Below are 60948 nucleotides of genomic sequence, written 5' to 3'. Positions count from 1 at the left end.
CCTTTAGAGCTGTGGATCCGTAGCAGCAATTTTAACAGACATTCTTGTGCTGATGTGTCCTCCTTCACCACCGTTGGCCTTATTCTCTGTCCTTCATGCTCAGCAGGGGACGATCGTTCTATTTCAGCATGCAGCAACTAAGATCACATCCCCTTCATACAATGTCAGAAGCATCTTAGAACACAGTCCCTCTTAAAATACAACTGGACCAGCTGTGCAAGATGGCCCCAACGGCGGCAATGAGGAATGGATGGCTCATGTGACCACCATTAACACAACTGATGAGATGTCCAGATCAAGTCTGCTTTTCCTAGATGAATCTGTTTCTCCACACCTTTGTGCTCTCTTCTGTTTGCTTCTTTCTCTGACAGTGGCATCTTCCCCAACCTGGTGCTCTCCAGATGTTTTGGACTACGACTCTCAGTGTTCTTGACTATTGGCCATGCTGGGAGTTGACGTCCAAAACATCTGGAGGGCACCCAGGTTGGGGAAAGCTTTGACTTCCAGTTCCCAATTCACATGTTGGTTGTTGAGTGAGTGCTGGAAAAGTTCTCCATGCGGATCCTCACCAGCTTCTCCGGGGGGGCCGGCTGGAGGAGGAACTTGCATGTGAAGACTTGCCGGCAGGCTTTGCGGAAATTCTCCGACAGGAAAGCATAGATGATGGGGTTGATGCAAGAGTTCCCATAGGCCAAGCAGTGAGAGATGATGCGGAAGATGAAGGACACATTGTTCAAGGGGAACTGCCCAAACTCTGCCCACATGGTTATGATGTGGTGTGGAAGCCAGGAGATCAGGAACACAGCAACCACAAGCAACACCGTCTGTGCTGTCTGGTGTGGGGAAAAGCACACAGTGATTAAAAACCCAGTCTGTGCAAAATGTGGCCTCAGTATTACATAGGATTGCTAGTAAATTTCAACTTAAATACAGATTGAGCCAAAATTTGGAGTTCCACCCTTGTGGAATACTGTTCTGAACTTGTGGGCAAATATATAGGAATCTGCACTGCTTCCTTTGCAAGCAGTGTAAATGGTTAATGTTGTTCTCACCCGTGCTTAATTCACTTGCAGTTGCACTGCAACATGGCTTATATAGTCTTTTATACAGATTTGAGTCTACCCACCCCCATAACTCTCCTATCCTCCCCATCCTATGGCTCATTCCGTAATATATATATTGCAATAGACATTTCTATTTTTAAAAAAACAATCACCATCAATATATATATACAATCTCTAACATAGATGTGGTCCTGGTGAATGTATAAAATAGTCTTCCCCAACCTGGTGCCCTCTGGATGTGCTGGACTATGACTCCCACAATTCCCAGCCAACCTGGCCATGCTGGATGTGGATGATGGCAGTTGTAGTCCATCTGGGACAGCTTGGGTAGGCTAGTATAAACTCATTGTCACTTGCTCTTTCTAACCACCACCCCCATCCCAAAGTACTCAACTCAGACCCCTCCAGGTGAATTGCCCATCTTGAGAACCAACCATTAAGCATTAAGAAACAGGCATGTTCTTTTGTCTGGTCTTCTATCAACCATTCACAGTTATGACGTTCGCAACAGTACACACATTTCTTTTGTCTGACTGTCATCTCTGGCCAAGGAGGTTGTACAAGTTTTTGAAACACCACCCAAACCTACAAAAAACAGCGGTGGCACCAGCCCCTGGAATTCCTCAGTCAGTTGCCGGGGTTGCACTGATGGGATTATTTAGTAATGATGATGCCTGCTGTTAGAAAGGCAATTAGCAAAGAAAAAACAAAAAGTCAAAGCAGAATAAGCGTTTACCAGTCCCACATGCACACTGGCTATCTTATAACAAAAGAAGACCATAACCTGCTTTAGTGAAGAAAGGTAAAATCAGTTTACTCACAAATGTTCTTGCATAAATATGCTGGTACCTTGTAGAGTTTCACAAAAAGTTTGTTCAGTACATTTTGCATTCCATTACACCGGCAGGAGCAAGTCAGCAAACACACGTGCTCCCAGCAGTGGTGGAAGTCCGAGAAAGAGAGGGGGAAGGAAGGGGAGGAGCAAAAGGAAGAAATTACAGGAAACCACACTGTAGGCAATAGAGATCCTAAGGCTAGCTGTGGTCAAAACTCCCATGAATTAACTAACTGCAACACTACCCCCTTCCAGTAACTTGCAGATGAAGTTGAAATATTCCCAGCATGCACTGCCACTGATACCTGCTCTGTGTTTGGTGATGATCCGCCTTCTTAAATTTCACACAGTGCTCTGGAGCACCGGATATTGCATCACCCTGGGGCATTGTCGGGAATTCAAATAGTGTCCTCCTACCGGGAACTGCCATTTTAAATTCCCCCAATGCCCTGGAGCAATGAGACAGCAGTGGACCCATGGGATTGTGGGAAATTCAAAACGGTGATTCATAGTGGGTTCCATTGATGTAAGGCTCTTTCTTGAGGTCCACCCTATAGCCACCCTTGGCAACACTGCTGATGAGAACAAAAGGGGGGGGTGAGAGGGAGATGCCAAAGCAGGGTTCTCCTGTTTCAACTGTCTTCAACTCTTTATTATCTGTCTCCCATTTTAAATAAGACAAAACTCCAAATCCCAAAACACAGAGAGCAAGAACAATATTCACAAAATAAATATGCAAAAGGCATTTAGCAAGAACTTTGTGCATGCTAAATACAATATGTGTTGCATCACCCGTTCCACAACAGAATATTATAAAGAAATAATAGTGAAAAGTCCAAAATGGTCAGAAGATGCTCATTAAATGATGAACCTTGATCTGTGGACTTTTCACCACTTGATGAATGTCCTGATCCTGAGCATGTAAAGTGTGTAAAATTGCTCTAGTTTACTGGAGTGCTTGACCAAGTGGAGACTACTTGTCTCTTATAAACCACTTTGGGCATACATGACAAACACCCCATTAATTAGTGTCACTGTCAGACAGAGAATATAATAGGTCTATTTTCTCTGTACATGTCAAAACAAGGACAATAAATTGCCTTGTTGTCTCTGCTTTTGCTATCATTTCTGGCAACAAACACAGCTAGTGTTTGCTAACAGCTAAAGGTCTAAGAACTATGCACCACAGACACCTATCTTGGCACCAGCTAGGCTCCCTGTACCTCCTGATTTTTATCATCCATCCATCCATCCATCCATCCATCCATCCATCTATCTTTGTTACTGGAAGGCTGGCACGGTGCAAAGCGAAATGCTACCTTCTTACACCATCTTTATTTGGGTTGAAAAGAGTGGTTGTGTGTTTTGAGAGGACGTTGTGGGTGCTCTCACAAACTGTCTGCAATGGGAGAGCTTGCCCATTCATAAAAGGGCTGCCATAGTGGATGCGGCCAATCACAAAACACTCATTTCCCCAGAAGACAAACTGGTGAGACTAAACGGGAAGTCACTTGCTTGACACAGAGGTGGGGTCTGATCTCCGAAACACAAAAACCCTCTCTTGAACCCAATTAAAGATGGCACAGGGAGCCTGATGATATCTGGAAATCTCAAAAGCTTGCACTTTTTGGTAATCTTTTGGTAGGCCTAATAAAAGTATTACACCAGATGTAAGGAGCATGGGCACCAATGAACCTCTACACACCTGTCCAGCCCCTCTCACTTAATTTTTTAAATTAGCACACTTTTTTACCAGCAGCTGGGACGCTGTGAAATAGATTTCTGTTAGTGCTGAAAACTACCCATTCAAAGGGGTTGTTTAGTGTGTTGGGGTCTCAGCCCCCACCTCTGCCTTGTACCCAGTTCTTTGAACAAATTACTTGTGCTTTGCCACGCCTGCCGTGGCAGCCATTTTGTGTTTGTTTATTTATTTATTGCATTTATACCCCGCCTTGTTTCCTCTTGCAAGGAACCCAAGGCGGCTTACATTATCCTCCTCCTCTCCATTTTATCCTCACAACAACAACCCTGTGAGGTAGGCTGGGCTGAGAGTCTGTGACTGGCCCAAAGTCACCCAGTGAGCTTCCATGGCCGAGTGGGGACTAGAATGTGGATCTCCTGGCTCCCAGTCCAACACTCTTGCCACTACACCACACTGGCTCTCACACCACACTGGCTGTCATGTTGGTGCCCAGGAGAGTTTCTCAAATTGCCAATTGTCCCCAGAGATCGAAAAGGTTGCCTACCCCAGTATTATACTAATCTGGATTTTGGACATTTAACACTGGTTCCTCTTGGGTGCTCACAATTACTTCCCCAGGTCTCAATCTGATTTATCACCCAAACATTGCCACACAGGTGCAAATCTCACATCGGTCCTTCCAGTGCTAAAGTGCTTTTGGAAATAGACCCTCATTACGTTGCTCTTGGTTACCTCCATGAAGCCGAGTATTTTCTCTCAAATGCACTCTCTGTTTGTTGCAAAAAACATTGAGTCATTTCAAGCTGAATAGATATTCAATGACATTTGTTTCGATAATTCTGAAAAGTAATTGCAGAACAGCTTACAGAGAGAGAGAAAAGTGGGACGCCTGAAGAAAGATGGTCCGCTGTTAGAGACCCTATAGGAGCTGCCAGCAACTGAAAGGCCAAAAATCTCTGGATGAAATTACACTCAAGCATAGGCAAATGCCAAATTTGTGTTGGCTGAGGTGATGTGAATCTTGGGGCAGAGGGGAATTTTTTAGGGAAATATTGTATGGAAGTGCCTACTGATTTGCCGATTCCCCCACCCCCAACCGCTCCCCAGCCAATGATAAAATAATGAAGATGGAAGGGGCCTTGGGCGTCACCTAGTCCAGTGGCAGCTGGTGGCTTCTATTTCAGGGGGCTGTGAATCTATTCTGGGTTTTAGTCAGAAAGAGCCAGAACTCTAAAGGAGCTATCCAAGGTGCTGAACCTATGGGGGGGAGTTCAGCACCTTAGATGGCTCCTTTAGAGTTCTGCCTGGTTCCAGCTAAAACCCAGGATGGATTCACAGCCCCAATGGAATCGGAGCCACCAGCCTCCACTAATCTAGTCCACCCACCCTGCTCAATGCAAGATCAGCAATACAGAATGCAATTGCAGCATCCCTGCCAGATGGTCATCCAGCCTCTCCTTAAATATCTCCTGCCACCTCCCAAAGCATAGGGATGGCAGAACCAGCCATTTTCGAGCTCGCCTAAACTCTCTGAAAATCACTTTGAAGCTCAGTTTGGCTTGCTCCCACAAGTTCGGGAATGTGCGAACGGTTTTTGAAAAAAAAATGCTCTCCTGTTCACGTTTCAGCGTTGCGAATGGAGGCAAGTTTGGATGATTTGCTCACCGAAATGAAATATTCACCAGGGATGTACGAATTACTTCCCTGCTGTTCCAGCGGGGGGAGGGTCCGCGGGGGGGAGGCAATCCGTCCCTCCCCCCAGAATGCTCACTGGCCGGCTTTGCTCCACGGCAATTCCGCGGAGTTTTACATAGCCTATCACGTCAAAGAGCAGGGACGCAAATGGCATCCGCTACGCCGGATGCCATTTGCCCTCGCAGTTTGTCAGTCCAGCCAGCGATACGGCAATGGTGACCGTATCGCTGGGGCTTCGGAGCCAGTGGCAGGCAGGATCCACCAGCGAGGACTTCACAGGGGAGGCGGAGGTAGGAGATCTGATCCTCCACGGACTTCGGGGGGCCAGATTCAATAGAATCCGGCCTCATTGGGGTCTGTGGAGGATTTCTCCGACATCCCTAAATTGTTCACACATCCCTACCAAAGCAGTGTGTTCTGCTGCTGGACAGCTCTTGCTCTTAGGAAGCCTCTCTGAACGTTCAGAGGAAGTCTGCCATCATACAATTTCCGCCCATTGGCTCCAGTCCTGCTTCTGGAGCAACAAAGAACAAGTCTGCTCCATCTTCTGGATAAGAGCCCTTTAGATATTTCAAGACCACTGCCATGTCTCCCTTAAATCTTCTCTTCTACAGGCTAAACATATCCAGCGACTGACTGAATTTATATGCCATCCAACTGCTGGGAAAATTGCAACCTTGTCTGCAAGTTACTGAAAGGGGCCCATGTTGCCGTTCGTTAGTTCATGGGAATTTTGAACGCAGCTAGCTTCAGGATCTCTATAGCTTACAAGGTGGTTTCCTGTGATTTCTTCTTTGTGCTCCTCCCCTTCCTCCCCCCACCCCACCATTGCTGGGAGCTCTTCTGTTTGCTCTCTCTCACCTGCCAGTGTAACGGAATGCAAAATGGGCTGAACAAACCCTTTTGAAACTCTGTGCTGCCCCTGCATTGTGTATACAAGAATATTTGTGAGTAAAGCTAAGGTTGCTTCTGTGCACATGGGGCTGGTAAATGCTCATTCTGCTTTGCCTTTGTTGTTTTTACTTTGTTAATTGCCTTTCTAACAGGAGGCATCATTACTAAATAATCCCATCACCCAAGATGCTTGGGGCAGTGTAATAAAAACCCGAAAATAATAAAACAATGACTCAGGGTGTAATCCTATGCATGTTTAGACTGAACTAAGTCCTACAATAAGTCCTACAACTCCCAGCTACCCCAGCAACCATGGCTGACTGATGGAGGCTGCAAGTTGTAAGACTTATTTCTGTCTAAATACGTTTAGACATAAATAAGTCCTACAATAACATATTTACAAAGGATCAGGTCTTACAATAAGTCCTACAACATGTCTAGACAGAAATAAGTCCTACAATAAGTTCTAGGACTGAAGCTGTAGCACTTATTTCTGTCTAAACATGCACAGGATTGCGCCTTTAAACAATACATACAACAATGAAAATATCACAATATTAAAATATTAAGTCATTGAAGTTAATAATCAGAGCAGCATGTTAAATATTAAATGCCGATGGAAGAGGAAGGTCTTAACCTGGCATATATACAACAAAGATGCTTTCAACCGTTCCTTGTAGGATGTAGTCTCCAAAGCTTCACCATCCTGGTCACCTTCCTCTGGGCATGTTCTGGACTTTCTCCTTCCTACCAATTCTTCTCTGCAAGTGCCCCATCCCCATATTTCCCTTATGAAAGAAAGAAAAGGTTGGAGGATCCCCCCCCCCCCCGACACACACACACAGGAAAAAACTGAAACACAAGAACCTGTCTTAAGCTAGGTTAGAGCACAATCTGATTCATGTTTAGACAGAAAAACGTCCTACAACTCCCACCTTCCTCAGCCAGCATGGCTTTAGAGACCACATCCTACAAGGAATGGTTGAAAGCGTTTTCACTGTAGATATGCCAGGTTAAGACCTTCCTCTTCCAGCAGGCATTTAATCTTTAACATGTTGCTCTGGTTATTAACTTCAATGCTTTAATATTTTAATATTGTGATATTTTCATTGTTGTATGTATTGTTTAAGGGTGAAATCCTGTGCACGTGTAGATGGAAGTAGATCCTACAGCTTCAGTCCTGGGACTTATTGTAGGACTTATTTCTGTCTAGACATGTTGTAGCACTTACAGTGAGACTTGTAGGACTTTTTTTTCAGTCTAAACAGGCATAGGATTGCGCCCTTAAAATATTCTTCCATCTCACCCAGTACTATTTACTCTGACTGGCATATCATCTGCCATGCCTCGATCTTGTTGTTGTTGTTCAGTCGTTCAGTCGTGTCCGACTCTTCGTGACCCTATGGACCATAGCACGCCAGGCCTTCCTGTCCTGCGCTCTCTCCCGGAGTGTGCTCAAGTCCATATTCATTGCATCGGTGATGCTATCTAGCCATCTCATCCTCTGCCATCCCCTTCTCCTTTTGCCTTCAGTCTTTCCTAGCATCAGGGTCTTTTCCAGTGACTTTTCTCTTTGCATTAGGTGGCCAAAATATTTGAGCTTTAGCTTCAGTATCTGTCCTTCCAATGAGCACTCAGGGTTGATTTCCTTTGACCTCCTTGCAGTCCAGGGGACTCGTAAGAGTCTTCTCCAGCACCACAGTTCGAAAGCATCGATTCTTCGGTGCTCAGCCTTCCTTATAGTCCAGCTCTCACAGCCATACGTTGCTACTGGGAAAACCATAGCTTTGATTATACGAACCTTTGTCGGCAAGGTGATGTCTCTGCTTCTTACTATGCTGTCTAGGTTTGCCACAGCTTTCCTCCCAAGGAGCAAGCGTCTTTTAATTTCATGGCTACAGTCACCGTCTGCAGTGATCTTGGAGCCCAAGAAAATAAAATTTGTCACTGCTTCCATTTCTTCCCCTTCCATATGCCAGGAAGTGATGGGGCCAGATGCCATGATCTTAGTTTTTTTAATGTTGAGTTTCAAACCAGCTTTTGCACTCTCCACTTTCACCCTCAACAAGAGGCTCTTTAGATCCTCTTCACTTTCTGCCATTAGGGTGGTATCGTCTGCATATCTGAGGTTGTTGATAATTCTCCTGGCAATCTTAATTCCAACCTGTGATTCATCCAACCCAGCGTTTCTCATGATGTACTCTGCATATAAGTTAAATAAGCAGGGCAACAATATACAGCCTTGTCGTACTCCTTTCCCAATTTTGAACCAATCGGTTGTTCCATGTCCGGTTCTTACTGTTGCTTCTTGACCCTCGTACAGCTTTCTCAGGAGACAGGTACGGTGGTCTGGTACTCCCATCTCTTTCAGAATTTGCCACAGTTTGTTGGGATCCACACAATCAAAGCCTTTAGTGTAGTCAATGAAGCAGAAATAGATGTTTTTCTGGAATTCTCTTGCTTTCTCCATGATGCAGCGAATGTTGGCGATTTGATCTCGAGTTCCTCTGCCTCTTCGAAACCCAGCTTGTACTTCCGGTAGTTCTCGGTTCACATACTGCTGAAGCCTAGCTTGTAGGACTTTGAATATAACCTTGCTGCCATGTGAAATGAGCGCAATTGTACGGTAGTTTGAACAGTCTTTGGCATTGCCCTTCTTTGGAATTGGAATGTAAACTGACCTTTTCCAGTCTTGTGGCCACTGTTGAGTGTTCCAAATTTGTTGGCATATTGAGTGCAGCACTTTAACAGCATCATCTTTTAGGATTTTAAATAGCTCAGCTGGAATACTGTCATCTCCACTAGCTTTGTTGTTACTAATGCTTCCTAAGGCCCACTTGACTTCACTCTCGAGGATGTCCGGCTCAAGTTCAGTGACCGCACTATCATGGCTATCAGGGACATTCAGATCTTTCCTGTATAGTTCTTCTGTGTATTCTTTCCACCTCTTCTTAATCTCATCTGCTTCTGTTAGGTCCCTGCCTTCTTTGTCCTTTATCATGCCCGTCTTTGCACAAAACGTTCCCTTGAGATCTCCGATTTTCTTGAAGAGATCTCTAGTCTTTCCCATTCTATTGTCTTCCTCCATTTCTTTGCATTGTTCATTTAAGAAGGCCTTCTTGTCTCTCCTTGCTATTCTCTGGAACTCTGCATTCAGTTGGGTATATCTTCCCCTTTCTCCCTTGCTTTTCGCTTGCCTTCTTTCCTCAGCTACTTGTAAAGCCTCATCAGACAGCCACTTTGCTTTCTTGCATTTCCTTTTCTTTGGGATGGATTTAGTTGCTGCCTCCTGAACAATGTGACAGACCTCCGTCCATAGTTCCTCAGGCACTCTGTCTATCAGGTCTAATCCCTTAAATCTGTTTGCACCTCCACTGTATATTCATAAGGGATATGATTTAGGTCATACCAGAATGGTTTAGTGGTTTTCCCTACATTCTTCAATTTAGGCCAAAATTTTGCAATAAGAAGCTCATGATCTGAGCCACAGGCCACTCCAGGTCTTGTTTTTACTGACTATATAGAGCTTCTCCATCTTTGGCTGCCAAAGGACATAATCAATCTAATTTCGATATTGACCATCTGGTGATGTCCATGCGTAGAATCGCCTCTTGTGCTGTTGGAAAAGAGTGGTTGCTATGATCAGCGTGTTCTCTTGGCAGAACTCTATTAGCCTTTGTCCTGCTTAATTTTGTACACCAAGGCCATGCTTGCCTGTTATCCCAGTGATTTCTTGACTTCCTACTTTAGCATTCCAATCCCCTATGATGAAGAGGACATCTTTTTTTGGTGTTAGTTCTAGAAGGTGTTGTAGGTCTTCATAGAACTGATCAACCTCAGCTTCTTCGGCCTCAGTGGTTGGGGCATAGACTTGCATTACTGTGATGTTGAATGGTTTGCCTTGGATTCGTAGTGAGATCATTCTATCGTTGTTGAGATTGTACCCAGTACTGCTTTTCCCACCCTATTGTTGTCTATGAGTGCTACTCCATTTCTTCTAAGGGATTCTTGCCCACAGTAGTAGATATGATGGTCACCTGAATTAAATTCGCCCATGCTTGTCCATTTTAGTTCGCTGATTCCCAAGATGTCGATGTTCAATCTTGCCATCTCATGTTTGACCACCTCCAGCTTACCTTGATTCATTGATCTGACATTCCAGGTTCCTAAACAATATTGTTCTTTACAGCATCGGACTTTCTTTTCACCACCAGACACATCCACAGCTGAGTGTCCTTTCGGCTTTGGCCCAGCCGCTTCACTCTTTCTGGCGCTACTTGGAAATTCCATCTCCCCTTCCCCAGTAGTATATTGGACACCTTCCGACCTGAGGGGCTCATCTTCCGGTGTCATATCTTTTAGCCTTGTGATATGTTCCGTGGGGTTTTCTTGGCAAGAATACTGGAGTGGGTTGCCATTTCCTTCTCCAGTGGACCACATTTTGTCAGAACTCTCCACTATGACCTGTCCGTTTTGGGTGGCCCTGCACGGCATAGCTTATGGCTTCACTGAGTTACGCAAGCCCCTTCGCCACAACAAGGCAGTGATCCATGAATGCCTCGATCTACCCTAGTGCTTTTTCGTGGTATTGAAATGCACTGATAACTGTGGGGCACATTACACATTCCATATACCACTTTTTTAGTGTTATTTCCCCCGTTTTATTCCAAAATACCACAACAGATGTCATTGGGTGCACGACGAGGTATAAATGCACAAGAGGAATAGTGCCAGCATGATGGGGTCGTATCAGTATGACATGAGGTGTAGATCTGGCCCTAACCCTTTTAACAGGAGATACAAGTTAACCGGAGATATCATGGACTGACTCTGGCACCTTCTCTGTAAGCCTCAAATTCAGTGAATCCAAATTGTTTTTATTGTTTTTATGATGTATGTATTATATATGTTACTGGAGAAGGAAATGGCAACCCACTCCAGTATTCTTGCCAAGAAAACCCCATGGAACGTATCACAAGGCTAAAAGATATGACGCCGGAAGATGAGCCCCTCAGGTCGGAAGGTGTCCAATATGCTACTGGGGAAGAGCAGAGGGAATTTCCAAGTAGCGCCAGAAAGAGTGAAGCGGCTGGGCCAAACCCGAAAGGACACTCAGCTGTGGATGTGTCTGGCGGTGAAAAGAAAATCCGATGCTGTAAAGAACAATATTGTTTAGGAACCTGGAATGTAAGATCAATGAATCAAGGTAAGCTGGAGGTGGTCAAACATGAGATGGCAAGATTGAACATCGACATCTTGGGAATCAGCGAACTAAAATGGACAGGCATCGGCGAATTTAATTCAGGTGACCATCATATCTACTATTGTGGGCAAGAATCCCTTAGAAGAAATGGAGTAGCACTCATAGTCAACAAAAGGGTGGGAAAAGCAGTACTGGGGTACAATCTTAAAAATGATAGAATGATCTCAGTACGAATCCAAGGCAAACCATTCAACATCACAGTAATTCAAGTCTATGCCCCAACCACTAAGGCCGAAGAAGCTGAGGTTGATCGGTTCTATGAAGACCTACAACACCTTCTAGAACTAACACCAAAAAAAGATGTCCTCTTCATCATAGGGGATTGGAATGCTAAAGTAGGAAGTCAAGAAATCACCGGGATAACAGGCAGGCATGGCCTTGGTGTACAAAATGAAGCAGGACAAAAGCTAATAGAGTTTTGCCAAGAGAACATGCTGATAATAGCAAACACTCTTTTCCAACAGCACAAGAGGCGACTCTACACATGGACGTCACCAGATGGTCAATATCGAAATCAGATGGATTATGTCCTTTGCAGCCAAAGATGGAGAAGCTCCATACAGTCAGTAAAAACAAGACCTGGAGCTGACTGTGGCTCAGATCATGAGCTGCTTCTTGCAAAATTTCGGCTTAAATTGAAGAACGTCGGGAAAACCACTAAACCGTTCAGGTATGACCTAAATCATATCCCTGATGAATATACAGTGGAGGTGAGGAATAGATTTCAGGGATTAGACCTGATAGACAGAGTGCCTGAGGAACTATGGACGGAGGTCCGTAACATTGTTCAGGAGGCAGCAACGAAATCCGTCCCAAAGAAAAAGAAATGCAAGAAAGCCAAGTGGCTGTCTGATGAGGCTTTACAAGTAGCTGAGGAAAGAAGGGAAGCGAAAAGCAAGGGAGAAAGGGGAAGATATACCCAACTGAATGCAGAGTTCCAGAGAATAGCAAGGAGAGACAAGAAGGCCTTCTTAAATGAACAATGCAAAGAAATTGAGGAAAACAACAGAATGGGAAAGACTAGAAATCTCTTCAAGAAAATTGGAGATCTCAAGGGAACGTTTTGTGCAAAGATGGGCATGATAAAGGACAAAGAAGGCAGGGACCTAACAGAAGCAGATGAGATTAAGAAGAGGTGGCAAGAATACACAGAAGAACTATACAGGAAAGATCTGAATGTCCCTGATAGCCATGATAGTGCGGTCACTGAACTTGAGCCGGACATCCTCGAGAGTGAAGTCAAGTGGGCCTTAGGAAGCATTAGTAACAACAAAGCTAGTGGAGATGACAGTATTCCAGCTGAGCTATTTAAAATCCTAAAAGATGATGCTGTTAAAGTGCTGCATTCAATATGCCAACAAATCTGGAACACTCAACAGTGGCCACAAGACTGGAAAAGGTCAGTTTACATTCCAATTCCAAAGAAGGGCAACGCCAAAGAGTGTTCAAACTACCGCACCATTGCGCTCATTTCACATGCCAGCAAGGTGATGCTCAAAATCCTACAAGCTAGGCTTCAGCAGTATGCGAACCGAGAACTACCAGAAGTACAAGCTGGGTTTCGAAGAGGCAGAGGAACTAGAGATCAAATCGCCAACATTCGCTGCATCATGGAGAAAGCAAGAGAATTCCAGAAAAACGTCTATTTCTGCTTCATTGACTATGCTAAAGCCTTTGATTGTGTGGATCACAACAAACTGTGGCAAATTCTGAAAGAGATGGGAGTACCAGACCACCTTACCTGTCTCCTGAGAAACCTGTACGAGGATCAAGAAGCAACAGTAAGAACCAGAGATGGAACAACCGATTGGTTCAAAATTGGGAAAGGAGTACGACAAGGCTGCATATTGTCACCCTGCTTATTTAACTTATATGCAGAGTACATCATGAGAAATGCCGGGTTGGATGAATCACAGGTCGGAATTAAGATTGCCGGGAGAATTATCAACAACCTCCGATATGCAGACGATACCACCCTAATGGCAGAAAGCGAAGAGGATCTCAAGAGCCTCTTGTTGAGGGTGAAAGAGGAGAGTGCAAAAGCTGGTTTGAAACTCAACATTAAAAAAACGAAGATCATGTCATCTGGCCCTATCACCTCCTGGCATATAGAAGGGGAAGAAATGGAAGCAGTGACAGATTTTACTTTCTTGGGCTCCAAGATCACCGCAGACGGTGACTGTAGCCATGAAATTAAAAGACGCTTTCTCCTTGGGAGGAAAGCTATGGCCAACCTAGACAGCATAGTAAGAAGCAGAGACATCACCTTGCCGACAAAGGTCCGTCTAATCAAAGCTATGGTTTTCCCAGTAGTAATGTATGGCTGTGAGAGCTGGACTATAAGGAAGGCTGAGCGCCGAAGAATTGATGCTTTCGAACTGTGGTGCTGGAGAAGACTCTTACGAGTCCCCTGGACTGCAAGGAGGTCAAATCAGTCCATCCTAAAGGAAATCAACCCTGAGTGCTCATTGGAAGGACAGATACTGAAGCTGAAGCTCCAATATTTTGGCCACCTAATGCGAAGAGAAAACTCCCTGGAAAAGACCTTGATGCTGGGAAAGACTGAAGGCAAAAGGAGAAGGGGACGGCAGAGGATGAGATGGCTAGATAGCATCACGGATGCAATGAATATGAACTTGAGCACGCTCCGGGAGAGAGCGCAGGACAGGAAGGCCTGGCGTGCTATGGTCCATGGGGTCACGAAGAGTCGGACACGACTGAACGACTGAACAACAACAACATTATATATGTTGCTCTGAGAGCTTTGGATATCAGACAACTCATAACTGTAATTAATTAATTAATTAATTAATAAATAATGTTGATAGGCTCACAGAAAGCTGTCTTATAACAGGTCAGAGTATTTGTCTATCTAGCCCAGTACTGACTGCACTAACTGGCAGTGGCTCTGTCAGGGTTCCACCCTTGACCTGGACCCCTTAAACAACTGCTTAAGGATCTCTTGCCTCCTAAAGTGTCCCACCTTCCTTCTTTTACCTTCCCCTTTCCAGTAACTTTAGGCAGTAGACGTGGGGTGATTGACACTCTAAACACAGGGTTTAACCACAACAATTTACTGGTAAATTCAAGCAAGCAAATCACAACGGAGGGTGCAATCCTATTGGGATAGGCAGCCGCCTCTGAACTCGGAGGCAACCGCTTATCCAATGCAGGGCAGGAGAAGCATGGAGGGGACCATTCCCTCCACACTACAGCCGCCCTGCATTTGTGGCTAGACAGCTGATTTCAGCTGCCTAGCAGTGGGAATCCAGAGCAGGGGAAGCGGCGGCTGGACGACACATTGATTGGATGTGACATACCAGCGTTTCCACCTTCCCCGCCCCGGAACGCCCCCAGGAATGCCCCGTTTCGGCCACACCGCACTCCTCTTCTGAACACCAAGTGCAGGGCCTAGAGATGGGGGAGAATTCCGCCATGGACCCCAATGAGTCCAGATTCCAAGAATCCGGCCCCATTGGGGTCCATGGAGGAACAGAACACTCACCTCCATGCCCCTCCAGAATCGGTGCGGGTTGGCTCCCTCTGTGTGTTGATCCCTCTGTGTGTTAAGGACGCCGGCTCTGCTGGTGATACAGCCAGCTGCCATTGCCGTGCCGTATCACTGGGGTAGGGTAAGTGAGTCTCTGGACGCAAATGGCGTAGTGGGTGCCATTTGCATCCGTAAAGCTGGTAGATTAGCCTAAATGCAGCTGTAAATGGCTTAGTGGTTAAGACGCTGAACTGCAGACCGGAAGGTCGGCAGGACAGCAGTTCGAGACCCAAGTGCTGCGTGACGGTGTGAGCTCCCGTCTTCAGTCCCAGCTTCTGCCAACCTAGCAGTTCGAAAGCAGGGAATTGCAAGTAGATAAATAGGTACTACTTTGGCGGGAAAGTTAACAGCGTTCCGTGCACCTCGGTGTTCAGTCATGCCGGCCACATGACCACGGAAGCGTCTTCGGACAGCGCTGGCTCTTCGGCTTAGAAATGGAGATGAGCACCACACCCTAGAGTTAGACACGACTGGTTGGGGACACCTTTACCTTTTACCAGCTTTACAGCCGCAAATGGCACCCACTATGCCATTTGCATCCCTGTTTCCCCCCATGTTTGGCTAGGCAAATATTTGTGGAGCCTATCGTGTGAACAGGGACGCAAATGGCGTAGTGGATGCCATTTGCGGCTGTAAAGCGGGTAGATTAGCCTAAATGCAGCCATTTACAGCTGCATTTAGGCTAATCTACCCACTTTATGGCCGCAAATGGTGCCCACTACGCCATTTGTGACCGGAGACTCACTCACCTACCCTACCCCAGCGATATGGCATGGCAATGGTGGCCAGCCGTATTGCCAGCTGAGCTGGCAGCCGGCTCCGCAGGATTGCCACAGAGCAGAGCTGGCCCACATGGATTCCGGGGGTGAGGGACGGATCACCTCCCCCCCCCCACGGAATCCCCGCGGACTGAAGGTAAGGGGGTTTCGCACATTCCTACCGGGGCCATTCTGAGCTGCCTGCGAGGGCAGGAGCGGGGGAAGGTTGGTTCTCAGGGAACCAACCTCAGAGCGTGGGCTCTGAGGTCGGTTCCTGGAAACCGACGTATCCTATGGCCATCTTGCCGCTGACTAGCGGCCATAGGATTGCTCCCTAAAGGTATTTACCCATTAGAGCAGAGTGATACAAAATACATTAAGAGAATATAAAAGTTGCAAAACCTAAACCTAAGTTCCTTTACCCTAGCTGTACTTAGACTTCTGCAAGCTGTTTCTTCCTGCTCCCTCTTCAGGCTCTGGTCTCCTCCACTCTGCTTTCCCAGCTTTGGTCTTTCTGACTCTCTCTTTTTATACCCTCCTCCCCACAAACCGAAAGGACTGCTTCAAACCTGAAGAAATGGAACTTAACTGGGGAAATGAAACTACTCTTCTCAGCGATACCCCCTCCCAACAAAAACTCCAGGCCTCTAAGCCTCGCTTTTTTCCTTGTTAAGCTGGGGGGGGGGACACACCTTCCATTGATACCAATAGGAAGATTGGCTCCCAAATCATTTAAGTGCCCAGCAATGCCCCTGCTGGGATGATGGGAATTGTAGCTGAACACATCTGAAGGGCACCAGGTTGAGGGAGCTACCCTAATGTCTGGCAAGGCCTGTGCTGAATGCTCTCTCTCTCTCTCTCTCTCTCTCTCCGTCACACACACACACACACACACACACACACAGTCATCTGTATCAGAATAATATGTGGCAAGGCCCGTAATTATGATATTGTTGGATGTCATATTACAGGAATAGGAGCTGAAAGGCTAATGGCTGGAGGAAGAGAGAGCAAGGTACTCAGGAGAACGTGTCCCAGATGGAAAACTGATTTTGGATTCAATACATACAGGAGCAAATTATTTTAAATTATGCCTGCCCTGCAGTAGCCAAATAACAAGAGCTGCAGAAGACTGCAATGCAAGTTCAAAACATTCTGGTTTAAAAGTGGCTGTCAGCCAGGGAAATCCAAAGTGTAAGAATCACTTGTCTGTGGGATCAGAGTTCAAGTCTTGAGTCATCCTTTCAAGACTGGTCCAGAAAGTTTGCTGTGCCTGTTCTTTGCCGATGGGAAATATGCAAAACAGCTGCCAGCTCTGACAATAGCTAACGCATAGCCTCCCTCTGACTTTACACAGATGAAAACGGGGAACTCATTGGGCTATTTATTATGATACCTTGATTACTGCATCTAAGATTGCTGCCTCAGCTTCCCTCTACTTCTGTGAGTACGAGTGAATTGTTTATCATAGTCACAGACCAATACAAGTATTTATACAAAAGAAAGATACAACCAATTAAGAGTAGTTAGAGAAAACACTACATTTTAAATATGGGGCCAATGTAATTTCCCCCCTAATTTGTACTGAAATAAGAAAGACACTTGCAATGTTCTCAGTGATATAGGATGAGTCGTCCTTCAAACAAAACCTACCCATCTCTTAAGAAGTTTGTTCCGGGGTTACCGTCTCTACATTACATGCACTCTGCTGAAGTCTGCTCCATCTGCTGGGAAGTTGTTTTCTGGACAACTCCGGAGAGTATACAATGCCCATTTGCACAGTCCCATTCCATACAGAATAGAGAGCAAAGTAGGCTGCCTTACACCGAAGGAGACCATCTCTCTCAGTATTGTCTGCACCAGACTTCACCAAGCCCTCCAGATGTGTAGTGTGGCACAGGCCCTGGTTCAGAGATTCTTTCAAACTATATTATCAGTACTTTGGCAAATACTGATCACACGTCTACTGTGTATACAGTTAGATTTCTCTTACAACCACATACCATCTAGAGCCAGTTCAATACTTCACTCTGATATGGGCAATACAGAATTCTGGTTCTTAAGAAACCCTCTCTCAGACAAGATTTGTCTTCTGGTCTTTTTACTACAAAGCATTAGCATAACAGTACTAAATACAAGAGCTTATGCATGAATACATTCAAACACATGAAACATCTAACATCATTCTAAAACAAGGCTTCTAAGAAAGAGTTGAGTAGATTTGCTAGCTCTCAAGGATAATCAATATCAAGCTTACCAGGTTGGTTTTACAGGCAACATATTAAGGAAAGCTGATCCTAAAGGACAGCTTTCACTGTTGTGTGTTCTGAGTCTCCTTCATATACTTTTTGGATGCTATAAAATATGTCCAAACTACTTTTACTACAGTTTATATCTTTTTTTATTCTTGAATTCTCTTGGAGGCATTTGATTATCGAATTTCCTAATCGAGCAGCAGGGGTAAGATCATGCAAAAATGAAAGGTTTGCTGGATCTGCCACAGTTGGACTGCAACACCTATCGCCCCCTGCTTGTTGAGGATAATGAATGGGAGTTGTAGTCCAATACATCTTTTAGGCATCGTGTTGGGCAAGGCTGCAGTACACCATACCCTCTAACATGTTTTTATTACATATTTTATTGTTGTACACCACCTTGGGAGAGCTCCTGTTCTGAAAGGCGGCCAAGAAATTTGAAAATAAATTAAATAAATACATTTCACAGATGAAATTGGGGACATGCTTTCTGAACATTCCCATTTTTACACCAAGGATCATTTCATGAGCCATATCCCCTCAACTGTCATGTGTTGTCGAAGGCTCTTTATTGCCAGCATTCGCTTATGCCACATTGGTTCCTCCTGAAACAACCTGCTCTGCATTGATTTAAAACAGAGGTCTTGAACTTCTTTCAGCACAAGGGCCAAATTCCAATTTGGAGAAGTTCTCAGGGATGGCTGGGGCCAATGGCAAAAGGGGTGGGGCCACCACCACCCCAAATTCCAGCATATTGTAGCTTAAAGCTCTTACTGTCAGTAGCTCAGCATTAGAAGAGGAATTTCAACCTTTCAGAATGGGGGAAAAACTGCCCCAAAGCCAGGAAACCAGTAGATGATTGGTAGTTGGGGGGAAGGGGTGGGGCCAGGAGAAGGCATGTGGCCATCTGGGAAACCCCAGAGGGGCAAATTGAGACCCCAGGAGGGGCGGATTTGGTGCCTGGACTTGAGGTTCCCCATCCCTGCATTAGACTCTGTAGAGGAAATTCCCCGGAAGACCTTTGTCTATCGAGGAGATAGTGTGACATGCTACAGCTGCTTCCTTTATGCCTGGAACCCCTGTGAGACCTTAAAAGCCAGGTATCTTGGGCCTCTTTTAGAGCCTTCTAGCTTCTTGGCCTGACTCCTTGTTCTTCAAACACGTTAGGATGGTATGGCCTGAGAAGGCCGGGAGGCTGTGCTCCACCTGGTAATATAGCTTATCTTTTGGGTAAGATGAAAAAATGCCTAAACATCATGAGGCTGTCACAAGAGCTGTGATTGATTGGGGAGCTGTGGGAGACAGCACATTACGGGAGACTTTGGGTAGATAAGTCCCTCCGGAGCATCGCTCAGCGGAGCTTTGGCACATGCCGGGACTGCAGAGGTGCTGTGTATCGGCCGACTGGAGTCTCTCCGCTGTCGTAATCTGGGGCCCTCGATAGTAGAACAGAAGAATAAGATATTTTGCTTAGTTTTGCTTTATAACATCATATGCTTAACTGTCATACTCTGCCTTCTATAGTTAATAAAGCTTTTTGACTCTTACTCCCTTGTGTAGTCATTGCTCTGAATCCAAGAAAGAACCTCTCTGCCTTTAGCAAAACAGACTCTTCACCAGATCAGGCTGGATTTGGCCTGCAGGCCTAAGGTTCGGCACCCCTGATTTAAAAGCTAAAACCTTTTCGTGTCAGATAGGCTAGAAAACCATCAGTGTCCTATGATCATTTGTCAGCGGTTCATGGTGCCTAGTGTCCATTGCCATGCATTTACATGGATGCACACTAGAGACAAGATGCACATTGCTCAGATTTAACTTCTACCTAGGGAAAGCCTCGAATGCTGATGGCTAACTTGCAACTCACATTAACGCAATTTTAGCAAGGCAAAACTAAGGATAAAATAGCTTCAGGGATTTAACCAAGGACGTGTGCCAGAAAAACAAGGTCTGTCCCTGGGAAACAGTAACCACTGGAGCAGATACTGTCCACAGGTCCAGGTCCAGGGTCAGCACCTGTGGGCAGCTGCGAAGCTCCCAGTGTTCTGGGAGGGCTCCACCAGCACAGCCTTGGACTTCCCAAACTGAATGGCTGGGTCTGCAAGCCGCCATTTTAACTTTCCCACAATGCCTTCAATGTCGCATTGGTGCGGAGCGCTGTGGGAAATCTAAAAAGTTGGCTTGCAGCTGTCTACCATTACTAGGGTGACCATGTGTCCTACTTTACTGAGGACAGTCCTCCATCTGAAGGGGTCTCAGAGGAGGTCCTCTGTTTGAATGAGTCCTATATTTGAAGGGCTATCCAGGCCAGGTCCGCTTGAAAGAGAAAGAACCCTAAGAAGAGAGAGCAGCAGGGACCCTGAAATTGCCCATCAGCAGGAAACTGAGATGGCACGCAGGACAATTACTCACACTCTTCCCCACTGCACTGAGCTGTATTGTCATTGTGCCTGAATTTGCATCGATACATATAAATTAATCAAAGTTACGGTTCTCCCACTAGTAACGTATGGCTGTGAGAGCTGGACTATAAGGAAGGCTGAGTGCCGAAGAATGGATGCTTTCGAACTGTGGTGCTGGAGAAGACTCTTACGAGTCCCCAGGAAAGAGCGGAGGACAGGAAGGCCTGGCGTGCTATGGTCCATAGGGTCACGGAGAGTCGGACACGACTTAACGACCAAACAACAACAAAGTATAAATCAGAATATGCACATTTTATGCAAATCTGTGTCCTCTTTTTGGATGATGCATTTCCACTTTGGGGGCCAGGTGTAAGTGGCCACCCTAACCGCTGCGACAAGGTAAGCCCACAGTTGAAGTGCCTGATTCCTATGCTAAAGGGAAGAGAAGCCATTTGTTATTTCTGGCTTCAGCCATGAAGCTGTATATGTTACCCCTGGGACGATGTGGTCTGAATTATGATCTTGACAGTAGAAGTGCAGTGCTGGCAATAAAGCTCACATCCAGCTTTCCCCACCCCACCCCCCACAACTCCCTTTTAATACAGTTAATCCCTTCATTTTTCCTCCTTGAAAGCTGTTTAAATGTTTAAAGCCAGGAGCTGAAAGAACACAGCCTCTGTGATGACGGAAGGACTCTGTCCCTGGCTTGTGCATGGATGAAAAATAAGTTCTATGTATGAGGCAAAGGCAGGGATGACCCCTTTCAGGACTGGCCCAAGACATTTCGCTGCCTGAGGCAGGAAACAGGATGGTCCCCTGCACATCCCATGCCCAGAAGCCGACTGGATTGGCAGATGAATCTGTCTTCAACGCTGATGATGGGACAGCATCTTCCATCGCACATGAAGGCAGCAGGCTAACTTCAGGGGTGCAGAGCAGGCCGCATGGCCCACTGGTCTCTCCTCCAAGAGCTTGCTGCCATCTCCCAGCATCTGCCACCTGAGGCAACTGCTTCACTCTACCTAATGGTAGGGCTGGCCCTGGCCCCCTTTTCATCCTGTGATTTTCCTTCCAAGCCATGAAATTTGGCCACCAGATTATTTTGTGTTTCAAATGTAAGCCACTCCAGAAGCACAGTTTCACCAGTAGCATTTGGCACTCTTGGGTTCACATTTCCACGGGATCAGCAGCACAATGAGGGCCAAATGAGATGAGACACCATTTGTGCAATTAGTGAATGCCTTGGACGGCTTTAAAAAAGTAAACGTTAGGTGCGGGAGTGGTGAGGGATCCAGGCCAGGATTCTTGCAGGGGTAGGGGTTTTAACCCTTAGCCTCCCGCTGCAGCACTGCTCTGGATCCATCGTGCCCCCCCTCCCCTGCTACCCACATACCTGGTATTTATATTGGAAGAAAAGCTCCCATTCACATCTATTGAAGCTTCCCCTCACCCTCATGCGAATAGAAAGTCCTGGGGGCCCCATCTAGACTGGGACCACAGCATGTGTGTGTTGGGGGTAAAGCCCCCCCTACCACCCACCTCGTACCTGCTGCTGATTTTTGAAACGCTATTTAGGGTGCCTCATTCTAATTTGACCCGGTATGTACATTTATATCTCTCATTTGTTGTTCACGGTGCGCACATTTCCCAAAATGGTGAAAGGGCAGTTGACGAGCTGGTTCTAAGTGTCTCTCTCCGCATCTTTTTGGCAGCCTGTTTTGGCCACTGACTTGAGTTGGAGGGTCCTTGTCTGCTCCCCTTCCGAGGGATTTTAAAGCAGGCAGATGAGGACTCAGTTATTCCATCATTAGGACATGAATTTGTGAATGTACCCTAGGTCTCCAAGCCAGCATGACTCACCATAACGTTTATTTATTATTTCCAGACGGGTAGCCATGTTGGTCGGCTGCACCAAAAACAACAAAGAGTCTTGTGGCACAGTTATTCTGGCCGTGGGTTAATCTTTAAGGTACCACAGGACTCTTTGATGCTTATTTATTAGAATGTGTATACCCCCCCTTTCAGTTTGTAGATCTGCAAGGCAGCTAACGACAAATGTTAAAACTACAATACCTAATAAGAACAAAGTCTCTTTCTCTCTGTCTCTCTGTCTCTCTCTCTCTCTAACACACACACACACACACACACACCACAATCAAAAAGACAAATCCAAGCAGCAAAATCAGTAAAAACATCAGTGTCAGTAATTTAGGGCTGACAATGTGGACTGGCATCCTTGGACGGATGCTGAAGCCCCTCTCATCACGGAAGGGCCTGCTACCTCTGGGCTCCTCTTTTGCTGGGATTGTTGCACTAGCTCACCTGTCTGTAGCTCAGCAGCAGAGCACTTGCCTTGCATGAAGAAGATCCATGGTTCAATCCTCGGCTTCTTCAGGTAGAGCTAGGAAAGAATCCCACCTGACACCCTGGAGAGACGCTGCTAGTCAGTGTCAGCAATACTGGGCTAGATGGATCAAGCTTCCTGTTGGGAATACTGCAACCTCATCTGCAAGTTACTGGAAGGGGGCAGTGTTGCCGTTACTTAGTTCATGGGAATGGGCCACAGCCAGCCTTAGGATCTCTATAGCCTGCAGTGTGGTTTCCTGTGATTTGTTACTTTTGCTCCTCCCCTTCCTCCCCTCCCCCTCCCCTCTCTCTCTCTCTCTCTGACCTCCTCCATTTCTGGGAGCAGTTGTGTTCGCTCCCTCTTGCTTGTGCTGGTGTTACAGAACCCAAATGGACCAAACAAACTATTCTTTGAAATTGTACGCTGTACCTGCATATTATACTCAAGACTAGATCACAAAGAAAGCTGTTTTTACCTTTCTTCACTAAAGAAGGGTGTGGTCTCCTTTTTAGCCTTGTGTGTACATGGGACTGGCATTTATTTATTTATTTATTTGCTTGCTTGCTTGCTTGCTTGCTTGCCCATCTGGCTGGTCATCCAGCCACTCTGGGTGATGTACAATAATAAAAACAGTTTAAAACAATACAATTCTACATTAAAAGCATATTTCTAAAAATACCCTAACCCACCCCAAATGCCTGCCTGAACAACCACATTTTTAATGCATAGCGGAACCTCATTAAAGAGGGGGCATGGCGGAGTTCCCTAGGGAGGGAGTTCCACAAAGTGGGGGCCACCACAGAGTGGGGGCCACCACAGAGAAGGCCCTCTGAGAGACTGGTAAATGCTCATTCTGTTCTGCCTTTTGTTTTTCTCTGCTAACTGCCTTTCTAACAGGTGGCATCAATACTAATAATTCCCATCAGTTCCTATGTCCATCCTTGAGTGCTTTAGAAGCTGCTTACTCACCTGCTTTTTTAGTACAACTAGTGGGGGCTGCCCCTCCTTGCTGCCTGCTCTCTTGCTTGTCTACCCAGCAAAGAGGAAGATCTGCTGCCACGCAGGGGTGGGGGCTTTGGAGGGGAGGTCCCACTGAGGGTCTTTCTCAGCCTCCCCCCACTGGAGCTGACACTATAGTTCATTAATAAAGTAAAGTCCCATAAGCTCTACAAAGCCAAACTGCCTTTGTTTGGCATTGAAAGGCCAATAGTGAGGAAGGGTGATGGAGCTCCCGAAGAAGGGAGTTTCACACAGTTGAGGTGCCACTGCGAAGAAGGTCCTGCCCTGTAGCCAAGCACTGTATACACATACATTCAATGATGAGTATGCACAATGCATGGCCTCTGAGGAAGATCTCCATGTTCAGGTAGTTCTGTATGGCAGGAAAGGAGAGAATGCAGTGTGTTTAAATAGTACTCCCACTAATCCTAACCTATCCTCTGATGCTGGGTGCATAAAATGAAGTGTACTGTCAGTACTGCAACCAACAGTGCTGTCGTTCAGAAACTATATTCATATATTTGTAACCCAAATGGACCAAACAAACTATTCTTTGAAATTGTACGCTGTACCTGCATATTATACGCAAGATTAGATCACAAAGAAAGCTGTTTTTACCTTTCTTCACTAAAGAAGGGTGTGGTCTCCTTTTTAGCCTTGTGTGCACGTGGGACTGGCATTTATTTATTTGCTTGCTTGCTTGCTTGCTTGCTTGCCCATCTGGCTGGTCATCCAGCCACTCTGAATCAGTATTGGAACACGGTGCATTCGGCATTTATTTTATTATTTATAAAATGAATTCACCAGTACAAGCTGGTGGTTCCTATGTCAGTGAGGCAGTGCATCCACTCTGGGCTTCAGTAGAGTTCTGACTGGTTCTGACTGAAACCCAGAGCGGATTCATTGCCCCACTGACATAGGAGCCACCAGCCTCCACTGGGATTTGCCGTTTTCCCTTAGAGCTCAGGGCAACGCCCAATGAACAATGTTCAACATACAATGAAAATGAAAAGGTTAGTAGCTTTGGCGTGGCCCATCAAGTCTTCAGAAAGGAAACTGCATGCCAGCCTTCCCCAACCTGGTGCTCTCTGGATGTGTTGGTCAATGGCCATGCTGGCTGGGGATGATGGGAATTGTATCCCAACACATCTAGAGGACACCAACTTGGAGAAGGCTGATGTATGCCAAGGAGCATCAGGCACATAAAACAGTGCTTTGACACATGAATCAGAACACCAACTAAGGTAAGTGTCTAATATTGTCAGATAGGGTGACCCTGTCTCCTACTTTACAGAGGACAGTCCTCCCTTTGAAGGGCTGTTCAGCCCAAGTCCAGTTTAAAGATAAGGAACCATAAGAAGGGAGAGCAGCAGAGGCCTTGAAGCTAAGCATAAACAGTTAGAAGCTGGGCTCACCTGGTCACAGCCTTTCCCACAATGGTGAGATGTAAAGTATTTCGATTTAAATTATAGTAATTATTTCTAAAATTGATTCTATATGGATTAGCATATGCAGATGTTATGCAAATCTGTGTCCTCTTCTGTCCTCTTTTTTTTAAAATGATGTATTTCAGGTTTTTTGACAAGGTGTAAGTGGCCACCCTAGAAAGACTGGCAGCTACGAGGTCTTTGACTCTCTTATTCCAGAGCAGTCCTCAGTAAAATTAATCCACATTCTGAACAAGAGCTGCTAACGGGGGTTTCTGGGCTCGAGAGATTTTGTTAAAAGTCTGAGGTTGCACTCAAACTTCCATGAGAGCCCTCCTTCCTCACAGAGAAGGTGTCATGGGAAGCTTGGAGGACACACCATTCAAGAAGCTAGACAACAACTTTATTGTCTCTCTTAAACAAGAGCAGAACAGCCACAGGAAATCCCTGACTCCACACATTGTAACTAAATCCAGTGCCATCTAGTGACTAAACTATATAATGACACTATCCATACAGAGAAGCTGCTACTTTTCCAAGAGCGACTTCAAAGAAATGAATGGGAAATAATTTCCTCATAACAAACTGAAACTTCTAGAACCCTTTCGCCATGCTCAAGTGTCTGCACAATTTAGTGCCTAAGAACTGTTATTCTCAGAAACATTTAAATACCAGAAAAAAAATTAAGTTTAGAAGTGAATTCTCCTTATGCTACCAAATTCCTTATTTAAGGGTGGAATCCCATGCATGTTTAGACCGAAAAAAGTCTTACAAGTCCCAGCATGCCCCAGCTAGCATGGCTAGCTGGGGCATGCTGGGAGTTGTAGGAAATTTTTCTGTCTAAACGTGCATAGGATTGCACCCTAAGCTGCTATTCTATATCCATTTACATGGGGATAAGCTCCACTGAACTCAATGGGACTTACCTCTGAGTAGACAGAGTATATAGGATACTGCTACTAGATCAGGTGTAGAGAGCCTGTAGCCCTCCAGATGTTGGACACCAACTCCCATAAGATCTATCCAGTATGGCCAATGGTCAGGGATGCTGGGAAGTATAGTCTGGCAACATCTGCGGCTCCATAGGTTCCCCATCCTTCTGTTAGATGGTCTAAGGAAATTTTACATCATCTTCTAATGTGGATTACGCCAGCTGGATTCTATTACCTGTATGGATTATCTAATTTGCATGTTTAATTAGCATAATTCTCCTTCTGCTGGCCATCAGAGCTGCAGTTGAGGACCTTCTCTACTTTCTAAGTTCCCTGATGTTGTCCACAAACTTTCAGATCTGTCCTCAACGACACAAAGGGCTAGCAACTTGCGTTTTTAAAACAAAACAAAACAAAAATGAAGTGGAGATTCCTTTGGTGCTGAACTGTGCGGCTAATAACAAATGCCATGTTTTTTTTGTGGCTTGCATGCAAACACAGAATACGCCCAGCTCTGGCGATATCTTCTTTGAGAATCACTATTGAGATCAAGATATGTCACCCTACATGTACATTACAATCCACCAAATGTCATTTCACAGGAGCTTTAAATCTGTATGGCTCAAAAAGATTAGCCTCACGTACCTACAGGAAGACAACTGTCTGCTACAACTCGATTATAACACCATAATTTCATACTCTATTGCAAAGGAAATGGACCGAAACCACAAGCAATCATTAGATGTTTATAAGATGATTCACCCGACAACACAGCCCAAGTCTAGGTCTCTACAAGCTTTCAATGAAACATGAGTCTGGCATAATAATTTTAGAGTACTGATGTATCACGTATACTTTAGCTCTGATACAGACATTGTTTTCAATATGCTTTTCTGAACCACAAAGCATCCCAATATTCCAGGGTGATTGGCTGTTATTTGCTGCTTTCAATTTACCTTTCTTTTCGATCTCTCTGATTTTCTCGAAATATTCTTCACCTTTTTATGAAGATGATATACCACCTAAGAAAAGAAAAAGAGAATATGCTGCTTTATTTCACAATAGGGTCCCCCCTCCCCACACACACACACACTGCCCCTCCTGCTGCATACAGGATTGTTTTTGCACATATTTTGCCTATCAAGAGAATAATGAATCTTTCCCAGAGTTTGTCATCGCAATGCACTGGCTCTCTTCCAGTCCCCTCTGCTCCTCTTGGCCTCTGCGCTATATACTGTCACTCAGCTGACAATCATGTACCATATAAATTGGTTGTAGAAAGATACGCTGAACCGGCTCCAGCCCTGAAGGAGCCATGAGCAAAATGTCCTCTGGTGGGACGCCTCTTACATTGGCGGCTTATTTGGCATTAGCAGCTGCAGCAACACTCCAAAAGTGGCTGGGAACTGCAATTTTAATTTCCCACAATCCCCCCCGAGCGCCCAACTCAGTGTCACTCCAGGGCATTTGAGGGAATCAGAATGGAGGCCTGCAGACCCAGCTGCCAAATATGGAGGTCCCGAGGCAGATTTTTATTTATTTATTTCAAACATTTGTATCCTGCCCTATATCCTTAGGACCTCAGGGCAGCGTACAGATAAAACCATTGTGTGGTGCAGTGTGTAATTGTGTCCATGTGGCGGATGAAAAGAACAAACCGCAAACACCAACTTAAATGGGTTATTAAATTGGCCACCACTTTATTGATTTGAATAGGATCGGCAGAGCCATAGGGCATGGATCTCCCATTGGGCAGCCTGCCTGCTGCCCGATATTCCTTCCTGGCCCACCTGCCAGGAGTGTTGGTGACGGGTGGAAGGGTCAGAGGCCCACCACAGTGCAGATTGCTAGCATGAACCCTTTCCCTCCCCGCTGGATGTGGCACGCCTGCAGCCACCATGCTGGCCTGGTCTTGGTGCCACACCCACCCAGATCCCTTAAGGGGATCCCACCACAAGGAAGGATCCAGCCCGATGCCTGTCACGCCCCACGAAGGTGTGACATAAACAATACAGTTCTACCAAGAGAGCACTCAAGTAGTTCAGCTTATTTAAACATGGACCACTCTTGCATTGAGGAAGGCGAAAACCCTGCCCCTCCTTTCTTGCTGATTAGAAGGCAGGTAAAATTCTTCCCCAGCCCCGTTACTGGCGACTGACTTCTGTCCATTGCAAGATCTGCTATTACCGGGGGGGGGGGGGGGGAGGTGGCCACAGCGAAGGCGCCAGCCAGCACACGAGGCCACGCTTTTTTATGAGCCTCAGATGGCTGACAGAGGGAACTGACTGCCGCTGCTCCTGCCAGTGGAGACAACCAGCCTTTTGATCAGCTCGGCGCTCGTGCGGAGGAGAGGCACCGCCGCGGCTGCTTCTCAGGCTCTCGCCAGCTCCCTTCCTTCCCTGCCATAGGACCTGCGCACACTCACAATGGCAGCTCCCCGGTAAGCAGGAAACTGGATATTTAGACAGTATAAAACAATAAATAATTTAAACAGCTAGCAACATATCAAACCATTAAGCAGCTAATACCAATTTAAAATCTAAAACAATAAAACGGTGCTACTTTAGGGAATGCATTTAGCCCTCAAAGGCTTTGGTAAATTTTTTAACTTGGCGCCGAAATGAAACCAGTGTCTGGGCCAATCAGGCCTCTAAGGGGAGGGCATTCCACAACCGGGGTGCCACAGCAGAGAAGGCCCTCTCCCACGTCCCATCGTAGTGTATGTCTCGCACTGGTGCGACGTAGAGGAAGGCCCCTCCGACAGATCTCATTCCTCGGGCAGGCATATATAGGGGGAGGCACTCCCTCAAATATCGAGGTCCCAAGCCGCTTAGGGCTCTAAATGCCATCACTAGCACCTTGAATTCCACTCGGAAGTGTATCAGCAGCCAGTGCAATTCCTTTAAGACTGGTGTTTTGCGATCATAGCATCATAGAATAGTAGGGTTGGAAGGAGCCTATAAAAAGACGTTCCAGTCAACGGCCTAGCTGCTGCATTTTGTGCTAGCTGCAACTTCCGAGTTGTCTTCAAGGGCAGCCCCACATAAACTGCATTGCAGTAGTCTAATTGGGAAGTTACCAGCATGTGCACTACTGTGGCTAGGTTGTCCTTGTCCAAGAAAGGCCATAGCTGGTGGATCAGCCAAAGCTGGCCTCAAGTAGTCCGGGCCTCAGAGTCTAGCTGGGGCTTCAGTGACAGAAATGGATCTAGGAGTACTCCCAAGCTACGCACCTACTCCTTCAGGGGGAGCACAACCCCATCCGGGACAGGTCGCTTACCCAGGACAGCACTTACTCAGATGCAAGTGCTGATGGGCCCTGCTGAGGGTACTGGGACCCTGGCAACTGCCCAAGGATGCCAGGTGCTGGCGCCAGAAGCCTGTGCTGAACCATGACTTCCTGGCTTGCAGTAGCTTTGAATCACAGCAGCTTTACATTTGTGGGAACAAGCGGGCCTTGCAACAAACTCAGGGCCAGATTAAGACACGCTGAGGCCCTTGGCCATGTCAAGATTCAGAGGCCCCATACCATAAAAAATAAAGAGAAAAAATGTGTATTGCATTATAATAGAAAGGTCCATTATATTTGCAAATACACATAGGTAAAGATGCAATGAGGAACAACTAAATAAAAGATATTTCTTGCAAAAACCTTTATTTGCATTATCAAATACCTTATGATTTCTTAATTACCATATATGAAATTGAAGACTTTTAATTTATAGAAACACAAGAGCAATTGCAGAGATCAGAACTTAGTTAATGGAAGTAGCAATGAAGCTTGTAATGAACAGTTAATACTGGCATTCTAAATAAAACACATACAGACTTGCATTAATCCTAGCTTCCATTGTCTCCTCCGAAGTCTGAGGTGAGGTTGGGCAACCTGTGGGTGATGTGAGTCGTCCAGCAGCTCTGGAAGGGAAGTTGATGGGATTGGGTGTGGATTGGGATGGGGAAGTCAGGATTCAGAATTTGGATGGTGGATTTTATATGAAAAGTTTTAAGCCAAAGGAATTTCAATTATAATAAATCTGAGTTGTCTCCAAAGTATTTAGAGGCCCTTCATAACATGAGGCCCTAAGCCATGGCTTACTTGGCTTGTTCCTAAATCCAGCCCTGAACAAACTGTTGCAGTGTGGACTGTTCCTGTTCAGGGTTCCAGCCAGCCACTCACAACCTCTTCAAGGATACTCCATTCCATTTCTTGTCCAGTTTTCCATCCCTGTCCCACAACAGGCAAGTCAGCATTCCGTGGCTACTGAGCATGCTAAGTCCTAATTGGCTGCTTTTCAGATTCACCCCTCCTAAGGTTCCCCCCACCCACACCAGCTTTTTAGATTTCTGCAAGCCTTGGGATTCCCATGCTGATGCCTCCCTCTTGTGTGTAGATGGTGTTGTTTTGGCTACATAAGGATCGACTATCAGAGAATAAGTCTGCTGCTACTAGTATATCGAATTAGGACAGAGTTTTGGCACACGTATTGCTGGTTCAGTCAATACGTCACTCCACATTACTGGGTGAACAGTTGTCATAGAAGGATTGTCTCCTCCCATATACACCTGCCCAGACCCTAAGATAATCTTCAGCGGTCTTTCTCCAGAAGCCCCCACTAAAGGAAGTGAGGTGGGTGGCTACTTAGAAGAGGGCCTTTTCTGCCGTGGCACCCCAGTGGTGGAATGAGCTTCCCAGAGGGCTCACCTGGCACCCACATTGTGCTCTCTTCAGCATCAGGTGAAGACCTTTTAATTTTCCCAGGCACTGTAGTTTTTCAGTTTCTGTTTTAAATCTGGTACTGTGTTTTAAATCTTTGCACTGTGGCTAGGTTTTATTTATTTTATTTATTGCATTTATATCCTGCCTTTTTCCACTTGCAAGGAACCCAAGGCGGCTTACATTATCCTCCTCCTCTCCATTTTATCCTCACAACAACAACCCTGTGAGGTAGGCTGGGTTGAGAGTCTGTGACTGGCCCAAAGTCACCCAGTGAGCTTCCATGGCCGAGTGGGACTAGAACCTGGATCTCCCGGCTCCCAGTCCAGCACTCTCACCACTACACTACACTGGTTCTATTTGGTTATTGTTGTTGTTGTAGTTGTTATTATTATTATTTATACTGTAGTTTTAAACTTTTACATTTTAATATTGCATTTTATCATCTTATATTATATGGTTTTAATTGTTGTGAACTGCCTAGAGAGCTTCAGCTATTGGGTGGTATAGAAATGAAATGAAATGAATAAATGAATGAATGAATGAATGAATAAATGGATAGATAGATAGATAGATAGATAGATAGATAGAGAAAATGCTGAAAAAATGAAAAATTATTCCCCCCCCACACACACACACACTTTCTTGATTTCAGCAGCCTAATTTAGAGAGGGAAATTGTTTGTTTGTTATCATTAAACTATTGGGAGACAGAATGCCAACTGTGAATTACCTGGAGATCTACCATTAGAACCTGATATATCTACAGCCAGCCCCTGGGTTAGATGACTTCAAAATGGGATTAAATCATGGAGGAAAAGGCAATCAATGGCTACTAGTCATAATGGCTAAATTTATTTATTTAAATGATTTTATCCTGCTCCTCAGCCAAAAAGCCTCCCGAAGCGGCTTACAAACAATCTGTAAAAGAAGACAGTCCTTGCTCACAGGCTTACGCTCTAAAAAAAGGCATGACACGCAAGGAAGAAGAAATGGGGAGGGACAAGGGAAAATAACACATCTCTCAGCAGGGCTGGTGGAATGGTCCTGCTTTCCCCTTTCATCTCCCTCGGTACAACCTCAGAAAGGTTGCTGGTGGTGACAGTTGAGGGAGAAGGGCCATCATGGGTCTGTATGCTACCTCTGGGTTCAGAGGTACCATGCCGCCAGAGGTCCAGCTGGGCATAATGTTAATTGCATGAATGCAGTTAACATGCACGAGATGGGGGTGGGAGGGTTGTTATGCAAATAGCAGTCTCTCTGAAACTGCTGTTTTAATTCTAAGGGAAGCTTCCTATTGTATAGGTAGGAGGAATGACTGTAGAATCAGCAGGGCTTAAACACAACTATTCTTTAATTCGCACACACAGAGATGACCACTGCGCAGAAACTTCACCCACGGTTGCTACTCCCAGCTCTTTAGGAGCTGCCAAGGTTCAAAACAATAACTAAGCCACAGGACCACCCCTCCACCCCCCCACCCGGATACATAACACTTCCCTTGTTTACGCCTCAAATATAAGCCACGACACCCGGGTTCTCACAACAGGTCAAGCTGCGGTGTCCCACCGTCCCAGGTATGGCCTTCATATTCAAAATGGCAGCCAGCACGTGTCTCGGAGCCCCACAAGTGAATTAACCCAGGGTGGCTCACCGTGATGTGTGAACCGGCCCACAGTGTCCGGGTTGCTTTGGCTTTTCCAAAGCTGCTGTTTATCAACACCCCAACCCCAACCCCACACACATTTAATTATTTTCATGCAATTAACATCACACCCAGTTCCGCCCTGAATTACCTGTGGCTGAGGAACAACAGCAGGTATGATAAATTGCCCTCATTTCCTCTTTGTGGGCTTCCCAAAGGCATCTGGTTGGCCGTGGTGGGAAAGAGCATTGCTGGATCCGATGGTCCAATAGAGCAGGGTGCATGTTCTTATGTGTTAGAAGCCCAGGTATTGGGCTTCTCAACACAAGGCTGTTAATGTGCTTATCTGCTTTCGGTTTCGTCACAGAATTGAGATCCAAGCAGTACACAAAGAGTGTTTCCTTTCCTGCTTTTCTGATACATAACCTCTAGGTGGCACTGTGGTATAATGGAATACCACAAATACACAAGTGAAAAAAAGCATTTCGCTTTCACAAATAATATCGCATTTTCCCTGCTCTAAAAAAAACCTCACCGAAAGTGCTCTTTAGACACATAAGCAAACCTGGAGGGTCCAGATGCTCCATGAACAACTGTGAATAGAGAATGACAAGTGTACAATAGATGCCTCATATAGGGGAGCCCATTGAGGGGGTCTTGCCCAGAAAAGCTCATTGTATAAATGGAACAAAGTGGAAATAGAAACCTGTCTTATAAACAGGGTCTTGTAATACAGGAATGGTTCTGTTTCTTGCGTTTTCAAAGAATGGTAGGAACTAGGGCTAGGCATTTGCCTACAATGAAGCATAAGTCAGAGGCAAGGATTCCCACCTAGGAGATATTCCTGCCCCTTCAGTATCCAAGGAGCTAGATCTGGGGCAAAGCAGGCTGGCTCCGAGGTTTCAGAACCGCTATGGAGCCTTGGGAGGGCTTCTAAGAGTGGACGGAGTGGGAGTGTATGTATGCAAATGGGGCAGGTGTAGTTCTGTGACTGACAGCTCTAGATTCCAAAGAGGGGATGAATTTACCAGGGCTGTCCTTTTACTTCCAACCATGGTGCTTTGGGGAGGGTACCAGCAGCAGCAGCACCATCACCACCACCCAGGGCTGGAGCCAAGGGTAGACATGGTTGGGTACCTGCCAAGTGCCCCAAATCCATCAGGGACCCACTGGAGTTGCTCCTCCTCTTCTGTTCACCTGCCTCTTGTTCTGACCCAGATAATGGCAGTGGTGAGAAGGGGGAGGAATAGATGCCACTGCCTACTTCTTGCCTGGCTCTCCGCCCATCAAGCAAGCAAGCAGCAGCAATGATGAGAAAGAGGAGGAGCAAAATTAGCTGGAGACAATGGCGGTGAGAAGGCAGACTTACTGAGAGAAGGGGCTCCATTGAGGGGGTCTTGCCTAAGGCCCCTCAAAAACCTGGAGCCGGCATTGCTACCACCTACGAGTTTTTGGAGCTCTTTGCAGGCCCTGCCCTACCATGAGGCAGAGTGAGTTGGCTACCTTGGGTGGCAGATGCTGGGGAGTCAGGGGGAGCTGTGTGTGTCACATGACCTGCCTTCTGTCACCATGCCCTGTTTTGCCAATTGTTTTGTCAATAGGCAATGGTTCTTTTCGAATATTCAGGGGCAATGAACACATCAATGGGTGAAGGAAAGACGTTTATTTAGCTAAAATAGGCTAATAAAGCAAGGAAAAGCAAGACAATACATTCCAAGCATAATGTATACGTTCCTTCAGTCACTGGGAACCCCATACTCTTATCTTAAGATCAGCAAATCAGATAAGAGTGGTGATGAATGGCTCCAAAGGCCTGGCCCTTGGTACCTGTTGACAGGGCTATCACTGAAATATAGAATCATAGCATGGTATGGTTGGAAGGGGCCTACAAGACCATCGAGTCCAACCCCCTGCTCAATGGAGGAATCCAAATCACGTTCCTTAGTCCTCTCCCTGCGCAAGCAACACACTCCAGGAAACAAGGCTTTGCGCTACACTTCTTTATTAGTTAATGACTAGCTTCTTTACAAAATCTAGGAAACTCTCATACTGCAGTGAAACAGCTAATCCACACATCTATGAATATCAATGGAGGAGACGAAGTGGAAGTTAGGGAAGTTATCAGCAGTCTGGGCAAGACTAGCTTCGCCAGAATGCCCCTCCCTCAGGGTCGCTCCCTCCTAAGTTGGCTTTCATGAGTGGCCAACCTGGCAGAGCGCCTGAGCCCTGCCCCTAACTCTTCCGACTTCACTCTGCGACAGACCCTAGCATCCCTCAAGTCATGCCCCTTGCCCTCCTCCTCCGCCTCCGAACCTTGGGTTCTCATGCTGGAGGAAAGGGGTGTGTGTTCAGCCTGGGCCATCTGTGTGTCAGGGTCTTGGGAAGAAAGGCTTGCCATATCTGAGCTCACTACGGAGGGTGCCTCCCCCTGTCCTGGTTGTTCCCATTCTAAAACTGAGCTCCTAGATATCTCCACAATCTCAGATTCATTCCTGATAATGGCCCTTGGAGAGGTTCTGAATTGGGAGGGTCCCAGGGAATTATATACTATCCCCTTGATTACTCTCATTCTGGGCATGGCCCCAGGACTTCATACATTCTCCAATTCCTCAACAATTAGCAGACAGGCAGCCCAACACAGATTGCTCCCATCTCCACTCTCAGCTGAGCCTTGACATTCTGCCAAAGTCTTTATCTACCAGCTCGAGCACAGCATCAGCAGCCTTAACCCTGGGAACCAGCACAGCTAGCTGCCACGGTGCCACCATCAACTGAAGATAAGGCAAAGGGAGGCTGGTGGATCCGATTTCGGTGGAACAGAGGTTCCCTTCTGGGTTTAACTTACAACCAGCCAGGAGTCTAAAGGAGCTATCCAAGGTGCTGGACCCTATCCCCTAAAAGGATCCAACACCTTGGATAGCTCCTTTAGACTCCTGGCTGGTTGTAAGTTAAACCCAGCATAGAATCCTTGCCCCACCGAAATTGGATCCACCAGCCTCCCCTGCATACAGGCCCAATGGCACTCTGGACATGGGCAAGAGAGCTGGTGCACCACTGACTCCTCCATATATACTGGTCTTGCACATTTCCACTACATGCCTCCCTAAGCTAGCTTGCTGCCCTCGGGTGCAGTGGAACATGGTGGCCATTCACCAATGTTGAAGTAGGATTCAACTGCCAGGCCAATTGGCTTCTGTACTTGGGCTGGGAGCCATCTTGTCCTAATCAGCTCAGACAGCAAAATGTCTTGGCCTAGCCCTCACTGGTTGCATATTTTGCTTTCGGAAGTTTCAGTACTTCCCTTTTGTTCCTTTCTTCCTTGTTTCAGACGAGAGTTGTGCACAAATGGCCTCTTGAAATTCTCCACCTTACTTGTGGGCAGAAAAATGTGGGATACAATTTCACCGAATTTCTCCAGGGGGAGGAGAAATTCTCAACAGTTTCTCCCAGATAGGGCTCCCCGTTGGCAGGGCTTGTAGCCCAGCTTCTTTCTTTTTTTGGTAAGGGTTTTGGGGGGTTTCGACAGCATCAACTGTCTTGGCAGGCTGGGCCCCAGTTTGCATCCACCACAATGCAGGTGGAGGTGGTGTTGTGTCCAGCTCCAGGGAAGAGGTGGAGTTAGTGCTCTGCCAAAATCTGTCCTCCAATTTCCTTAAAGTTTTCTTCCATTGATCTGCCTCATTCCGGATGCTTTATAATTTATTTTTGTGATGTTTGGGGGGCTTACTTAATCACAGCTAGCCTCCCACGTCCTGATCTGAAAATGCCCCATGGGAGGAATTAGCTCATGGTGCCTTAAACTGGGCTTTAACTGAAGTGTGGGAATCTGAGAAGGCTACAGGCAGCCAGAGAGATGACTGCACAATGTAAAACAGGACACTTATGCTCACTCCTTGGCCACCTCCTAAGTCAGGGAAGCCCAAGAAACCCAACCCCAGCCCTTAAGAATTTCTCTGATATTTCTGAACCATTAAGTTTTTTTTCAAAAGCAATTTCTCTTCTATCAAATTGAGTGAGAATGGTCGGAACCAATGTGGGAGAAATGTTCGGCACTGTTCTATTTCAGACCAACCCTTCCCCGAAATCCAAGCCCCTGCATCCTCGTTTTTGATTTACTGAGTCTTGTTGTTGCTCAGTGGCTCTTAGCAGGGGATGCGTCAGCTACACGAAACAGTGGTGCCAGCGAGAATTTTTCTTTTCTCTCTCCTCAAATTGCTGCCGGTAAACAACTGCCCACTGTTTACTTTGAGGTGGTCCTCTCTCTGTTAGGGTTTGTTTGTTTAGTTCTGTTCCAGATTCAGAATATTGTAGACAGATCCGTAGGAAATTTTAAAGAAAGGAACGAAAGCCATTAAGGGGGAGAAGCATTTATCCAGTGCTCCAACAAAATTTAGATTAACCTTTTGAAAATACAGTTACAGCACTGCTGTAACCAAGCAATGGATGTACTTAACCATTTGCGCTAGGAGACCTAAAGTACTTAAGCCAATTAATTAAAAGAAAATCCATCTATTAAATGTAACATTTATGCCTCTTTTTGGCATGCTCACCCAAAGCAGTGAGGCAGAAGGAAACCAAAGTAATGCCCAAGCTATTATAGTATAGAATTATTTGGTTGGAAGGGATCGTGTGTTCTGTGGGCTCCGTCACCTATTCCAAAGCAGGACTGATCCAAGGAGCTCAAGGCTGCATAGGTGGTCCTCTCCCTCTCCACTTTATCCTCCAAACAACCCTGTGTGGTAGGTTAGGATAGGAGCAGTAGTGACTGGTCCAGGGCCTTGCTGAGGCTTCTCGCTGAGTGGGGAGTTGAACCTGGGTCCAACACTCTGCCCACTACATCAGGAGTTGGATCCAGATTTAAGCTGGATCAACTGCATGGACAGAAGTGGACTTCCCCCTCCTTCTCACTGCAGCCCCTCCAGGGGCTAGATTAGTAGATGATGAACTAGTCTCTTGCAGTGGTGTAGTAAATTTTTTTGGAGTGCAGGCGTTCATCATGACAGTCCCCATAGCCATGCCTCCAAGGGGAGTCCCAAAATTGCAGGCAGCTGTGTTGATCCATATCAGCAAACCAGTTCTAGCAGTTTTCATCTCCATCAGGAGCAGGTGTTCTGTAAAGGGAATGGGTCTTAATTTCCTATTGAAGAGCAAGACACCCCAAATATCCACACACACCAAGGAGAGTTCAAAACTGCAGGCAACTGTGTTGATCCATATCAACAAACCAGTTCTAGCAGTTTTCCCCACCATCAGAGCAGGTCTGCCCATTCAAGACCAGGGCATCCCAGAATCCTTTGCATTGCAAATGGGATAGGATAGCTTGTGAGAATATATTCTTGATGGGAAAACCCATGTCTCCCCCAGATATTGTAAGGATTGCAGCTAAGGTCAGAGGGAATAGGGAAATCTAAAGGTGGTGGCAGATGATACCATCCCAGTACACCGCTGGTCTTGCGGCTGAACAAGTATCCAGAACAGGACATGCCACAGTTCTGAAAAAACCTTCATAGAGCAATGTATGAAGACCAATGGTGCAGTGGTAAATTTTGAAGTGCAGGCAGTCATCATGACAAATCCCCATTGCTACGCTCCCAAGGAGAATCCCAAAATTCAGGCAGATCTATATCAACATACCCATTCTAGCAGTTTTCATCTCCACCAGGAGCAGGTCTTTTGTAAAGCTCATGGCTCGTTATTGTCCATTCAAGACTAAGCTTCTCCAAAATACTTCGCATTACAACAGGGAACAATATACTGTTGCTGGGAAAATTCATTCCCTCCTCCCCTCAGCTACTGTGAGGATTGCAGCTAAGCTCAGAGGGAACCTGGAATTTGGAGCTAGGGGGTGTCAGATGATTTGCTAATAAAAAAAGTCCTGGCATTGCGTCCCTGTGAGCCCTGGTTCCACTACACCACTGATGAAGACCAACGCCAGCCCTACCATTAGGCAGAGTGAAGCAACTGCCTCAGGCGGCAGATCTGGGGGCGGGGGGGCAGAGTGGCAGAAAGTTTTTGGAGGGTGAAACTGTATGTGCACACCACACAGCCTGACCTGTGCCCCCTAAGGAAGTCTCCTGCCCTCAATTGCAGTAGAGGCTGCCACCATTGAGGTAAGATTCATCTGCCTGTCTGTTCTGCTTCTGTACATGGAATGGGACTGGAGGGAGCCACCATTTTGACCTTTGCCTCAGGCAGCAAAACATCTTGGGATGGCCCTGCCTATGAGGAAAGGTTGAAGGTGTTGGGTACATTTAGCCTAGAGAAGAAACAATTAAGAGGTGAGATGATAGCCATCTCCAAATCCATATCTCTGAAGGCCTGTCACATAGACGATGGAGCAAATTCTCTGTTGCTCCAGTGGACCAGAACCAACAGCTTCAAATTACAGGAAAACAGATTTCAGCTGAACAGTAGGAAGAACATCCTGATGTCAGACAAACTGTTAGGCAGGGGAAGATACAGTATCGGCAGGTGGTGGACTCTCCTTTGTCAGAGATTTTAAAGCAGAGGCTGAATGGGATGCTGTAGCAGTGGGTTTTTCTGCATTGCCAGAGGGCTGGACTAGATGACCTGTGGATTCATTCCCAAGATCAGCACAACCAGTGACAGCTTCAGGTTTTTGAGGGCCCTTGGCAAGACCCCTTCCCTCAGTGAGTCTACCTTCTCGCCACCTTTGCCACCAGATTCTCCTCCTCCTCCTCTTCCTCCTCTTTCTCATCACTGCCACCTCTTGCTTGCTTGACAGGCAGAGAGCCAAGGAGCAAGCAGGCTGTGGCATCTACTGGGCCTCCTTCTCACCACCATTCTTGTCTGAGCCAGAGCGAGAGGCAGGTGAATAAGCAAGTTGCAGTGGGGAAGCGGAGGAACAAATACATGGGGATCTTTCAAGTGGGCCCCTGTTGGGGTGTAGGCCTTGGGCAGGTGCCCAACCATGCCTACTCTTGATGCCGTCACTGAGCACAATGTGTGCAAAGTCCCTGAGAAAATCCATTTCTGTTGACTTCAGTTCAATACATTTGCTGCACTACCATTACTCAGCAAACTGAGAATGGGGAACATGGTTTTGTTTACGTACTCCCGGCCTCGGTGGGAAGTCAAACCGACTCAGTCCGTGCCATGAAAACAACATTTTATTGGGGGCCAAGTCCACAGTATACCCAGCACCTTGTCATTTGTGGTGGCACTTCCTGGTATCCCACAGGAAGGGAGAGGAAGAAGTTGCTGAGATCTTAGCTAGAGTGTGAGAAGGGTGTGTGTGGGAAACCCATTGTGAATAGGGAGGAGGGGCACGTTCAGGGCAACCTTTCCCAAGCTGGTGTCCCCCAGTTGTCATCCAACACATCTGGAGGACACCAGCTTGGGGAAAGTTGCCCCAAATGTACCCCACCTCCCTTACTGACATCAGGACATTTGGAGGACAACAGGTCAGGGAGGGTTTTCTTAATTGATGCAAAATATTGGGGGAAATCATCAAAAGTCCAAGTCTCCCTGGAAGGAAGGTCAGGTGGCCCTCCTGAGCCATGTGCATGGCGGAGAGTTGGGCTGGTGAGAGAAGGAGGGAGCAAGAACCTTCCCTTCTTTCAGAGGCATTGCTAGGTGCTTCAAAGCTCAGTGGTAGAGAGCTCATGCTTTGAATGCAGACGTTCCCAGGGTCAGTCCCTGACATCCAGTGGAGGCTGGTGGCTCCGGTGTCAGTGGGGCGGTGAATCCGCTCTGGGTTTCTGCCAGAACCAGTCAGAACTCTAAAGGAGAACCTTGGAGCATATTCATAGCCCAACTGATATCAGAACCACCAGCCTCCACTGCACCCCCCCCCCCGAATGGCATCTTCTGAGAGGGGAGCTGCGGGAAACACCAATAACAGCTTCCCTCACAGCAGGGGTGCAGAACCTGAGGGCCTGGCCAAATCTGGCCCTCCTGGGATCCCAGTCCAGCCACCTGGGGTTCCCCCCAAAGGCCCCACCCCCTTCCCCTGGCCCCACCCCCTTTCTCCCAACCACTGATTATTTGGCATTTTCCTGGCTTTTGTGTACCCCCCGCTCCACCATTCTAAAAGGTAGAAATGTTATTTATTCATTCATTCATTTCATTTCATTTCATTTCTATACCGCCCAATAGCCGAAGCTCTCTCAGAGGCAGAAATGCCTCTGCTAAGGCTTTGTTACTGGCAGGAAAAGCTTTAAGCTAATATATGCTGGGTTTGGGGGTGTTTTTGACCCCACCCCTTTTGCCCCACCCACTGTTGGAATCCCCCCCCCCCCGAGCTTCTCCAAAATGGAATTCAGCCCTCGGACTGAAAGAAATTCAACACCCCCTGCCGCCTTACAGGGAAAACAACAGCTTTGGAGAGGAAGACGTATTGTATCTCCACTTATGTTATAGCAAATATTTCTAAATCTGACTGTAAGTGTATCAATTAGCATATGCAAATTGTATGCAAACCAGTGTCCTCTTTTTTTGGCAACGTGTAAGTGGCCACCCTAGATTGTTCAATGCTGTTTGTTGGCAATTGGGTGGCTCATTCCTTCTCTATGAAAAACTCAGAATGATCTGTTGGTAACAGGGTACTTTGGGAGTATGGCCTCATCTACATGGAGATGCTTTTCTGAGGTGAGTCCATTTAAATCTGGATTTTCATGAAATCAGGTTTGCTCCTCCTGGAGCAAATGTAGCCAGTAAAGCAGGAGATAGATAGATAGATAGATAGATAGACAGACAGATGTTTAAAAACACCCTGCTTTCACAGGACAAACGGCACCTGAAACCACATTAGTTCAGGGGTGGGTGGGCAGAGTCCCACAAGTAGAACTGAATGTCATCACTTGTGTAGGTGCAGTGCAGCGAATGAGCGGAGGCTTGCTCCCCACCCCTCTCATGTGCTCAATAAATTGCAATGGAGGGGAATGAGTTACTTCCGAGTAAACATGCTTAACCAACATCCTGTCGCCCTTGTGTCTACCCTTTCTCAGCAGGAAGAAGGCTCCTTTGGGGACGATCACCTTCTAAACTCGTTAAACTTATGTGCACATTCGCTGGGCCAGATGTTTCAAAAAGAGAAGGCGAAGGGATTCTTCTGACCCCACTCTCCGCTCTTACGTGCAATGGAAGGGAATGAGTTACTTCTGAGTAGACAGGATTTGGCCACTCCTCTCCTCATGTCCATGCTTTCGTGACACTACTTTCCCTTCCACCAATCAGCGCTGCTCCCCTCAGCCCACACCGAAGACAGTTCAGGGCACACAGACTCCCAGACTGCACCGAAGCCGCCATGATGGGAAAATCGGTCAGAAAACCAGTTTCCAAAAAACAGGTTTTACAGCATGAAAAAATGTGCTTGCTACAGAGAGGGACGCGCATCATGTGCCACAATTGACCAGGGCGGGGGGGGGGGGAGTAGAACTGGAGTAAATGCCCCATGTAGATGGAACCTAGTTTTGTTCCCAAACAGGTTAAAAAACGCTGTCTGCAATCTACGAAATTACCTGTTGCACTGACTTTTCCCCACAGATGTCATTGAGAATATGTTCACTTTCATACCCTCCAGGGGTTAAAACAGGGTCAAAGCGGTTTACTTTACAACACCCGAGTTCTCACACAAAAGCTGAGCTCAGTGCCTGAATGTTCCTATTACAAATTGTTTACTGAAGGCTTTTCTGCACCAACCAGATTAATATCCTCTGCAGCAGCATGTCCTGCACTGGTTTCTAATCTGGGCTGTTTTATAAACTCAGCACAACTATTTCCTTAAAAGAAAAAAAAACCTTAAGGCTATACCCTCACCTGTCAGCGACATCCTTGTGCATTCTATGTAGTTCATGTGGGTCAGTCTCTATGCAAAAGAATAAAACAAAAGAATAAAACATAGAAAGGTGGCAGAGCAGCTTTTAAATTAAACCCTGGGGGAAAGTCGACAGGAGCTGGGAAGCATCTGGTTCAGGTTAAATCATCCCTAGGGGATGAAAATGATAACATTTTTGATTGCCCAAATGCAGAAGGGGAGGAAATAGGTCATGAGTATATGGTGGAACATGATAGCCAATCAAAGAGGCCTAAGTGCCATAGCAAAAGATGCACACGCCAGAGACATCTGGGGAGGGACACTGTGTAGAGGTGTTTCTATGCAAATGCCAGAAGCCTCTGAGCCAAAAGGAGAGTTTTTTCTCTATATTTTAAACTCCTGCACTGCTGCTAGGTTTTATTGTGGTTGCATTGTTATATTGTGGCTTTAATGTTCTATATATTTTAAATTGTTTTATTGTGTGCTGTTTGATTTTAATTTTTTGTGTGGATAACGAGAGTGGTTAATGCTTCTTTGGAACAAGGTATTGTTCCATTATGCTTAAAAGAGGCTGTTGTGAGACCTCTGTTGAAGAAGCCTTCCCTGAATCCCATCATACTCGATAACTATTGTCCAGTCTCTTTTATTGTCCAGTCTCTATTGTACCATTTTGGGGCAAGATATTATAGCATGTGGTGACCTCCCAGCTCCAGCGGTTCCTGGATGGAACGGATTATCTTGATCCATTTCAATCTGGTTTCAAGCCTGGGTATAGGATGGAGACAGCTTTGGTCGCCTTGGTGGATGACCTACGCCAGGAACTGGACAGAGGGAGTGTGTCCCTGTTAGTTCTGCTGGACCTCTCAGCGGCATTCAATACCATCAACCATGGTATTCTTCTGGGACGCTTCACTGGGATGGGACTTGGGGGTACTGTTTTACAGTGGCTCCATTCCTTCCTAGCAGGGCAAACTCAGAAGGTGGTATTGGGGGATGCCTGTTTGACTCTGTGGCTGTTAGCTTGTGGGGTCCCTCAGGGTTCTGTTCTGCCCCCCATGCTATTTAATATCTACATGAAACCGCTAGGAGAGGTTGTCCGGAGTTTTGGAGTTCGGTGCCGTTTGGCATTTGTAACGGACTGGATGAGGGAGAACAAATTGAAACTTAATCCAGACAAGACAGAGCTCTGTTATTGACCTTAAAGTGGCCAGGCCACTCTGGAACAAAGGAAGTTCAAAGGGAGATTCCAGCATTAAATTGCTGAATTACAACTTATCAAGAAGTTCAGTTCTGTCACCTCTGGCCTGAATCGCGAGGGTGGGTTTTAATACCACTTCTCTCATCAATGCCAGGATGTTTTGTATTATTGTCAGCACTGCTTTGTGAATGCAGATTGCTCTGTAAAGGTGAAAGAGTGGGATAAAAAGGCTTTAAATAAAAAATAATAAATTAGGGTCAACTATGCTTATTTTACATGAGTTAGCTCCAGGTTCTGCCTTCCACAGAAGGAAGGGCACTTCCGTGAGAGGAAGGGCTCCGCTTGCAGAAGGTCCCTCTGCTCAATTTTTGGGGATCCCCCTCCCCCACACACAGCTCACCCCGTTCAGCAGGGTCTCCTGACTCTCTGTGTAGCATTTTCCAGGGGCTGGAGGGGCTGCCATGGGAAGGCGGGGGCAGAGAAGCCCACTTCCACCATCACAGTTGACGCAGCATAAATCTGGATCCAACCCCATACATTTCAACTGAAATGTAATTGTCACAGTCTGTTATTCTATTGTAGCAAATGCCACAAAGAGTCTTATGGCACCTTAAAAACTAACACATCTATTCCAGCAGAAGCTTTCAGGGATTATAGCACACTTCATCAGATGCAAGGAGTATTATGTGGAGTTTCAGGTTTACTGACCTCAGTATTTACTACCCCGCCACTTTGTTGTTTTTGTCACCGTCTGGGGTTTCATTTCTCTCTGACCTCATACATGCGCGCGCACACACACACGCACATGTATATCTACTCACCCATGCATGTGTATATACCAGGCAATACTTCATGCTTCTGATAAAGTATTCTGTGAAGATTTGTGCCATAACAAAATGTGTTAGGCTTTAAGGTGCCACAAGTCTCTTTGTTGATTTTAACAGAATACTTAATCATACACTGGAACTGGCTGTACTTCTTCAGTGGTTGCACCAATCAATACACACACACATACGTGTGTGTGTGTGTGTGTGTGTATATCTGTCTGTCTGTCTGTCTGTCTATCGATCGGAGGGCACAAATGGGGCAAAGTTCAGTGGGAAGGGGGTGAGCTTTGTCCCACATCTTAGATTTCTGAAGGAGAAACAATGGTATATTTCACATTAACATTCCCTTTCTAAACATATCTCCTCTGAAGAGCCAGTGTGGTATAGGGGTTAGAGTGCTGGACTGGGACTCAGGAGCCCCAGGTTCTAGTCCCCGTTCAGCTATGGAGTTCACTGCATGACTTCGGACCAGTCACTGACTCTCAGCCTAACTTACTTCATAGGTTTGTTGTGAGGATAAAATGGAGAGGAGGAGGATTATATAAGCCACCTTGGATTCTTCGCAAGAGGAAAAAAGGCAGGATATAAATGCAAGAAAGAAAGAATGAATGAATGAATGAATGAATATTAAAATGAAGTACATGACGATAGTATTGCTTTTGATGATATTAACTTCCAAATAAGCATACTGACGGCTGCAGCCTCTTTATTTTATTTTCCGGCTTATGATTCAAGGACAAATTTGTACGTAAAAACTGCCTTGTCTTCCACTCATCACAGGGGCCAGCAATGGGGATGGGGCAGGCAGGAGGGGAAGCTATTTGTCTTGGGAGCACTCCCCACCCCCACCCCCGCATGCCCTTGTTCTCCACCATGGCGCCCCCAAGGAGAGTCCAAAAATGCTGGCAGCTGTGCAGATCCATATCAACAAACCAGTTCTAGCAGTTTTCATCTCCACCAGGTACAGGCATTTTATAAAGCTAATGGGTCTTAGCTGCCCATTCAAGACCAAGCCATCCCAAAATGCTTTGCATTACAACAGGGAATGGTGTACTGTTGATGGGAAAATCCATCCCCTACCGCCACCCCATCCCTGCCACCAGCTACTGTGAGGATTGCAGCTACTCTCAGAGGGAACAGGGATGTCTGAGGGGGGTGGAAGGTGATATCAGCATCCCTGCTAATAAAAAAAAAAAACCTGTGGTGCATCCCTGTGAGCCTTGGTTCTGCTACACCACTGGGTAGTATTGATGTTCAGGCAGGCTGGGATAACTCTAGGCGGGTACATAGCCCCTCTTCCTACTCTAATTTAGAGCTTTTATACATGAGGCTGTTAAGCGGCTGTATCTACTTATGGTTTCGGTGCGGAATTGAGATCTGAGCCCTACACGAGGAGTGTTTCCTTTCATAGAATCACAGAATAGTAGGGTTGGAAGGGGCCTGTAAGGCCACTGAGTCCAACCTCCTGCTCAATGCAGGAATCCAAGTCAAACCATCCCTGACAAGTGGCTGTCCAGCTTCATCTTTGCCTCCAGTGTGGGAGAGCCCACCACCTCCCTAGGTAATTCGTTCCATTGTCCTATTGCTCTAACAACCAGGACATTTTTCCTGACATTCAGCCGGAACCTGGCTTCCTGTAACTTGAGCCCATTATTCCGTGTCCTGCACTCTGGGATGATGGAGAAGAGATCCTGGCTTTCCTCTCTGTGACAATCTTTCAAGTACTTGAAGAGCGCTATCCTATCTCCCCTCAGTCTTCTCTTCTCAAGGCTAAACATGCCCAGTTCCCTCAGTCTCTCCTTATAGGGCTTTGTTTCCAATCCCCTGATCATCTCTGTTGCCCTCCTCTGAACCCTCTCCAGTTTGTCTGCATCCTTCTTAAAATGTGGTGCCCAGAACTGGACACAGTACTCCAGATGAGGCCTAACCAGTGCTGAGTAGAGGGGAACTAGTACTTCACAGGATTTGGAAGCTATACTTGCTTTTCTGCTACATAACCTCTAGGTGGCACTGTGGTATAGTAGAATAGCACAAATACACAAGAGGAAATTGTGCTTTCATTCACTTTCCCAATTAAACGCTGCATTTTCCCTGCTCTAAAAAACACGCCGATACTGCTGGTTAGACACAGAACCTAAACTAGAGAGTCACGGTGATGTCTAAAGATCCCATAAACAACCATGAGTAGGGAATGGCAAGCGCACAATAAATGCCATGGGTAGAAAGCCCTTAAACAGAAAGACAATCCATCTCAAGGTAGTGCAGAAGACTGTGACCAGGTGACCCATGTGTGCCTGCTCATTTACCATGTGTGCCTGCTTATCTACAGGCCAGATGCTGTTGATGGACAACCTCAAGGCTGCTGCTGCTCTCCCTTCTTCTGGTTCTTTATCTGTAAACTGGAGTTGGGCTGGACAGACCTTCAAATAGACGATGCCTTCAGATAGAGGACTGTCCTTTCTTGAGTCAGACACATGGCCTCCCTGAATGTCACACCCTGACCAGTGGCTCAGTGCTCTATGTACAAATGCAAACAGGGCTCAGCAGCTCACAGCCTCATGTGGATGTGGGCTGGCGTCAAGCTTTGCATGGTCTACTTATTTCCGTATTAGACTCTCGACGGTCTGCCATGTTTTAAATTTCCAAAGCACATGGGCATATTCAGGATCACTTAACAATGAAATGTTAAGCCAGCTTTTCCCAGCCTGGTATCCTCCAGATGTGTTGGACTGCAGCTCCCATCATTCATGGCCACTAGCCATGCTGGCTGGGGGTGGTGGGAGTTGACGTCCAACACATCTGGAGGCCACCAGGTTGGGGAAGGCTGTGTTAAGCCATCCTGAGGATCAGGGCTGTCCCAAGACATTTTGCTGCTGGAGGCAAAGAACAAGATGGCTCCCCCTCCTAGTCCATGTACAAAAGCCAACTGGACTGGCAGATGAATCTGTCTTCAACGCTGATGTTGGGGCAGCATCCTCCACTGCCCCTGGAGACATCAAGCTAACTAGTGAGGGGGTGCAGAGCAGGCCTCATAACACACAGGTTTGTCCTCCAACACACATGGCTGCCCCCCCCCCAGCATCTGCGGTCTGGGGCAACTGCTTCACTCTGCCTAAGGGCAGGGCTGGCCCTGCTGAGGATGCAGCCATGCTGAAGTTGCTGAGCCTGTGCCTTTCTCGCTGGATCCTCACACCAAGGGCCACCTAGTTCAGTATATATTTCAAGAATTCCAGCAACCAGGCAGCATGAGGCAGTCCACTGGAAACTGGCCGGTGGATGCAATCTGTCTTCTGCTTGCCCCTTTCCTAGAGGACTTGGGAAGAGCAAAGGAAAATGGAACCCTTGCTGGCTGGGTGAAGCCAAAACAAATGCAGACGAGAAATGGAGAAAAGATACTGTACCCAGAGAAAGAGAGATCAAAGCACAGCAAAATCAGAAAGGGATTGCAAGAGGTGGGAGAAAATATATTTCTTAAAAGAAAGCAAGGAGAAGGCCTGCTGAAGATCAAAGGAAAGAGAAAGTGTGGAAATGACGATGAGGGGGGGGGGAAGCATGCAGATGGAGTGAGCGTCCCCACTAGTCTAATTAAGCTTTGCAAGAGATCTGACCATACACTTCATGCATTCTGGGTTGGATGGTAAGGATGCTCTGTATGGTGGCCATGTGTCCTACATTACAGGGGAGATTTCTCTCTTTGAAGGCATCACCTATTCAAATGGCTGTCCAATCTAAGTCTCATGTAAAGAAACTCAAGAAGAGCAAATTTTATGCAAATCATCCACATCCTCTTTTGTCCGGTGTTTGGGGGCCATGTGTTAAGGGGCCATCCCAACTCCAGCCTGTCCCAAATTCCTTCATTTCTCTCCTTTTTTCTACCCCCTGTCCACCACACAATCTAGCGTCTGCACCCCTAGTTTACTCCCCACACTCTGCTCCCCGTTTTTATTCCTCTATCCACACATGATCCGAATGCCACCCTTTGCAATACATGGTTTCCCTTGATCCAGAGGGGACTGGGAGCAAAGACCTAAGGCTCCGGAAGAAAGCATGCAGGTTCTCTGAGCCTGTCTTTTGAAAACCACATTTCAAATTACTTTCATACGTATCATACTCGTAATTACAACTGCGACAAACAAACAACATTGGTATCACCATAAAACAGTTCAGTCTCCCTCTCATCATTAAATATTAATCTTGATGAAAAATAAATAAATTAGGGAGAAGTTGAGCAAAAAGAGGAAGGAAGAATTATGTAGTGAAACAGTCTGAAAAAGTATTCCCAGTTTCATCCAACCACAACACTCACTCATCCACAATGTGATGTGGCTGCAAAAAAGGCAAGTGCTATTTTTGGCTGCATTAATAGAAGTATAGCTTCCAAATCCCGGGAAGTACTAGTTCCCCTCTACTCAGCACTGGTTAGGCCTCTTCTGGAGTACTGTGTCCAGTTCTGGGCACCACATTTTAAGAAGGATGCAGACAAACTGGAGAGGGTTCAGAGGAGGGCAACGAAGATGATCAGGAGACTGGAAACAAAGCCCTGTGAAGAGAGACTGAAATAAATGGGCATGTTTAGCCTCGAGAAGAGAAGACTGAGGGGAGATATGATAGCGCTCTTCAAGTACTTGAAAGGTTGTCACAGAGAGGAAGGCCAGGATCTCTTCTTGATCATCCCAGAGTGCAAGACACGGAATAATGGGCTCAAGTTACAGGAAGCCAGATTCTGGATGAACATCAGGAAAAACGTCCTGACTGTTAGAGCAATATGACAATGGAACCCATGACCTGGGGAGGTGGTGGGCTCTCCCACACTGGAGGTGTTCAAGACAAGGCTGGACAGCCATCTGTCAGGGATGCTCTGACTTGGATTCCTGCATAGCAGGGGGTTGGACTCGATGGCCTTGTAGGCACCTTCCAACCCTACTATTCTATGATTCTATGATTCTATGATCCTTAACATGCAGCACTATCTCCCTGCTGCTTTTGCACATGTAAATCAGGAATACAGTTCTGAATATTCAGGGGGACATTTGATTTCCAGTGCTTCTTTTCTTTTCTTTTCTGTTCTGTTCTGTTCTGTTCTTCTTTTCTTTCAAGGCTTTTGCTCAGGAATCTGCAGTTTTTACTATGACATTTGTGTATTTTCTAGATTTCAAAAAAACCCTCTCTCTCTCCTGCATGGAGGACTGGCTCTATACTCCTGAGATGGGTGCGCATATGGAGAAATTGCTGCAATGAAGTTGTGCCCTCAGGAAAGGCTCCGAGAAAGATGAAAGGTAGCTCATTTCTAAACAGAGAGAGGTGCTGGAGCTCAGCATGGAAACCTCAAACCATTCCTGCCTTGCAGCTCTCCTTCCCACATACCCAGCACTGCATAGAATTAGACTAGACCAGTGCCTGGGAGTGGCCCGATTTATGAGCTACCTACCAATGCTTCAGGTAAGGTTTAAGTTCAGGCAGTGGAGGCTGGTGTTTACGATCTCGGTGGGGCAATGAATCTGCTCCGGGTTTCAGTCAGAACCAGCCAGAACTCTATAAGGAGCTATCCAAGGTGCTCTGTACCTTGGATAGCTCCTTTAGAGTTCTGACTGGTTTATTTATTATTGCATTTATATCCCGCCTTTTTTCCTCTTGCAAGGAACCCAAGGCGGCTTACATTATCCTCCTCCTCTCCATTTTATCCTCACAACAACAACCCTGTGAGGTAGGTTGGGCTGAGAGTGTGTGACTGGCCCAAAGTCACCCAGTGAGCTTCCATGGCCGAGTGGGGACTAGAACCCGGATCTCCCAGCTCCCAGTCCAACACTCTTGCCACTACACCACACTGGCTCTCACACTGGTTCTGACTGAAACCCAGAGTGGATTCACCGCCCCACTGACATCAGAGATATCAGCCTCCACTGGGACCAGGCTCCTGGCAATGGCCAGCTCCCTGTCGCCAGGAACCTCCCAGTGGTTGCTTAATAATGAGAAGGTCCTCTGCGTATGCTCAGGGGCACTGCCCTCTCCATGATCAACCCACATATTTCAGAGCTGAACTTTACCCAGGAGATCAAAAGAGGTTCTGAGACCAAGTAGTCCTGGCTTAACCTAAACCATGCAGAGAAGATTTGAACCACCTTTCCTAACCCCATGGTTCAAAGCATAAACAGGCTGACAGCAGTTCCTTAGAAGAGAGGGGAAGGTCCTCTGTACATGCTCAGGGGCGCTGCCTTCTCCATGATCAACCCACATATTTCGGAGCTGAACCTTACTCAGGCAATCCAAAGAGGTTCTGAGATCCAGTAGTCATCCTGGCCAAGCCATGCTGAGAAGCATCTTGGAGGGCCATTCGAAACCCTTCCCCTCCCCCCCCCCCTGCTCACCCACCTTAGCATAGCAGCAAGTGATGAGCACGAGAGGGAGCAGGTAACCCACCACCAGGATGGCCACCTTGTAGACCTGCTTGGCGGCAGGGTTGTCGGCCCAGTGTTCCCAGCAGAAGGAGCTGTTCGGTGCCTGCTGGTGCCCGCTCATCAGGGCCTGGTGCTGAGCCACCGGGATGGCGATGAGCAGCGACAGGAGCCAGATGGCGCCCACGCCAAGGGTGGCATTGCGCTTGCTGCGGATGCAGAGCGAGCGCTTGGCGTGCACCACGGCGATGTACCTGTCCACCGACATGGCCACCAGGGTGAAGATGCTGACCAGCATGGTGGCCATGGCCAGGTAGTGCACCCACTTGCAGAAGAAGGCTCCGAAGACCCACTCCGGCAGGGAGTAGATGGTGGCCTGGAAGGGGACACAGAAGAGGAGGAAGGAGAAGTCTGCGATGCTCAGGTTGAGGATGAAGATGTTGGTGGCGCTGCGTGAGGGCCGCCCTCCCGGACGGAGACGGCCCAGCACCACCAGCACCAGGCTGTTCCCCACCATGCCCAGGAAGAAGATCAGTCCGAACAGCACCGGCACGATCACCGCCTCCGGGCCGCCTCCGGACGTGTTTGGCCAGCAAGGGGAAGAAGCATTGGCTTGCTCGAGGTCAAAGTTGCCGTCGCAAGCGGTGGCGTTGGCCCCATCCTCCTCCATGGAGCTGGCTCACTTCATGGGCCCCCACGCACACCCGAGGGCGCAGCCCTGCCTCTCCGGCCCCTCCCGGGAAACTTGGACTTTTGCCCCGAGGGGTGGGGACTCGTAGCCCCGATGCCGAAGGCTCCTGCTCCGGGGTGGGGACCTGTCGGGTCGAGGACGGCCCCTCTCCAGACCCCCTCTCCGGCGCCGCGGTCAACGCGGGTCTTCCCCGCCCTGCCCCGCAAAGCCCAGGCAGCTGCGTGCGCGTCTCCCGCGTCCGCGCTCCTCCCGCGGGCGCTGAAATCCAAAGGACGGGGCAAAGCCGGGCCCGCCTAGCGCGGCCGCCTGAGCGCCTCCGAAGGAGCGGCCGCCGAGGAGGGTCGCGAGCTCCAGCTCCTCCTTTTGCTCTGCAGCCGGAGGGGGGGGAGGGAGGGGAGGGGAGGGGGCTCTCAGCTGACCGGCGAAGGCGCGAGCGGGGGCGGCTTTTCGCCCGGCGCTCTTGTTTTCTCCCCCTTTTCCAGATCTGCAGCGCAAACTGGAAAACCCAAACCGGCGGACTTGGTCTGACAGCCCCTCTACTCCGCTCGCTGTGCCGCGTTAAAGAGCAGCCACGCGGGAGGAGGCGTTGCTCAGCCGCCGTCTTCATCATGGCAGCCCAGCACCCTAGATCGCAAGAGGAACGTGATGCCCGGGCGACGCAGGGCTGCGAGCCTCGAGGGGGCGGCCCGTGGGGGGCATGGAGTGGCAGGGAGGAACTCCGCCCGGAAGCACACTGGGCAAGGCACTCTTCTCCAGGCTGACCTCCCTCGCAGGGTTGTTGTGCGGGTCAAATGGGACGTCCACACTGAGGTTTCCCTGAATTCCTTAGAAGGAAGTGCAGGAAACGACGTTGATATCGCAGCCTTCTCCAAACTGTTGTGCTCCAGATGTTTCGGACTTCAACTCCCATCAGCCCCGGACAGCATCGCCAATGGTCAGGAAAGTTGGGAGTTGTTGTCCAAAACTTCCGAAGGGCAGCAGGTTGGGGGACGTTGTGATACAGCATCCACCTGGCTGGATTAGTCTATATCTCACCCGCGTCAATTTCGCACGTGTTCCTTCATAAATCCATTCCCTCCCAGTTCCACCTGAAAGTGCAGATTTTTTTTTAAGAGCCTGCATGAAAATTCAGAGATGCATTTAAATACGTATTTTTGCATGTTCTTTCTCATAAAACCAGCACTTCTAAATGCATTTTATCAAAATGTATACATTTCTAAGCTTTCCCTTGGTGTTAAAATAGGCACTCACAAATGTGTTTTGATATGAGCTTTGAGGCAAGAAGTGTGTCACAAATTCAGAGAAGCACAAAATCCAGAGGATAATTATGTTCCAATCTGTAGATCAGTCCAGAAGTTGTGGATTAGATCAGTTTGCATCAGACTTCACAAAGACTGAATTCCTCAAGCATATCTGTTAGGTGATATCTTTCTATCAGATCAGATTTGTTGGATGAGTAGCACAGTAATCTTTAATGTTACACAGAACAACTCTTCAGCCAGGTATATCTGGCTGGGCTCGATGGTCTTATAGGCCCCGTCCATCCTTACTATTCTATGATACTATTCTATGATTCTGGCATTGGTTTTTGGTCTAAGGGGCAGCTCCCCTGTTAAGTGCGAACACTGTACATTTCCCCCTGTAGATATACCTAGATCAAAGTTCACCTTATTCCTGCCTAGAGATGTAAAATTTCTGGAAATTTGGGGGCCATGGAAAATAACTGAGTTTTTTCCTGGGGGTTTTCAGAAACAATGGAAATTTTGGAAAAATGGAAAAATAAGCAATATTTTTTCTTTCTTTTTTGGCACTCTTTAGCACTCTAAAGTCACTTTGTTGCTTTAAGACAGCCTTCCCCAGCCTGGTACCCTCCAGATATTTTGGACTTCAGCTCCCATCAGCCTCAGGCAGCATGGCCAATGATCAGGAGTGCTGTGCAATGTAGTCCAAAACATCCGGAGGGCACCAGGTTGGGGCAGGCTGCTTTAGGAACATAAAGCAGCCTTTCAGTTCCTAAACTTATTTTATGTATGACCTAGTTTGCTCCTAAAATTATCATTAGATTTAAAAACTTTTAAAAGTAAACTCAGTTAGTAAATTTGTAATTATTGTCTGAATAGAACTACATTAAATGACCAGACGTACAAGCGGGGTTTCAAAGAGGCAGAGGAACTAGCGATCAAATCGCCAACTTTCGCTGGATCATGGAGAAAGCAAGAGAATTCCAGAAAAACGTCTATTTCTGCTTCATTGACTACGCTAAAGGCTTTGATTGTGTGGATCACAAACAAACTGTGGCAAATTCTTAAAGAGATGGGAGTACCAGACCACCTTACCTGTCTGCTGAGAAACCTGCAAGAGGGTCAAGAAGCAACAGTAAGAACCAGACATGGAACAACCGAGTGGTTCAAAATTGGGAAAGGAGTACGACAAGGCTGCATATTGTCGCCCTGCTTATTTAACTTATATGCAGAGTACATCATGAGAAACGCCGGGTTGGATGAATCAGAGGTCGGAATTAAGATTGCCGGGAGAATTATCAACAACCTCAGATATGCAGACGATACCACCCTAATGGCAGAAAGCGAAGAGGATCTCAAGAGCCTCTTGTTGAGGGTGAAAGAGGAGAGTGCAAAAGCTGGTTTGAAACTCAACATTAAAAAAACGCAGATCATGGCATCTGGCCCCATCATTTCCTGGCATATAGAAGGGGAAGAAATGGAAGCAGTGACAGATTTTACTTTCTTGGGCTCCAAGATCACCGTAGACGGTGACTGTAGCCATGAAATTAAAAGACGCTTGCTCCTTGGGAGGAAAGCTATGGCAAACCTAGACAGCATAGTCAGAAGCAGAGACATCACCTTGCCGACAAAGGTCCGTCTAATCAAAGCTATGGTTTTCCCAGTAGCAACGTATGGCTGTGAGAGCTGGATTATAAGGAAGGCTGAGCGCTGAAGAATTGATGCTTTCGAACTGTGGTGCTGGAGAATACTCTTACGAGTCCCCTGGACTGCAAGGAGGTCAAATCAGTCCATCCTAAAGGAAATCAACCCTGAGTGCTCATTGGAAGGACAGATACTGAAGCTGAAGCTCAAATATTTTGGCCACCTAATGCGAAGAGAAAACTCTCTGGAAAAGACCCTGATGCTGGGAAAGACTGAAGGCAAAAGGAGAAGGGGACGGCAGAGGATGAGATGGCTAGATAGCATCACCGATGCAATGAATATGAACTTGAGCACACTCCAGGAGAGAGCGCAGGACAGGAAGGCCTGGCGTGCTATGGTCCGTGGGGACACGAAGAGTCGGACACGACTGAACGACTGAACAACAACAACAACAGCATCAGAAACGCAGGACTCTATAGAACAAAACCCAAGCTGTCAAGAACGCACATTTACTGTCAAGAATGCACAATGATGAATCTACTCACATGGTGGGAAACTGAGCATAAATGTCTTTGTTGTTGTTCAGTCGTTCAGTCGTGTTTGACTCTTCGTGACCCCACGGACCATAGCACGCCAGGCCTTCCTGTCCTGCGCTCTCTCCCGGAGTGTGCTCAAGTTCATATTCATTGCATCGGTGATGCTATCTAGCCATCTCATCCTCTGCCGGCCCCTTCTCCTTTTGCCTTCAGTCTTTCCCAGCATCAGGGTCTTTTCCAGAGAGTTTTCTCTTCGCATTAGGTGGCCAAAATATTTGAGCTTCAGCTTCAGTATCTGTCCTTCCAATGAGCACTCAGGGTTGATTTCCTTTAGGATGGACTGATTTGACCTCCTTGCAGTCCAGGGGACTCGTAAGAGTCTTCTCCAGCTCCACAGTTCGAAAGCATCTATTCTTCGGTGCTCAGCCTTCCTTATAGTCCAGCTGTCACAGCCATATGTTGCTACTGGGAAAACCATAGCCTTGATTATATGAACCTTTGTCGGCAAGGTGATGTCTCTGCTTCTGACTATGCTGTCTAGGTTTGCCATAGCTTTCCTCCCAAGGAGCAAGCGTCTTTTAATTTCATGGCTACAGTCACCGTCTGCGGTGATCTTGAAGCCCAAGAAAATAAAATCTGTCACTGCTTCCATTTCTTCCCCTTCTATATGCCAGGAAGTGATGGGGCCAGATGCCGTGATCTGCGTTTTTTTAATGTTGAGTTTCAAACCAGCTTTTGCACTCTCCACTTTCACCCTCAATAAGAGGCTCTTTAGATCCTCTTCGCTTTCTGCCATTAGGGTGGTATCGTCCGCGTATCTGAGGTTGTTGATAATTCTCCTGGCAATCTTAATTCCGACCTGTGATTCATCCAAACCGGCGTTTCTCATGATGTACTCTGCATATAAGTTAAATAAGCAGGGCGACAATATGCAGCCTTGTCGTACTCCTTTCCCAATTTTGAACCACTCGGTTGTTCCATGTCCGGTTCTTACTGTTGCTTCTTGACCCTCGTACAGGTTTCTCAGGAGACAGGTAAGGTGGTCTGGTACTCCCATCTCTTTAAGAATTTGCCACAGTTTGTTGTGATCCACACAATCAAAGGCTTTAGCATAGTCAATGAAGCAGAAATAGACGTTTTTCTGGAATTCTCTTGCTTTCTCCATGATCCAGCGAAAGTTGGTGATTTGATCTCTAGTTCTTCTGCCTCTTCGAAACCCAGCTTGTACTTCCAGTAGTTCTCGGTTCACATACTGCTGAAGCCTAGCTTGTAGGATTTTGAGCATCACCTTGCTGCCATGTGAAATGAGCGCAATTCTACGGTAGTTTGAACAGTCTTTGGCATTGTCCTTCTTTGGAACTGGAATGTAAACTGTCCTTTTCCAGTCTTGTGGCCATTGTTGAGTGTTCCACATTTGTTGGCATATTGAGTGCAGCACTTTAGCAGCAGCATCTTTTAGGATCTTAAATAGCTCAGCTGGAATACTGTCATCTCCGCTAGCTTTGTTGTTAGTAATGCTTCCTAAGGTCCACTTGACTTCACTCTCTAGGATGTCCAGCTCAAGTTCAGCGACCACACTGTCATGGCTATCAGGGACATTAAGATCTTCCCTGTATAGTTCTTCTGTGTTTTCTTTCCACCTCTTCTTAATCTCTTCTGCTTCTGTTAGGTCCCTGCCGCCTTTGTCCTTTATCATGCCCATCTTTGCACAAAATGTTCCCTTGAGATCTCCGATTTTCTTGAAAAGATCTCTAGTCTTTCCCATTCTATTGTTTTCCTCGATTTCTTTGCGTTGTTCATTTAAGAAGGCCTTCTTGTCTCTCCTTGCTATTCTCTGGAACTCTGCATTCAGTTGGGTATATCTTCCCCTTTCTCCCTTGCTTTTTGCTTGCCTTCTTTCCTCAGCTACTTGTAAAGCCTCATCAGACAGCCACTTTGCTTTCTTGCATTTCCTTTTCTTTGGGATGGATTGAGTTGCTGCCTCCTGAACAGTGTTACGGACCTCCGTCCATAGTTCTTCAGGCACTCGGTCTATCAGGTCTAATCCCTTAAATCTATTCGTCACCTCCACTGTATATTCATAAGGGATATGATTTAGGTCATACCTGAATGGTTTAGTGGTTTTCCCTACGTTCTTCAATTTAAGCTGAAATTTTGCAATAAGAAGCTCAAGATCTGAGCCACAGTCAGCTCCAGGTCTTGTTTTTATTGCCTGTATAGAGCTTCTCCATCTTTGGCTGCAAAGGACATAACCAATATTGACCATCTGGTGATGTCCATGTGTAGAGTCACCTCTTGTGCTGTTGGAAAAGAGTGTTTGCTATGATCAGCATATTCTCTTGGCAAAACTCTATTAGCCTTTGTCCTGCTTCATTTTGTACACCAAGGCCATGCTTGCCTGTTATCCCGGTGATTTCTTGACTTCCTACTTTGGCATTCCAATCCCCTATGATGAAGAGGACATCTTTTTTTGGTGTTAGTTCTAGAAGGTGTTGTAGGTCTTCATAGAACCGATCAACCTCAGCTTCTTCGGCCTCGGTGGTTGGGGCATAGACTTGAATTACTGTGATGTTGAATGGTTTCAGATCAATACTTTTAATAAAGAATGAAAGAATTAACTATGCTGGGAATCTTACAGGAAGGATAAAAAAAACATTTTCCCCCATGGCTTCATTCTTTCCAGACATTTTACATCTCTAGTTTCTGTAAAAGTGTTATTACATAGTTTTTAGAAATCGTTTTGAGGGGAGTAAAGGTTGGGTAACAATATATAAATACCTTGTCTTAAATTCTAAAAGAAAATATTTCATAATCCCAAACTATTCAGTTTTTTGGACAAAATAAAACAAAAACGGTCCTCAGGAAAAAAAAAACTAGGAAAAAAAGTTTTTTTCCCACATATGTTTCGCGCAGGGCTGGGTGGGGTGCCCGGGCCTTCACATCTCTATTCCTGCATAAAGGAGAAAGCTGTGCAAACGCAAGGCTTGCTTTCTTTCCCTTCCAACACAGTTGATTCAGCTGAAGGAATCTTATAGGCCACTTCCAATTCTACTATTCTACGATTCTATGAATAATTTGGGATTTTATCAGCCAAAAGAACCTTTTATTTTAAGGAGGATACTAGAGATCTCATATTTCTTCTTTATAGAACTGGGTAGTGATAACACAAATAAAAATGAATCAATGCCATTGTGAGTATCCTCATGGGACATAGAAACTGACCTTCTCTGAAGGCCTTTGCATGGTTTGCTAGCTGAAAGTATTTGCTTCGTGACTTTTCAGAGCTGGTGGCTAACAGCTACCAAGCAGACATGCAGACATGTGCATTGCTTGGCTGGGGATTGGAGATAAACAGTTTGGCAGGTGGAATGTAGCCACTACAGGGGACCAAAGTCTACACTAGCCTTTGGGGAACTGATGCTGCTTTAAGGACCAGCATTTCCCATACGTGCTTGCTTGCTCCCCCATACTTGTTAATTTTTGTCATTAAATGGGCTTTAGAAAAGCATCATGAATCTCAAATACTGCCTTTTCACAAGGGAAACAGACTGTCAAAAGCCACCTCTGAAAGCTCCTTAGCAGACTTTCACAGCGTGAAGCTGTACAAAGACCCCTGTGCCTCTTCTCCAGAGGCTGCCTGGGTGACTTAGTGGATGATCCCCTTGGAAGAGAAGCTTTGCGCAACGGTGTGCAGACTCAGCGCACTCTGCCACAACAGAAAACTGTTTCTGGAGCAGCTAACCATCAGCTCCTTGCTGACGTTAAGCCTTGTGATTCACTAAACACCTTCCCTTTGTTGCCTACTTGTGTGGGAAAGGAAGACATTGTGAACACAGGTGAACTGATCCCAACCCAAATCCTTTCAAAATCCTAGACCAGGGGCAGACAACTTATACCTGGCAAATATTTCCAAAAACATAATGCTTTGTTTCGAAATTTTTATGGGGTCCTTTCCACCAAGAATATCTTTGAAAGGGATGCAATTTCCAATAAATGAAGGTGGGTTCAGTTTTCCAAATCTTGCTACATACCATCAGGCTTATTTGCTGACCTGCACTAAATTTTGGTCTTTTCCACTTAGATATGATTTTCCACCTTGGTCATCTTCTTGCCTGGAGCCTTTCTTTAAATGGATGGCATTAGGTTCTCGGCATGTTAAGGCAGATAGAGCTCCTCCCATAATCTTGGCAGTTAGAGATGTGTGGCATATAAGGTCACACCAGTTACAGTTTGACCCATTTTCCCATGCTAAATTGACTATATGGGGTAATCCAGATTTAAGCACTGGAAAGAAAATGTTTTTGTGGCAGACCTGGACAGATAAAATTATCTTTACCCTGGATCAATTATTGGGTGTCGATTATGAGTTATTGCTATTTTCAACTTTGCGAGATACGTTTGATTTGCCTGCTATAGTGGAATGATAGTATTTGCAACTGAAACATTTCTTAGTATCTAGATTCAGTCTTGCTGCTTTTACTGCCTTAGAGTGTCCTTTGCTATTGGAAACTGAGGCTGACCAGATATATTGACCTACAATTCATGTTTACAAATGCTTATTATCAATGAATAAATATGATACAGGTGGTCTACAGCAGGAATGGAACAGGGAATTGGAATGTCCTATTTTGTCTAATCAGTGGAATGCCGTTTTGACGTCTTTATCGGATATCTCTATGGATCTTCGGTTACACCTTATTCAGCAGAAACTTTTGTTTGGGGTCTATTGGATGCCACAATGTCTCTTTAATAAAGGTTTGTCAAACTCCGCTAATTGTTGGAGGTGTAATGAAATTAACATTTCTCTTATTCATGTTTTGGAAATGCCCAATAGTTGCCTCCTTTGGGGAGGAAGTTATTATATGGATAATTTTGTGTTGGAAAGCTCTTTAATATTCACTGATGTAAATGTTCTCTTAAATGACTTACCTGCTTTTTGGAATGTAACACATGGCCAGCATAAATGGATTTTTCATGCCCTTTAGGCTGCTAAAAGACTGATACTATGATACTGGAAGGATAAAAGCTCACCACCTATAATGCAATGGACTGAAGACTTAACAATGCAAGCAACATTTGAATGAGTGGTATATAGGTGTAACTTGCCAATGGACTTATATTTGGATATCTGGTTTGCTTTTACTGAAGTCTACGTGTAACCTATTCTTTCTCTTTTTTTCTCCCTAGAATATTGTAATATCTGAAACTGAGGATTTTAGAATATGTTGTTATATTTTTATTTTTATTTTGGTTTTGTTATTTTTTGTTGGTTTGTCTGTTTTATTTTGTTAAAACTCAAAAAAAGAACTTGTTGCCATCCTTGGACAGTCACTCCCATGATCCTTCACTATTGGCTACGCTGGCTAGGGTGGATGGAAGTTGCAGTCCAGCAACATCTGGAGAATGACAGATTCCCCCACCCCTGTCCTTGACACAAGATAAGAAAAGCTGTGCAGGATCAGGCCAAGGGCCCACCTAGTCACCATCCCGTTTCCCACATTGGCCAACCAGTTGCCTCTGGGAAGCGCAACAGCATGCCCCCACGCCTGTTCCCCCGGTGACTGGTATTCAGGGGCCTACTGCCTGTGATCCTGGAGATAAAACAGAGCCCTCATGACTAGCTGCCTGTGAGACCTCACCCCAGTCCAGGGGGAGTTACAACCTGTGACTCCGAGTTTAGCATGACCCCATGCTAGATCACAAGGATGGCGAGCTGCCCAGGGTCTCCCGCGTTGTGAGCTTGGATGGGATTGCAAGGGCTCGCCCTGGAAGCTCATTGCACAGTCTTGGATGAGTCACTGTTCCTCAGGCCGACCTACCTAGCAGGGATGTTGTGAGAATCAAACACAGTAGTGTAGTGGCAAATTCAGAAGTGCAGGGTCCCTTCATGACAGTCACAGCCATGCTTCCTCACAGCCACACCCCCTTCTAAGATTGTACAACCTTGTAAGATATACAACCTTCAACTGGGATCCAAAAACAGTGCAGCTGAGAGTATGGCAACGGTACTTCAACTGGACCTCTGAGAAAAAATGCAAGGGTGTTAAAATCTCTTCCACGCACTCACTCACTCAAACACAAACATTTTAGGTTTTCAAAATATGATACTCTATGGAAGCTTCACCCTCTCAACTCAGCCCTCATGGACGGATCCTTTCTCATTT

General features: G+C 46.5%; 1 protein-coding gene across 1 annotated transcript; it reads right to left on the bottom strand.

The window, feature by feature from the left end:
• Positions 1-474: 474 nt before the first annotated feature.
• Positions 475-51342, bottom strand: LOC146339034 (galanin receptor type 1-like). Its single transcript, XM_084812893.1, has 3 exons — positions 50650-51342; positions 27077-27142; positions 475-833 (listed from the first exon to the last, which is right to left on the bottom strand). The coding sequence occupies exons 1-3, from the start codon at positions 51340-51342 to the stop codon at positions 516-518; spliced, it is 1077 nt and encodes a 358-aa protein (XP_084669019.1). The 3' UTR covers positions 475-515.
• Between the last annotated feature and the right edge of the window lie 9606 nt (positions 51343-60948).

The sequence above is a fragment of the Heloderma suspectum genome, chromosome 8 (genome assembly GCF_057233095.1).
Source record: "Heloderma suspectum isolate Gila_16-S chromosome 8, 16-S_ref, whole genome shotgun sequence".
Classification (NCBI taxonomy): domain Eukaryota; kingdom Metazoa; phylum Chordata; class Lepidosauria; order Squamata; family Helodermatidae; genus Heloderma; species Heloderma suspectum.
Note: the sequence above shows the minus strand (reverse complement) of the source record. Positions and strands in the feature narration are given on the sequence as shown.

What these genes read in the sequence shown, in the direction of transcription:
- LOC146339034 (XM_084812893.1), bottom strand. Translation starts at nt 51,342, where the DNA reads ATGGAGGAGGATGGGGCCAACGCCACCGCTTGCGACGGCAACTTTGAC. An exon ending in TCACTTGCTGCTATGCTAAG is followed by an intron (nt 27,143 to 50,649) that starts GTGGGTGAGCAG and finishes TTCTTTTCTTAG; the next exon opens with GTGGTATATCATCTTCATAA. An exon ending in CAGAGAGATCGAAAAGAAAG is followed by an intron (nt 834 to 27,076) that starts GTAAATTGAAAG and finishes TCCCCACACCAG; the next exon opens with ACAGCACAGACGGTGTTGCT.